Source organism: Pisolithus orientalis (assembly GCF_024613125.1).
Source record: "Pisolithus orientalis strain OTSU chromosome Unknown F5J12scaffold_24, whole genome shotgun sequence".
NCBI lineage: Eukaryota > Fungi > Basidiomycota > Agaricomycetes > Boletales > Pisolithaceae > Pisolithus > Pisolithus orientalis.
Window position 1 is genome coordinate 1 of NW_026260805.1, and position 70152 is coordinate 70152.

General features: G+C 47.7%; 10 protein-coding genes across 10 annotated transcripts; 7 read left to right on the plus strand and 3 right to left on the minus strand.

Moving 5' to 3' along the window:
• Nucleotides 1–3457: 3457 nt before the first annotated feature.
• On the minus strand, nt 3458–7312 carry F5J12DRAFT_914154 (uncharacterized protein; the record flags this gene model as incomplete). The annotated part of the gene is made up of 9 exons (XM_051749113.1): nt 3458–5058; nt 5108–5252; nt 5302–5468; nt 5522–5690; nt 5737–5856; nt 5896–6024; nt 6076–6225; nt 6282–6488; nt 6566–7312. The coding sequence occupies 9 exons, from the start codon at nt 7310–7312 to the stop codon at nt 3458–3460; spliced, it is 3435 nt and encodes a 1144-aa protein (XP_051598031.1).
• A 625-nt stretch (nt 7313–7937) lies between these two features.
• Nucleotides 7938–9864, plus strand: F5J12DRAFT_244857 (uncharacterized protein). Its single transcript, XM_051738556.1, has 11 exons — nt 7938–8239; nt 8291–8304; nt 8371–8838; nt 8890–8930; nt 8985–9003; nt 9056–9083; nt 9147–9168; nt 9228–9263; nt 9325–9349; nt 9415–9514; nt 9565–9864. The coding sequence occupies exons 1-11, from the start codon at nt 8090–8092 to the stop codon at nt 9631–9633; spliced, it is 972 nt and encodes a 323-aa protein (XP_051598032.1). The 5' UTR covers nt 7938–8089; the 3' UTR covers nt 9634–9864.
• Nucleotides 9865–9929: 65 nt separating this feature from the next.
• On the minus strand, nt 9930–10536 carry F5J12DRAFT_906519 (uncharacterized protein; the record flags this gene model as incomplete). The annotated part of the gene is made up of 4 exons (XM_051748794.1): nt 9930–9977; nt 10049–10168; nt 10219–10247; nt 10320–10536. The coding sequence occupies 4 exons, from the start codon at nt 10534–10536 to the stop codon at nt 9930–9932; spliced, it is 414 nt and encodes a 137-aa protein (XP_051598033.1).
• Nucleotides 10441–12500, plus strand: F5J12DRAFT_844038 (uncharacterized protein). The gene is made up of 4 exons (XM_051746243.1): nt 10441–10867; nt 10926–11934; nt 11984–12290; nt 12399–12500. Exons 1-3 carry the CDS (start codon nt 10813–10815, stop codon nt 12117–12119), a joined length of 1200 nt encoding a protein of 399 aa, XP_051598034.1. The 5' UTR covers nt 10441–10812; the 3' UTR covers nt 12120–12290; nt 12399–12500.
• F5J12DRAFT_723921 (uncharacterized protein) lies at nt 12354–13496 on the plus strand (the record flags this gene model as incomplete). Its single annotated transcript, XM_051741485.1, has 1 exon — nt 12354–13496. A coding segment is annotated over one exon (1143 nt), but the record flags the coding sequence as incomplete, so codon positions are not given.
• Nucleotides 13497–13967: 471 nt separating this feature from the next.
• On the minus strand, nt 13968–15988 carry F5J12DRAFT_245062 (uncharacterized protein). The gene is made up of 2 exons (XM_051738557.1): nt 15747–15988; nt 13968–15697 (listed from the first exon to the last, which is right to left on the minus strand). The coding sequence occupies exons 1-2, from the start codon at nt 15880–15882 to the stop codon at nt 14151–14153; spliced, it is 1683 nt and encodes a 560-aa protein (XP_051598036.1). The 5' UTR covers nt 15883–15988; the 3' UTR covers nt 13968–14150.
• Nucleotides 15989–17110: 1122 nt separating this feature from the next.
• F5J12DRAFT_949972 (uncharacterized protein) lies at nt 17111–18081 on the plus strand (the record flags this gene model as incomplete). Its single annotated transcript, XM_051749786.1, has 2 exons — nt 17111–17872; nt 17906–18081. The coding sequence occupies exons 1-2, from the start codon at nt 17365–17367 to the stop codon at nt 18079–18081; spliced, it is 684 nt and encodes a 227-aa protein (XP_051598037.1). The 5' UTR covers nt 17111–17364.
• Nucleotides 18082–38146: 20065 nt separating this feature from the next.
• F5J12DRAFT_784204 (uncharacterized protein) lies at nt 38147–38884 on the plus strand (the record flags this gene model as incomplete). The annotated part of the gene is made up of 3 exons (XM_051742985.1): nt 38147–38274; nt 38425–38467; nt 38636–38884. 3 exons carry the CDS (start codon nt 38147–38149, stop codon nt 38882–38884), a joined length of 420 nt encoding a protein of 139 aa, XP_051598038.1.
• A 3850-nt stretch (nt 38885–42734) lies between these two features.
• F5J12DRAFT_894576 (uncharacterized protein) lies at nt 42735–43432 on the plus strand (the record flags this gene model as incomplete). Its single annotated transcript, XM_051747750.1, has 3 exons — nt 42735–43042; nt 43105–43126; nt 43178–43432. 3 exons carry the CDS (start codon nt 42735–42737, stop codon nt 43430–43432), a joined length of 585 nt encoding a protein of 194 aa, XP_051598039.1.
• A 23423-nt stretch (nt 43433–66855) lies between these two features.
• F5J12DRAFT_784206 (uncharacterized protein) lies at nt 66856–67543 on the plus strand (the record flags this gene model as incomplete). Its single annotated transcript, XM_051742986.1, has 4 exons — nt 66856–66868; nt 66912–66977; nt 67013–67096; nt 67173–67543. 4 exons carry the CDS (start codon nt 66856–66858, stop codon nt 67541–67543), a joined length of 534 nt encoding a protein of 177 aa, XP_051598040.1.
• Nucleotides 67544–70152: the final 2609 nt, after the last annotated feature.

Sequence of the window (70152 nt, forward strand, 5' to 3'; positions counted from 1 at the left end):
CGGCTTCACTTTCTTTTCTCTTATGTTTCATCTGCCAACAACTTGGCAGATCCAATTTCCTGTGGCATCCTTCCCTCTATTTCTACGTGCATCCCTGACCCTCCTTCACTCCACTCCTCCATCACTCCTCCTTTCAGCATGGTCCTCCCTTCTCCTCTTGAAGAGTTCCTTTCAGACATCGACCCTATGCTGCCGCCTCTGCCTTTTATGCTAATGCCGACTCCCTCTCTCATCACGGTCGCTTCCTCTTTAAGCACCATCCATTCCAAAACTCCCCGTCGACCTCGTCCTGGCTCCTCCATCCAACCCTCCCCATGGCATCCACACATGTTGTCGCCAGTGACCGTCTCATATGTTGGTCTTCCCCCCACGGTGCTGATTTCTTGTCCTCCCTCGAGAGCCTTTTTCCCCAACAATCGTCTTCCGCCTTTTTCAAGTCATGCTCCAATCCTTAGACCATAGCACCCTTCCAACTATGGAGCGGGTCTTCTCCGTTTTACTCAATTCTGTGACTTACTCGCTCTCCCGGAGGAGTCCCGCATGCCAGCCTCACCCGAGATCATTTCCCTCTTTTCCGCACATCATGCTGGACACACCTCGAAAAGACTTAATAACTGGCTTGCTGGCCTCCATTTTTGGCATATTGTCAACGGCGCCCCTTGGTACGAGATGACATGCTTTGCCATGTTCGCAGAGGCTTCACTAAACTTGTCCCCCCATCTTCCAAACGTGACAAACGCCCTCCTGTTACCATTGAGACTCTCTGCATCCTTCACGATCGTTTGGATCTGGCCAACACTTTTGATGTGTCTGTTTGGGCTCTTGCCTCGGTAGCGTTTTGGTCTTGCTGTCGCCTTGGCAACTTCTCATTCCCTCCCAGAATGTTTTTGACCCATCTAAACATGTCTCCTGGCAAATCCTCCCTCTTTCCATCTCTTCGTTAGACAATGGTATGTGTCACTCTACTTTCCACATCCCCTGGTATAAGACCACCCTCTCTCTTGGCACGGACATTTCTGTCACTTCTCGTGATCACACACCTGTCCCCTTCTAGCCTTATTGAACCATTGCACAGGCAGTCTCGCATTCCATCGGATGCTCCTCTCTTCGCATTTTGTACATCTTCCGGTTGGTCTCCCATGACCCACGCCTGGTTTCTCAACCGTTGCAATCAGATTTGGGTTTCTGCTGGCTTCCCTGATATGCCTGGTCACGCCTTTTGCATCGGGGGGCTACAGAACTCTTACTTCAGGAGTGCCTCCTGACATGGTCGCCACTCAAGGAAGATGGAAATCGCAGGCCTTTTTAGATTACTGGCGTCAAATCAATAGCATACTTCCTCTCTTCATTTCTTCATCTGCTGACTCCACCCGTTTACTTTCTCTCGATTCAATCATGGACAATTTCGCTTGTCGTACCAATCTCCGTACAGTACCTTCCCGTTCTTGATGCTCCCTGTTCCTAGTACCATTGTTCTGTATATGTTTGCTAGGAATCCTATTCTGATCGCTCCTGTGCTTAACTCCAGTGTGTGGGGTGTCTCGAGGCCACTTCCGTTGTGAGCTTAGCTCTTTATGGTCGGACCTGTGGCCTCTCCTCCTCTCTTCCACTCGCCCGCTCTTACACGCTCAGAAGGCCACGCCGCTTGTTTCCACGCACTCTTCCGTTTCGATCCCTCCCTCGACCGGGTCACGTGACCTCTTCCACCCTCAATCTCTCGGTCTCGCAGTCACGTGACTTCCGCTCTGTGCATGTGCAGTCTCGGCATCTCGGCGTCTCGGCACGCTCGCTCGATTCCAGAGCATAGTGTTCGGCGGCCTTCCCCCCACACACTAGATCGCATTCTCCTTTGTGATCTACGCTTTTCTACTCACCTTTGCCCTTTTCATCTTCTTGATCTCTTAACCTGTATCTTCATCTCTCCATCTCTGTTTGTTCACCTAGCTACGAAGGTTTAGGACCAGGAAAAACGACGCAGATTTGGCTGTACGGGTCATTATAATGATCCATGAGCTCCACAAGATCTGGTGTATTCGTCTACATAGGGCAGGTTGGCGAAAGCATGTCGAAGAAGGTGATGTATTGACATATTAGTACATGCAATCGTCCAACCCGGAAAAATTTCGCAGCACATCCACTGCCCCGCACTCGATCCCATTATATCCTCACACTCGTTGACCCCGTCTACCTTTCACTTCCTCCCACCAGGATCCGAATATTGCATACTGATATACTTGTGTTGGGACCGTCGAGTTACTGGGTAAGCTGACCTTATGGTCGACATGTGGGTCTTCCCTTCCTTAGAACCATGGCTGTACCACCGTCCCTTACGAGCAACCAGAAACTAAGCTCGTGACAAGGTAACCAGCAACACAAATGGCCCGCAAGTCAGACTGATTCACAGAGCACAGCATAATCGCAATCCTTGTCACTATTCAGCATTGATGGCCCACCATAGTTATCTTTGCAACGGACCAGTTGTACGTGAGCAACCACATCACGCAAGGTATAGTACTGTCCGCGTTCGCTGTACAGGTAGTCATGTCAAACGTTCCTTGCGACGTGAGTCACTACTATCTGACAGTGGACAACCATATGGTGGTTTCCGTTGACTTCGCTTCGTAGGATGCATCCAGTACTTTTTTTTTTTCATGCCATTCTTGGGACGACACAAACCTATCAATGATCTATAACTCGGACAAAAGATATCCCTGGTCGCGTGTTGTAACAATACAAATTAGCTGACATGTAAAAATCATCAGGTCCTGGATCGCGTCGTCGCTCTTGTAGTCCTGGTCTTCGCACCGCAAACCTCTTCCCCCTCCTTTATCTTCGCATTCGCCGTTATATCTCGTCCCGTGCGAGTCGCCCTAATCGCCATCTTCCGTACTTTCGTCTTCTCTCGACGGCATATTCTGACTTCCGGAAGAACTTTGGATGTCATCATAGCTTGGAGGAACGGCGCGACAGATGATAGTAAGGGAGATAAATATGGGGTGCGTGTGGGGGTCGCGATTCCTCGTCGGAGGGTCAAGCTTTCACTACACGGATGATGCTACGCCAAGATGAACAATGTCGGTAGGGCTATAATGAGGACGACTGTGACGTTGAAATCGGAACGGAAGAGCTTTCTGGGGGCACTCCGAAAACCCCCAGGAAGCCATTTCATCGAATTCGTGATACCGCACGAGAATTACTCACATGAACAGGGTTGAGGATCTTGTAAATGGCAAAGGATGTATGCATAGTACAAGTGGTAATAGATGGAGTTATTGAGACTGTCGTCATTCATGGCACATGAATATGAGCATTCTCCAACGCAGCCCCAAGTATTACATAAATAAGTAGGTAGCAATTATGAGCGCTCAACTAACGAGAACAGCACGAAATGAAAAGCGATCGAGATAAAGGATGAAAGGCAGACCAGTCTGACTCAGTTCAAACCCCCATATGTGTGTCACAGGATTTCCAAGACTTTCGCCCGAATGTTCTTGGGGGTGATGTTAGTTCCAGGCCCCGGGACGACAATTTCGCTCCCGGTAGCAACCCTCTTGTACGTTCTATTCGACTGTTGTACGAGAAGCAACGCGTTGAATGGCTGTCCGAGGCGGGCAATCATCGCTAGTGCGCGGGTGTAGCTGTCCACCGGGGGCATGGGCACAGTGGGTAATGACGCAACTTCATCCGCGTCAGAGTTAGTATCAGACTCCGAGCCATCTCCCCAAGTAACCCCATTACTCGGACCTCGGATATGATGAATCCATGGATTCACGAAGACGAATTTCTTTGCTTCGTGTAGTGGAAGATCATCTGCGGTCGTGAACTCTACATTTCCAAGTCCCGATACCCTGGCACGATAAAGCTTCTCATTGCCATTACATGGGTTCTCGAGACTTTTCACAGAAAAGACGACGCATGGAAGGTGCAGACGTCGGGTTGCAAAGCGGGCGGGGGAAAGACGATTGATGTTATTGTATATAATCCGCGCGTGGTGCCGGGTCAGCCTGCCACGTAATTCGTTGATGCACTTTTCCATTTCTTCCCCTTCGAGAGGCGGAGGGTTGTAAGCAATTTGGCTATAAACGGAAATGGAAGCTGGGAGACAACTGTTGTATGACGATGACTTCCCTGACCATGCAAGCACCGTTACCTCGCCAGTTCGAGCCACAATCTCCTCCAGGAGGTGTCCAATAGCGTCGGCTCCTTCACCGTAGTGAGGCCTGATATCAGACTTGAATATGCCGATGAGAGAATATGCAGCATCCTCCTCGACCGTCGCATTGCGGGTCGAAGCCAGACGAAGTTTCTCGTGCACCCCAAGATCGTCTGGAGAGAATGTGATGATGGTTCCGCGGGGAATCTTGATAGCATCTGCTAGCTCCTGCATGATCTCCGGAGATTCCTTGTGGTTCGGGACAATATTACCGAGGTATGGTTTCCATTCGCAGTCATAGAAAAAGATGACCTTCGGTGAGAGAAGTTCTTGTAAAGTCCATGCGCGGGTCATCCATAAACTACCGGTAAGGTCCCCGGGCTTAGACGGGTGGGCCACACCAGCGAGGAATACGAGTGTGGCTGCCGAACTCGCATACCATTTGTACATGGATGTAAGAGATTGATTAAGGACGGAACTTGTGGACTTGTCGATGCAACAGGTATCTGACCATGCCCAATTGTAACCAAGTCTGCGTGTCTCCTCGCAGAATTTGCGCAATTTCTTATTCAAGGGCTCGTCCGAAAGGTTCCATACGGATTTGACTACGTTGACATCCTCGAATGACGGCTCGTTCCCTTGCCATGCGTGCGAAAACATTACGTATCCAAAAAAACCTGTAATAACTCGTCGGATCCGTTCGTTGTCTATGTCTGTCATCATGGATGAAACAAGCTCTTTGAATGATGGATCAGCCTTGAAGATACGGATCCGCTCAGGAACGTCGCAAAGGCAACCAGAGGCGACATGGATGATGACAAGGGGACAATTTTTGAGGATCTCGCGAACAATACAATCGATAACCGCGATCGCCTCAGATGGAGAAACATAGTTTTTGCGCAGTTCTGTAAAACCGTCATTTGTGAATATGAGGTTCATACAGGAGGTGCATACGCTTGATTGAAAAGTCATGAGATTGTTCAATTACCTGCAGCATGGACTTGAAAGCATCAATCGCGTCGTCATACCGTTTTGCTCCATGAAGAACCAGGTACTTCGTTTCGTGGCCCCAAGGGTTGAAGGAGTCTACTTTCACTGCCTATGCGGAAACTGTAGGGGACCAGCTTATAGACGAACGCTATGCGTACCATATTGGCATCCTGTAGTGCATCCTCCCACAATCCTTTTGCCGCTCGAGCTCTGCTCCGCTTGATAAACAGACCTGCGGGACTTGTAGGACTGGGAGATGATGCAGCAAATCCAAAAGCTTCATCGCCAACTTGCTCAAGTGTCGTGGCACACCTTTTGGTGAAATCTGACGGCGGTCACTAACATGCAGTCAACCAGACTGGCGGCTAAAATACGGACCTGCGATCCAGTCAGCAGTTGGCTCGCTCCTGAGGGTCTCCTCGTCTGATGTCCTGATGATGTTGAACAGAATATCCATGGCTTCGGTGGTACGTTGTTCAGTAAAGAAGGTTTCACACAGATGCTGCTGAGCAATGATATCCAATCCATTGAAATTCCACCCAAATATCTTCATAGGGGTTTAGATTAGTAGCTAGCGACGGTAGAGTACTTACGAGCGAGATCGTCACCAGCGGCGGGCATTGTTTGTCCTTGGGGGCTAAGCGTTTCGCATGCTCGATCAATGGTATTGTACGCTTGTAATCTCCTGCCTTCATGCACATAACTCCAAGGACCTGCGGAGTGTGTCAGCAGGAACACTCACATGTCTGCACATGCAGACCACACGCCTGGGTGTAAAGGTAAGTGGCCTCATCATCGTTGTTATTGTTCGCTCTCGTAGCAAGGTCCTCCACACGCGTTATCGCCTCTTCTTGATTTCCGGATTCGAACACAAGTATCGACTGAGCGGAACATAGATAAATCCTGGGAAAAATCTAGACCATCTCACACACCTTCAGTAATAAGAGAAATCTGTTATCGCGCGGCTCACAATCGTGAAAGGCGAGATCGAATGTGCGCAGCGCTCCCCCTCGATCACCCTGGCCAAGTAGAGCAACTGCCATCGCAATATGGCCGATAGGCGATGACTGAACACGGAGGGACTTGAAATGCACGCGTGAGCGAACATGTGCATGGGGAAGCGAGAAAGCAGGCTGACCTCCTTGGCGTCCTCTATGGCAAGTGCCGGATGATTCAAACGCACTCGTATGAGAGCGCGGTTTGCTAGGACGTGGTGGCTGGGACTTGAAGCACTTGCGATCTCCTCTGACAGCGGCGCCTCGATGTTGGTCAGGTTAACCTGTGTCCATGATTTGAGGGTCTCGTCACTCATTTGTACGAGTGGAAGCTGAGAAGCGTGGAGTTCCTTTAGTAATCCATTAAAGTATTACGCAACGTATTGATTGTTAGTGATGCGACGTTCATAGGTAGATGTAAGCTTACAGCAGGGTCGAAAGCAAGGACATCCCCGAGATTGTGGATTGTGATATTCCAGCCATTTCCACATGCGAGATACCGCCCACTTGGTGAGAAAGCGATGCATTTGACCTCTGCGGTGTGTGTGATAATGGCACTGATCTGCTTGCGGGACACACAATCCCATAGTGAAACCGATGAACCTGCAGTACATGCAATGAATCTGTCGTTAAATGCTATAGATATCCTGTGTTGGTTGTCATGGATCGACCACTCTGAAGCCAGCGACTTGGAAAGGTCCAAACAGGTGATTTTTCCTTTGTTCGCGACGAACAGCTGCTGGCCATCAGACGACCAAGCCAACGGAGCGACCGGACTTGAACTGACTGAACCGTTTTGACCTGAATCGAACAAGACATCACCATTGTGAGTGCTGTAGACACGGAAACCTTCATTATGCGAGACAGTAGCAAATCGATTACCGTCCGGGGAGAACCTGACACCATTAACCAGAATGTGCCGGAGGGGAGGAAGGAGTCGGATACCGGAAGAGAAACTGAATATCTGGGCGTTTTGGTGGTCCGCAGTGGCAATTTTGGTGCTGTCGCTAGAGATGTCGACCCCGAATACAGAGCTACTGTGTTCTGTGAGCTCGCGCACCTTTTCATGGGTGGCTGCGTTCCAGATGGTTGCGTTCCCCGCGCGGTCTCCAGTCACAATCCACCGGCCATCCTGAGCAACGACAACAGAATAGATACTCCCATTCCCGAACATGGGTGGACCCTCTTGTTGTCCGTCTTCAATCTTCCATCGACGAATACCACTTCCATAATACCCTCCTATGACATGGCTTTCACCCGCAAAAGTGACCGCGTATGTATCACTGTAAGATACCATTTCGATCCGTCTCGCATCTTAAGTAACCACCCCAGCAAACTGTCAGTAGGGCTGCCTCAGCCTCTCTAACTGCTGGTACGCACTCATCGACGTCGCTGGCAAGCCTGCCAAAACAGCTTCACACTGGCGTTTAGAGGGGAAAAGAAGGAAGCATCGTAGACATCGCTCCACTTAGCACCCGCAATACGTGCACTGCGGATCAGTTCACACGACAAAAGATTTTGGCAGTGTAAGTCTTTGTAATGATACCTAGTGTCAGATTATGCCCTTCCACAACATCCAGTATTTTCGTCTGCCTTCAGTAAAGTCATCTATAGAGCAAGCGTTCCCAGAAGAAATATGTCGAAGGAAAGGCGTAACTAGTACCTTGAACCTGTGCGTGTTGCGACACGCAAATATTTGTGCCTTGATGGTCGTTTCCACAGCCTCATCGGCATCATTGCTGTTAAGTCGCTTGATCATCGAATCATCATCCGCGGGACTATGTAAACGATATAGGTACATATGGTGCCCTCCTAATATATCCCAAGGTAGAGCAGCACTGCTTACCTCTTTCTTGGCAAGGATGGCTTCCATGGGGAATGATATAATACCCTTGACTGATCGCAGGTGCCACGTCTGCACCTCGATCACGGTTACCCTCGTCCTCCTTTCATGTCGAGCAGTAGCTTTAATGCAGAGTTGACTCTTGGCCCAGCTCTGGTTGGGACAACACTAGCGTCGTGCCTCTTCGGTTGCTCCGTCATACAGACATTCGGATACTATAGGCGATTCCCGTCGGACTCGACGATCATTAAGACTTTGGTAAGTGTTCGCTACTGTATGATGTTGGTTTCTTGAGACTACGTTTAGCAGGTAGGTACCATCATGTATGTCCACGTCTTTATGCCCTCGCCTATGAGTGATAGTGGAATTGGTTTCAATTCCCCAACTAGGTTGCTGACTCTCGCGCACATCGTTTGTGTCATCTACTGGACATGGATAGTGACCGTCACTGCATTTGGAAAACCTAACGAAGTCACGATATTCACCCCTTCGAGAGGAGCCAATCTGGTTATCACACCTTTCATATGCTATCTTGTTCAGGTACGAAACCTTGACGAACAATGTTCTTACACAGAACTCGGCTCATTCCACCAGCTCTTCTTCGCATTCCGTCTTTACAGATTCTCCGGGAGTTGGCTGCTGTCCATGATATGTTTCGTCCTAGGTGGGATCAGTTTCGTCGGCACGCTCGTCGACGCAGCAAGAGCCCTCAATAGACAATCATTGGAAGGGAACATGAATGCTCAGTACTGGCTAACAATTTTGACCTTGGTTAGTGGTGCAATGTGTGATCTGATCATCACAACGGGTCTTGTTTTCCATCTGAGGAAACAGCGCGCAAAGACAAAGATATCGAGGTAGGTACGGTAGTCAGAATGATCGCTGATTGTGATGACTGGTCGATTTAGGACTATCGATTTACTGGATAAGTTGACTGTATGGTCGATAGGTGAGTTTCCTTTTTCTTAGGATCGCTGTTGTATCGCTCCTTACAAGCAGCCAGAAACCGGGCTTGTGACAAGGTAACCAAGCAACATGAGTTACTTGGAATTCAGACCGACCCGTAGAGCACAGCATAAATGCTGTCCTTGTCACCATTTCCGTGAGTCAGGGCTTGTTGCTGTATTAATCACAGCAGCACTGAAGTACTGATGATCCACTACAGTTTTCTTTGCAACGGACCACCTGTATGTGTAGTATACAAAACTGTGGCAAGCCGCTTCTCACCTCACACTCTGTTTGCTAGTTATATGGTCAGCGCTCTACATCGTTCTCGCAGATGGTAGGGTGTCGACTTCAGTAACTCACCTGTTGACTACGTCTTACCCGACTTTTCCTGACAGTCTACACCAATACCTTCCTTGCCGCGTGAGCTTAGGAGAGTCCTTCACCTCCGTCCACTTGCTTATAGAAATCTCTGCGCCTATCATCAGACTGAACAGCCGTACTCCTCACGTTGAACACGACATCACGCAAGGTGCAGTGCTCTCTACCTTCATTGGACAAGCAGCCATGTCAAACGTTCCATGCGACGTGAGTCGCTATTTTCTGACGTCATTCTCGTCGTTGACTTTGTTTCCCAGGCTGCATCCAGTATTCCTTCCACACCATCCCTGATTCAACACAAACCTTGTGACCTCTCACCCGCCTAGGGAGTGTAGACAAATACATTATTTATGCGGCAAGTTGGAACAAGCCTGAGCGGAAGTCCTCTACATAGTTGATATGGGTTCTTATTCATATAGATTGCTCTCGTCCTCTCATTTATTCGTTTCCATTTGTCTTTATTTCTTCGTTTTCGACTACAAAGATGTGCAGTAGCCTACCCTCACATGTATGTAGGGCACAGCACAATCGCGCCTTCATCCAGCTGAGTGCGAGTGAATCACCAAACGAGGGCTGAGAGTAACAACAATAGCAGGTTAGTAGTCACGCATACTATTCTGATCTAATCAATCACGCCCAGATGATCTTCCTTAATCGTGCCTATAGCGAACTACCGAGCAGGTGAGCCAAAGCGAACGAAAAAAAAAAAGCCAGGTAACGTGCAATTTCCGCGGCGTCCACACGAGTACCGATGATCTTCAATCGCACGCGCGTATTTTTCTCGATGATATGGTCATCTGAAGCAAATGACAGAAGCTTAGAGATGAGGTTAAATTTCATGTTAGCAAATATGAGTATAAGCTGATGATTAGCGTGAGGGACAACTTTGCGTCGCGGGCTAGCGTACGCACCTGATGTGATACGAAAACTTGTAGGGGTCCTACGTCAGCGAAGAAGCCCATGCGTTATTCACAACGCCATCAACAACTTCTCCGTTGGACGGCTTGAAAACGCGTGACAAACTCAGCCTGTTCACTTCTGCCGATGTCTATTCCTCTGTCGGTGTCCAGGATCGAGACTGCAGCGATAATGTAGCCATATTGACCTGAGCATGTACCTTTGACGTCTGCGCACAGCTTGGACTCCAAGAATTGGAGTATGCAGGGTCCGAAGCACGAAGGGTGGAGCAGGATCGTGTGGGTGAGCTCTTTCTGTAAAATGAGGTACATAGTCGCACAATTAGAGAGACAGAAGTACTTGCAATGGAGAACATGGCGGGGACACAACACGTCCCCCGAGTGACATGGGCTCGTAAAATGAACGTGGAGATCTTACCCCTGGTGTAATTTGACTTAAGAAACTATGCTGTTTGGTTACGAGTTCGCGTAGCCACGCTGTTTCGACATCTGAGCACGAGGATACCTCACTGCCAATGCACGTTAGATGTGCGGGTAAGCAGCTCTCTCTCCTGCATAAGTAATTGTCAGATCACCGACAACGGTATCATGCCGTTCCAAATTCTTTCTTCTATCTGGAGGGGTATCGTAACAGCCGCCCTATGTGAGCATCCTCTCACAGTGGTGGTCCGATTGCCTATGCTGCTAAACTCGATTCTCAGGGTTTTTTCACCTCTTTCTTGGGGCATGGCTTTCCCAAGGCACTCTTCTACATGATAATCATACGAGGGTCGGCTGTAATGCACAGGACAATGGCACTAGTCGTTTCCGGAGGAGTACTTCTAGTACCGGTTGGTCTCTGACCATGCCCAACGTCTCCCCAGACATGCCCCCCCGTCCAGAATTCACCCCGTTCACAATTCCATACCTTTGCATGTCCAAGCCATATGATGGGAAAGGGTTCTGGACATATCCAGAGCGCCACGGTTGGATCATACACACGAAGGACGAGAAATGTCATGTCCTCTGTCCACCAGGCATTTGCCGTGACGGCATGAGCCTGGCAGACATTGGCCACACGAGGCAGGCCCAACCGCCAATATTATCGCGTGTCGACGGAATGCCAGTCACTGCCAGTGACAAAGTCGCGTTCCTCCAAGCTTGGCTCTTCTTTGGCGTCCTCACGGAAGTCTCCGCTTTATGCGGACTCGAGCTCGATGTCGAGGTAGAGTTCATTGTTGGCAATGGATCTGTCTCCACTGCGAAGCTCAATGGCTTACCAGGGAGATGGTTCGCGGCTGCAGTGAAGAAAAATCGAGCAGGTGATCATGCGCTCATGGAACATATTCTATCGATCGCGCGACATGCAGTCTTAATACTCTCTGAAGAGCTCGCCGAGGATGGTACCCGGAGGTTCGAGTACACGTACGCCGAATGTCGTGTCCTGCACTCTCTCGACATCACCGCCCGTATTGTCGCTCTGCACCTGCTTTTGCACGTATACATGCCCGGATTTATGGTGACCAATGAGAATGGATGGGGCCACGAGAGGATCTTGAAAAGCGTGGACTGGATCGGCCGCGAATGCGAGGGATTGGACCAGTTGTCCGATATAGCGCAGACGGAACTCGCAGAGCGAGGTTGGTGCACGAGCGAGATATACCTGCTAGCACCTGACGACCTGGCCTTCGCATCCCTCCTCACTCGCCCGAGAATCAGGGATCATTCCGGCTGTGGAGATGTTATTTGTAATGCATATCAGACAGATGAGGCGACTTACGTTACGAGGCATGTGCAGGACGGATGCAGCTGCAACTTCGTGGGTGTACCGACAAGTCTTTTGGTTAATGCATTGTCCCAGGACAAGGTTCCCAAGCTGTGTATTACTGAGCAGTTGGAGTTACGAATGGTTGTAGAAGACAACTACCCATATATTGCGTTCTCCCATGTTTGTACGTCTCCATTGCTGTCCACTCCTTCTTCCACTGATCTTCTGTCTCCATTAAGGGGCCGATGGGCTTGGAAACCCGCTCACAAACGCACTTCCTAGATGCCAGCTTCGTCGATTGCGTGATTATGCAAACGAACTATACCGCGTACACAAACCTGCATTAGCCTCTGAATCAGCTGACTTGCCAGTCGCACTTTGGCTGGATACGCTCTGCATACCCGTCGAGCCAAGCGCAAGAGCGTACCGCAGGAAAGCTATCCAGCTCCTAGGGGAGACTTTCAATGAAGCAGATGCGGTCTTGGTTCTCGATCGGGAACTTGAAATCGTCGAATCTGCTGCAGCGTCATTTTTGGAGCTGGGGTTGCGCATCCTGTGCAGTGGCTGGATGAAGCGCCTATGGACACTACAAGAGGCAACACTGGCGAGTGAGGCGCATAACGTTACTCTCCTGTACTTCCAGATGCGCGATGGACCTTTCTTGTACCAGAAATACGATCACAATAGGAGTGCGTTACGACGTGTCGACGAACGCACAACCGAGATCCAGGCAGAGGAGCGGTCTCTTCTTCACGACAGAGGTATAATGCTAGAGCTCGGGGCGCAACTACCATCTGTGGGCATGATGCGCAATATGCGAAAAGGCTGGTCGCCATTCAGGGTCATACACTCTGCCATAGAGCATCGGTCAACTAGCAAAGCCGAAGACGTACCGGTATGCATTGCCTCCCTATTGGGCAAAGACCTATCTACTATTCTTTCCGGTGCGGACGTGGAACAACGGATGGCCAACTTCTACGTTCTCATGCGAGAGGTCCCACTTGGTGTGATGTGGTGCGAGGAACCAGAGAAACTAAGCATTGAGCCGTTTCGTTGGGCGCCCCTGTTGATCACTGCCTGCCCGCAAACCACTTTCATGGGTTGGGAGGATTGCGTTTGCGACTCTGCTGGCCTGCATGTCAAGTACGGTGGCTTTGTCTTTGCTGAGAGCGAAGAAGAACGGCATGGTTCGGAGGCAATGCTTCCCCATGTCATCGACATGGTATCTGCTGAGACAGGCAGTGTATTGGGACAACTCTTTGCTCTTCCACGACGGGCCCGTCGGGAAATTCCGCTGCAGCGGAACTTAGCAGTGATAGTCAGGCATGATGATCACCCTGGTATGCATCCCACTGCCGCGATCGTGATCATTGAGGGCACTGTCGAAGTGGACAGTGGGATGCAATTGACTGAGTTTGTGTGCAGAATTGTTGGTTACATGTATCTTCAGTATCCAGATCGGGCTCCAGGAACAGCAGTTCGTGTACATGCCACAGCGGTCGATCAGATGTGGTGTATAACTTGATGTCCCGAGTTTGTAGGAGTGTCTGTAGTTCAGGCAAAAGATTCCCCAATCGCGTGTTGCAAAGCAATACATGATAATACAAATTACACAACTGACATTCAAAGATCATCACGTCCTAGATCACGCCGTCGCTCTTGTGGACCTAGTCTTCGCACCTCCAGTCCTAGCACCACCCTCCTGCTTCTCCCCCTCCTTCAACTTCGCGCCTGCCGGAGTACCCTGTCTCGTGCGAGTAACATCGTCGTATGCGATGTACATGGTATGAAGTGTTATAGGAGTAAAACATGAACTACACCCCCATGCCGTGGTATTCACAAAGCAACGAGGCTAGTCGAAGAAGATCGGTTCAAATCAACATGCCAAGCATCAAACATTCTTCTCATGCGATGTTGGAACACCTGATCGCCTGAGCAAACAATTGTACTTCGCCTTCAAGGAACTCGGCAACAGCACTCACTAGTACAAGTGGTAAGCAATACATGGAAGGAGAAGTCATTGAGACTGTCGTCGTCTAAGGGCTATGGAATATGTGTATGAAACATTCCTCCAACTCTGTCGCAGGTATTACATAAGCATTCAAGCAACGGCAAGGAAAACAATCGATAAAGGACGAAAGGCAGGCCGACCAAACTGAGCCCAAACCCCCCACGCACGTCACTGGATTATTAAGACTTTCCCTTGCATGTCCTTGGGAATGTCGGTTCCTAGCCCCGGGAGCACAATCTCGCAGTCTGTAGCGACTCTCTTGTGCTCTTCATACTCTTCGACTCGTACGAGAAGCCACCCGTTGAACTGCTGACCGAGGCGGGCAATCATCTTTAGTGCCCGGCGATAGTTATCAATGTCCGAGGAATGTCGCCAGGCAACCCCACTACTCGGACCTCGGAGTTGACGAATCCACGGATGCACGAAGACGTATTTCTGTGGATTGTCCACCGAAAGATCGTCTGCGGCCGTGAACGCCACCTTTCCAATTCCTGATACCTTTGCACAATATGAGTCCTCCCCTTCGCATGGCATCTCGAGACTTTCCACAGGGAAGACGACGCATGGAAGCTCTAGACGTCGGTTCGTAAACTTGGGCCGGCCCTTGATGCGATTATAGATTTCCAGAGTTCTTTCCCGGGGCAACTTGACGTCTAATTCCCCGATTCGTGTTTCCAGTTCTTCCCCGTCGAGTGACGGAAGGTTGGAAAGGGTCTGCTCGTAAACGGAAATGGAAGCTGGCAGACAACTGTAGTATGACGATGACTTCCCAGACCATGCGAGCACAGTTACCTCGCGGGTACGGTCTACAATCCCCTCCAAGAGATGGCCAAGAGCGTCGGCTCCTTCGCCATACTGTGGTATGATATCGGACTGGAATATGCCGATAAGAGAATACGCGATATCTTCCTCGACCGTCGCATTGCGCGTCGAAGCGAGACAAAGTTTTTCGCGCACCCCGAGATTTTCTGGAGAGAACGCGATGATAGTTTTCTGCGGAATCCCGATAGCAACTGCTAGTTCTTGCTTGATTTCCGGAGAGTCCTTGTGGTTCGGGACATTATTGCCGAGGTATCGTTTCCACTCGGAATCATAAAAAAGGATGATCTTCGGTGAGAGAAGCTCTTGCAAAGTCCATGCTCGTGTCATCCATCGACCGCGCGTAAGGTCCCCCCGCTTGGACGGATGCGCAATGTCGGCGAGGAATACGAGTGTGGCTGCCGAATTCGCATACCAGCTGTACATTGATTTAAGAGATTGATTGAGAATGAAGGTATTGGTCTTGTCGATACAACAGGTATCTGACCATGCCCAGCTGCAACCAAGTCTGCGTGTTTCCTCGCAGAAATTACGCAATTTGTTATTCAGGGGCTCGTCCGAAAGGTTCCACACGGATTTGACTGCGTTGACGTCCTTGAATAACGGCTCCTTCCCCGGGCCCTCGGGGTAATTCCATACATGCGAGAACATGACGTATCCGAAGAAACTTTCAACCTCCGGTCGGATCTGCCCCTTGTCCACTTTTGTCGTCATGGATGAAACAAGTTTTTTGAACCTCGGATCAACCTTGAAGCTATGCTTCCGCTCAGTCTTATCGTAAAGGTAACCAGTAGTAACGTTAATAACGACGAGGGGACATTTTTTGAGGATATCGTCAACGATGAAATCGATAGCTGCGATCGTCTCGGATGGAGAAACATAGTTGTTGCGCAGTTCTGTGAAACCGTCATTTGTGGGTATTGGATTGACACGGGAGGTACATACGCTTGACTGCAGGATCATGCGACTGTTCGATCACTTGTAGCATTGAATTGAAAGCATCGATCGCTTCGTCATACTGCCTCGCTCCATGAAGTGCCACATGCTTGGCCTCGTAGCCCCAAGGGCTGGAGGGATCCATTTTCACCGCCTACGCAGCTATTGTAGAGAACTGACCAATACAAGAAGGATACCAATGCATACTCGTTCGCATCTTGCAGGGCAAGTTCCCACAATCCTTTTGCCGCTTGGGCTTTGCTCCGCTCAATAAGACTCGGAAGACTGGGGGACAACGCAGTAAGGTCCCGTGTTATTGCATCGTCACGTTTTGCAGATCCGAAGGCAACATGCTCACTTACACCGTTGTCAAAATACTTTGAGAGAAGGACGTCTTTGAGATTGTGGACCGTGATTTTCCCATCAGCAAATCCACAGCGAGATATCCTCCGCTTGGCGAGAGAGCAACGCAGTTGACCTCTGCAATGTGTATGATGGTGCCACCGATCTGCTTGTGCGACACGCAATCCCATAGTGAAACCGAAGAGCCTGCGGCACATGCAACGAACCTGCCGTTGGATGCTACGGGTACCCGAGGTTGCTTTTCATGGATCGACCATTCGGAAGATAAAGAATTGGAAATGTCGAAGCAGGTGATTTTTCCTTGGCTCCCGACGAACAGTCGCTGGCCATCAGATGACCAGGTCAACGGAGTGCGCGACAATGAATTGGTTGAACCCTTTTTGCCTGAATTGAACAAGATATCGCCGTTCTCCGTGCTGTAGACGTGACAGCCGCGATCACGCGAGACGGTGGCAAATCGACTGCCGTCTGGGGAGAACTTGACACTGGAAACATGAGGGGGTGGAAGGGGAGGAAGGAGCCGTTTACCGGAAGCGATGCTGAATATCCGGGCGTGGCTCCAGTCCACGGACACAACTTTAGTGCTGTCGCTCGAGATGTCGGCCCCCATCACATCCCTGCAGTGCTCTGTAAACTCGAGCACTTTTCCATGAGTGGTCGCATCCCAGACGGTCGCCTTCCTTCCACGGGCACCAGTCACGATCCGCTCGCCATCCAGGGAAACGACAACAGAAAAGATCTTGCCACTTGCTTGCATGGTTTGACCTTGTTGCTGTCCATCTTCAATCTTCCATCGACGAATTTTACCGCTGTCATACCCTCTTATAACCTGACTTTCGTCTGCAAAGGTGACTGCGCGTACATCGCCCTGAGATACAATTTCGATCCGTTTCGTATCTTAGCTGTAACGACCCGCGCTCCCGCGGATACGACAATGGAACCAAGTACAATATGTCAGCCTTGATACTTCCTCTTTAGTACAGTCCTTTGTGTACGTAGGTATATAAAGACTCATGTAGTAGGTAGGAGGGAGCAGTTTTTATCGAGAGACCCCTGGCCAGTTCTGACGAACGACGCTTGAGACCTTTCGACGGAAACACTCTTACTAGTGTGACCAAGTCCTGTGACCGTCACATATTTTGAAACTACCTCTTCCCTCTCTCTTTGCTCTACTCCCTCTAGTTGAAACCCTTCGCAACGACGTCAAACTCCATCTTGGTCTGATCAACCGAGTGCGTAGTCACCTAGTCGCGACTTGCTGAACATGTTTTCCTTTACTCCAGCTAGTGTCAACAGTGAGATAGAGCGTCGGTGCTCGACCATGGAACCCACGGTGATTGGCCCCTGGGTATTCGGTGAGACCGAGCAGAATGGGGAGAGCATCACCGATGAGATGCAAATCTCTCGGGTGACCTCTCCCACAGTTCCCGAGTCTCCAGACTGCAGTACGGACGGATATGCATTATTTTCAGTTTGCATCGTCCAAGAACCAATGGGCACTGTAAACAATGACAGTGTCTGGCGCCAGCACCTCGACACAGTAGTTGAGATGGATGCTGAGTCGCAAACGAATGAGGATCTTGATTTGGTACAGACACCAGCTCCTGCTAATAAATTTAAACTACAAAGGCCTGCAGTATGGAATGAGAGCTATCAACCAGAGAAACCCAAAGAGTGGGTAAGGCTGGACATACCACACATGAAGGAATCCACACCAGCACCAGTGAGACAGCTGGACTGGTCCATGTTTGAGGAAGATGACTCTTACTTTGGTGAGATCCTGCAGGAATGGACTTGACCCATAGCAGTGCAGCCACAAGTTGATAGTGGCTCAATGATGGGTGAACTGCAGGTTGTGTCATCCAAAAAAGGGAAGGGCCATGCAATTGAAGATGGCAGAGCCATCAAAGCATATGAGAATGACTTACCCTTCATCCTCCCCCATGGCAGTGGTGATGATGACCCAATGACAATCATTTGAGAGCAGCAAGCTATTATTAATTCTCTAAGAAAGGAGAATCTTTGCAACAAAGCAAGAATAGGATTGTCTGGGCTCAGACTGGAACAGAAAGAGAATATTGAAGCTGTGAACTTGCTCAACTTCATGAATGATAAGACACATAAAGGCCCCACATTACCAAACAAGAAGAAAGAATATGCCAATGTATCTGGCCATAGAACCACCCCATTAGCCCATGCAATGAGTGTGTTTCCCCACCAGAGCACACTACTGAGAGCAATGTGTGGGGACCCTGATGATGACAACCCAGACTCGTTGGATTCCGGATCTGGTGGCAGGGAGGGTAGCAGGAACCCCTTCCCAAGTAGTGGAGGCCCACCTCACAGACCAATTGTGCCCAGGGATTCATCTGACTCTTCATCTTTGACTGATGACTCCTTGAACTCAGATGGTTTGTCCTCATTTGGGTCTGACTTCCTAGGAGAGGAACCATCTAGCACAATCACAGCTGATTCAGATCAAATGAAGGCATGGAAGCATGAGAAGAAGCAATGCTACCAGGCTAAGTTGAACAAACTGAGGTATCAGCAGGCATTCCTCAAGGAAGACCCACCATTCACATACAAAGGCAAAGTTCAGGTCAGACTATTCAAGAAATGGTGTTGGGAGCTTCATGATTTGGTATGACATGCACACTTGAACTGCAAAAAGAGTATCCATATTGCTGGGAAATACTTGAGTGGGCATGCTTACCAGTTCTACAAAAGGGACATCCTAGGTTTGAGAAAACAATATTCCCTCACTGAATTTTTCAAGGCACTCTTTAACTGCATATTCCCAGCAGATTTCCAGATGCAGCAATGTGATAAATTTGATGCATGCTGACAGGATCACCATTCAGTATTGGACTTTTTGTGCCAACTCCAAGAAATAGCAGACACTGTCAGAGACATAGGTGAACATGAGGTCATGTTAGCATTCTGGAGGTGCTGCCAACCTTATCTATGAGTGGAACTCACCAAGAATGGGTATGATGCCACCATGATCTCCTTAGTGACTCTCAAGTCTGAGTGTGTCAGGTATGAGAAGGCAAAACATGTTATTGATGAGGAGCAGCATCAGCACCAAGCTGGAAACTGTGAGCCCAGAAATAGAAAACTCCCTTGCCAATTCAACACACACACCACAGATTGGATCAGCACTGCCACTGTTAAAACTTCATCAACTATGAGTGATAACAATATGGGCAGAGCCCAGGATAAGAAACTGTTAAGATATCCCAATACTCAGCACTCTATGTGCACAGAGTCAGTAACTAAAGAACAAGAGACTCTGTGCACAGTGAAAATGCAAACACTGAACAAACAAAGAACAACTGAGGAAAATAAGTGAACACATCATTAATATGGAAGGTGGGGAACCTGGGGAATTAGTCTGAGGTGCACAGGCACTAACAGCAACACTCCCCCCTGATTGTGCACCTCTGCACATTAAGAACTCCCACTTGATGCACCTAGTCCTAGCATCTGACAGAAGTTGATCACCTTGGCCTTGGACAGTGGTTTGGTCATCAGATCAGCAGCCTGGGCATCAGTGGGGACAAAAGTGGGCACAATAAGGTTGTCCTGGACTGCATCTCTAAGCCAGTAGAAGCAGAGGTCAAGTTGCTTCATTCTGCCATGGTGTTCAGGATTCTTGGCCACAGAGATGGCAGATTGGTCGTCCATGTGCAGCACAGAGGGAGAAGAGAGTGGAGAAGCAATTTCAGAGAGTAAATTTCAAAGCCACTTGATCTCCTTGCCTGCCTGGACAGCTGCTATGTATTCTGCCTCAGTGGTAGATAGAGCAACAATGTTTTGAAGCTTGGAACACCAGGAGATTGCACCAGTGCCCATCTTGACAACATATCCACCTGTAGAGTGACCAGTATCCTTGCAGCCACCATGATCTGCATCAGAGAAGGTGGTGAAGGGTTCAGAGGTTGAAGGACCAGGAGAATAGGTCAGGGAATAGTCCAGAGTACCCTTGATATAGCGCATTAGGTGCTTCACAGCCTGCCAATGAGCCCAGCCAGGATTGGAGTTGAATCTGGCCAGAACTCTGACAGTGTAGGCAATGTCTGGGCAGGTAGTGGTGGCAAGGTACATCAGAGCACCTACAGCAGAGAGGTAAGGTACTTGGCACATTTTCTCCATTTCTGAGGCATCCTGGGGAGACTGGGAGTGAGAGAGGCAAAGATTTGGCTCCATGGGTGTTGATAGTGGCTTGCAGTCAGCCATGCCAAACCTTTCCAGTAAATCCAGGCAGTATTGGCACTGGGAGAGCAAAATTGAGCAATTGGGGCGATCTCTGTCAATTTTGATGCCCAAGAGTTGGGTGGTTGGTCCTAGATCTCACAGTTTGAAGTGCTGGCTGAGTTGGCAGATGAAGGAGTCTATGGCAGCCTCAGAAGACAAAGGAAGCATCATATCATCCACAAAAACAGGCAAGATGATGGAGACACCATCCTTGGAGTAGATATAGATGCTGGCATCAGAATAGGTTTGTTTGAAGTGCAGGGACTCCAATACAGAGCGCATTTTCTTGTTCCAGTGATTGCCACCTTGTTTGCTGCCATAGATGGCTTTCTGGAGCAGGCAGACATGAGATTTTGAGTTGCCTTCCACAAATCCTTCAGGTTGTGCCATATAGACTTCACAGTCCATCTCCCCATTCAGGTAGGCATGGGAGATGTCCACAGAGTGCAGGTGGAGGTCCTGGAGAGCTGCAAGAGCTAGAACCACTCTGACAGAGGCAAGGCACACTGTAGGAGCAAAAACCTTGAGATAATCAAAGCCAGGGTACTGATTATAGCCTTTCGCCACAAGTCTGGCCTTGTAGCGATCTATGGAGCCATCAGCATTCCTCTTGACCTTGAATACCCACTTGGAGCCAATAACTTTGCATCCAGGGGGTCTAGGGACAAGTTTCCAAGTGCCATTTGTCTGGTGAGCTGCCAACTCCTCCAGGGCTGCTTTGCACCATTTTTCTGCATCAGGGTGACTGATGGCTTCTGCAAATGTAAGAGGTTCATCTGGAAGGGCTGCAGACATGGCCAACTCATCATCAGAGTCTTCTTCATCACCAGAGTCCTCCAATTGAGCAGGGGAGAGCTTCCACCACTCTCTGGGCTTCTGTCTTTGCCTTCTGGGTAGTCTGGCACCTATGCCAACAGGACTAGGGGCTCTTGGGGGTGGTGCAGGTGATGGAGTGTGAGGAGGTGGCGCATCTTGAGCTGGTTGAGCAGGGAGAGGCTGGATAGGCACTGGATCAGCTGCTGGAGGCTCCAGAGGCTCTATCTCCCCCCCATGATCCAGGGAATCTCCAGAGTCACTTTCTGAGTCAGAATCTGGGTGAGGGTGGTAGTAAGATGGTTTGGAAGCTGGAGGTGCAGATGGAGGTTGATTGGGTGGGTTTGAAGCATCCAGAGAAGGTAACAAAGGGCGCTTGGACAGGGGGAAGTACCTTTCATCAAAGTCAGCCCTTTCTGAGATTATGGTGCACTTGGAGGTGGGATTGTAGAATTTCCAGCCCTTGTAACCTTCTGGATAGCCAATAAGGACATATTTCTCTGTGTGGGACTCCAGAGGGCACCTCTTGTCTTTCTGGACATGTACATAGGCAGTACAGCCCCACACTTGAAGATGGGAGACATCTGGCTTCCTTCCATGCCATAGCTCATATGGGGTCGCATTTTGGAGAGATTCAGTGGGGCACTGATTCCAGACATTGACCAGGGCAGCTAGACACTCACCCCAGAAGGCCTTGGAGAGCCCAGACTTGTCCAGCATCACAGTGATGTGCTCAGATAGCACTCTATTTGCTCTCTCTGCAACTCCATTCTGTTGGGGGTGATTCCTGACAGTGTGCTGGTGCAAAATGCCACATTTCGATGTGAAATCTTCAAAGGCCTTGCTCATATACTCCCCTCCTTTGTCATTGTGCAAAATCTTCATTTTTCACTCAGATTGGTTCTCTGCAAATGCCTTGAACCTCTGGAATGCATCAAAGACCTCAGATTTGGCCTTGAGAGGCAGGACAAAGCAAAAACACAAGTAGTCATCAATGAAAGTGACCCAATATCAATATCCTGAGAAGGAGAGATGGCCTACATCATGCACATTGCTGTGGACAAGTTCCAGAGGCCTTGTTGCATGCCAAGTTGAGCTAGGAAAGGGATTTGCATGCATCTTGCCAGCCAGACATGGTTCACAGATGGGATCAGGGGAGGAGTTTGAGTCTAGGGTCATGCCAGTGACCAAATTTTGCTCTGGAAGCAATTTAACACCAGCCACATGGTGGTGGGCAAGCCTTCTGTGCCAGAGGTCCAGGTCTATGGGGCAGGTGGTTGCAGCAGAGGCATATTCAGTGATGGGGAGTGTCTCCCCCTCCAGGAAAGTGCTATTGTTGTCCATAATTCTTGCAATGAAGAGGACAGGCCCAGGGGGGCATCTAAAGGATATCTGTGAAGAATTGATGCTTGCAGAGAAGCCCCTGTTGCAACAGATATATAAGACAGAGAGCAGGTTGTTGCACAGGTCAGGGACATGCAGGACATTGGTGATCTCCACAGGGTGATGCTTCTGGCTTCTGACCACAGGTACAAACACCACAGAGCCCACTCCAGCAGAGTATACCAATTTGTTGTCTGCCAGTCTCACAGGGACACATTTGGGGGTGTAATTGTGCAGCCAGTGGCAATGAGGGGTCATATGTGCAGTGGCACCAGTATCTGCATTCCAGTGGACATCTGCATCGAGTTGGAGAGGGTAGAGAGGTGAGGAGGGATCTGTGGAGCGAAAACTTGCATTTCCAGCAAACTCAGCAATTGGGGGCAGGTTTTGGCTGGGTATACATTGCCTATGCATAGTCATGGGCTGTTGGAGCGAATTGGAAGGTATGGGGGCTTGGTATGTAGCACTGGGAGGCTCCTGGAGATGGATAGTGGCCAGGGTTGACCAAATGAGATCTGGGTGATCCTCAACAGGTTCAATGAGGGTTCTGAAGCAACCAGAAATGGCTAGATATAGTGCTCCAGCTGCTTGGTTTGCTCTGAGGTCCCATTGGAGGCCCAGATCACTTTCAGAGACAGGAGGGCACTTTTCAGTACCACTGACAATGGTCCACAGTCCTTTAGAGCACAGGAAGGCCTTCATTTCACTGTTCCAGGCAGCATAGTTGAAGGCAGTGAGCTGGGTAATGGAGAGGGCAGCAGTGCTGATGTCTTCACTCATGTTGGCAAGGGACAGACACAATGGGTGAGTTCTGGGGCTACTGGTGACAAATATAGGGCTAGAGAGTGAGGGATAGGTCCAGGGAGTATGGAAAGTTGCACAGAGGTGGATGATGTGGCAAACGACATGTCCAGAGAGTCCTAAGGCGCGGGGCTCATAACCTGTTAAGATATCCCAATACTCAGCACTCTATGTGCACAGAGTCAGTAACTAAAGAACAAGAGACTCTGTGCACAGTGAAAATGTGAACACTGAACAAACAAAGAACAACTGAGGAAAATAAGTGAACACATCATTAATATGGAAGGTGGGGAACCTAGGGAATTAGTCTGAGGTGCACAGGCACTAACAGCAACAGAAACCTGAAAAGGAAAGGAAACAGCATCTCTGTGCTGAAGGGAAATGTTTCTCTTGTGAAGCAACTAACCACATTGAGCAGAACTGTCTGAAGTGCTGGCAGACCCATGCTAAGCCTTATAGCAATAGGAAAATAACAGTAAACTACATGGGACTTTCAGTGGCAGAAGTATGACTGGCTGCTCTACAGGAAGGGACTGACTTGGGCCTGTTTGCCACATCTATAGTGTGTTCTGAGACACCTGAGCTCTGACAAGCTAAAAGGGACTTGGTAAAAGCACAAGCCATTGCAACCCTATATGATGCTGTTCCCCTCATGCTAGACTGGACAGACATCCCCAGAAACTCACCCTTCTGGCCAGGCTGCTTCAAAATATCAGAGCATGGAGGACCAGAAACATACCTCCTTATTGACTGGTACACTAACAAAGACCACCTACTGTATTATTCAGACCTCATAGATCCTGATTTCAATATCATGTGTTGGCTTCACCTGAAGAAGTCTGAGCAATATGATGAGCTCCTCTTCAAGTGGTGGAACCCATGCATTTCAAGCTTCACAGACTCCAAAGCTAGGGCATCTACACCATGTAATGGCAACAGCTACTGCTTGGATAACTGTACTGGAACAGTGAATACATTAGCATGTGCTGCAACCAATCTCCCTGGCATGAAACAGAAACATAAGTCTAGTGACACAGTGACTGAGCAGAATTCTGCATGGGTCAAGGGTGGACTGCAGGTTTTGCCAAAACCCATTATTGTGGTAGTGAAGATCAATGACCAGCCATGCCAAGCCCTGTTAGACTCAGGCTTGCTCTCAGACTTCATATCTACTACATTGGTGGACCAATTACAGTTACCACTTGATATTCTTGACCAGCCACTCAACCTACAGCTAGCAGTCTCTGGGTCCTGTAGTAAAGTAAAGGCTATGACCTCACCCAGCATCTCCTATCAGAATATCAATGAGAAGTGCATTCTAGACATAGCGAACCTGGATTCATATGACCTAATATTGGGAATGCCTTTCCTATTCCAGCATCAAATCTTACTCAGCTTTAATCCATCCCAAGTAACTGTTCAGAGTGATGTCTCGCTACCTATCTGTGGTGTGCAGACAATCATCCTTGAGTCCCATGCTACTGAACTTCAAAATGACATGATTGAGAAATATCAGGATGAGCTGCATGAATATGTGAAGGAAATATGCAAGGAAGCCATTGAGACACCTTTGCCACCCCTCCAGGCAATAAATCACATGATACCACTGATTGACAAACATAAAGTCTACTCATGGCAGCCATCTTGCTGCCCTGAGGCAATGAAACCTCTCTGGCATGTGAAGCATGATGATTAGCTATGGACTGGGTGTTGGGAATTTCATAGTGGTACTAATTCTGTCCCTATGATAATGCTAAAGAAACCTACAAAGGATGGAACCTTATGATTGCAGACAGTACTGGACACTCATGAATGCAATGCCAACACAAGAAAATTAGCATCCCCATTGCCAGACATTGAGGCAATCCTGCACAATGTGGTCTCACATTTTGGAGGATGCTGTAGGTATCCTCAGTAGTGCAACAAGCTACTGATGTATTAGACCAACCTGTAGGTATCTACAGGATATCAGTAAGTATAATACTGGTAGTGAAAGTGAGCTTACCCTCAGTAGTGCAACAAGCTACTGAGGGAACAGTGAATAAACTACTGTAAAATGTGCGCTCTAAGGTGATTATGTAAGCACCCAAACATCGCACCAAAGTGAGCAGAACACAGGGGAGAATATATCTCCAACATCACACCCATATTGTTCACTATTAGATGGAAAGGATGCATATGAACAAATCCAGGTTTCTCCAGAAGATGTGCACAAGACCTTATTTACCACCCCTGATGGCACAATGATAAGCCAGGTCATGCAGATTGGAGATTGCAATGCTGGTGCTACATACCAATCCTTAATGAACCACATTTTTGCACTATACATAGGGAACCTTATGGATGTCTACCTTGATGATATTGTAGTCTACTCCCACTCGCCTGAAGAACATGTTCACCATGTAAAAATGGTTATTGACACTCTATGTGAGCACAAATTTTACTTGAGCGAACATAAATTACAATTTTTCAAAGATGAACTACATATCCTCAGACATGTGATTGACAAAGACGGAATCCATATGGATCTGGACAAGGTGGATAAAGTAATAAATTGGAAGACCCCTATGTGTTAGATTTGGCAAGTCGCTCATAGCCTTTGTTCACTAATTGATGCTACTTTTCCTTACTGTGGGAAACACTTCCTGTTTACAGGTCTACAAGACCACTGTACTTAGTTGTTTCGAGCACTGACAATACAGTGTGGTAATTTTTGGTTTATTGTCTCCAAATGTTTCATATGTATAATTAATGGTACAAGCACTCATGCTATGACTGTGCTCGTAGTTTCAGTACTGGGTTCAACACCCATGTCTCACCCTTTTGTTTCGTATAGCATATTTAACTCATTACTGTAGTAACACCACCTCAGACATTTGCCGCTTGCACACTCAACTGAGATCTTGCTATAGATTTTTGTGAGGTTATGAGCCCCAAGCTCTAATAGCCTATACGACGTCTCACCATTGTTTTCGATATTCTTGCTGCCAACCGACCCTCATCCCCCCCCCCCCACAAATGACTACTGCCATCCCTGTCACCACTGACATGCTCCTGGGCAATGTCCTGAAACTTGACATCAAAGGCGCAAACTGGGTGATCTTCTCCCTTTGCTTCCAGACTGCCATCGAAGCTAAGGAGTTGTGGTCCCATTTTGATGGCACCTCTCTTTGCCCTGTCGGCATGACCTCCACCAATCAGGATGGATTCGTAACCATAGTCCCTCCTGATGCTGATGAACTCACTAAGTGGCAAAAAAGCAAAAATATGGTGAAACACTTACTTACCCAACAGATCCCTGATTCCACTGCACTCTGGGTGCATAGCCTTAACAGCATCGCAGCTATGTGGAATGAAATCGTTCATGAATACATGGAGAAGGGTGCTTACACACAGACCGACCTTTGCACGAAATTTCTAAACTTGCAGTGCCCTGTTGATGGTGACGTCCACCAGTTCTTGGACAATCTGCATACAAAGAGAGATGAGTTAGCTGCCATCAGCATACAGATTGAAGAAAAGGATTACCACTTGACCATCATCCAATCGCTGCCTAAGTACCTCGCCAGCTTCATGTCTGGACAGCTAGCAACCACACACCTGTACAGCCCGACACAAACTATCGACCCCGACGTTCTCATCTCCTTGATCAACGAAGAGTCTGAGCGCAGAAGTTGCAAAGAGACTCGGCACATGTGATCCAAAGCCAAGAATCATGATGGCGACGAAGCCATGTCATTGACCCCTGGAAATTCTTTTGGAAGGGGGAGAGGAAGTGGAAGAAATGGTAGTCAAGGGGGTAGCTCCAGAGGGCACACTCACCAGCAAGGCCCCTGCTGGAACTGTGGGTTGAGGGAACACTACAAATCTCAATGCCCTGATCTTGACAAAACAAAGAAAGAAAGCTTACCTGCTGCCACCAAGGGATCTGTGCATGCTGTAACACTTGATTCTGATGAAGAGGGCGCCTTCTTGGTGCATGCCCTGGATGAACTCAACGATAAGGGTTTGCTCCCTGACTTGCTGAGTGTATCATCAGACAATGATGACATTGATCGATGCTGCTTCATCACCACCAATGAAGACTGGTTCAGCGAGATGGGGGATGTGGATGACGAGCACTCACCCCATGGCAACACTTCAAATCATGTCAAGCCCACTAACACCTCCCCAGAGTTCACGAACCTCATAAATGACAGCCCCATCAGTACACCTGTCATTGAACTCTACGATTCTGGATCCACTCGACACATCTCCCCTTACAAGGAGAAGTTCGAGACATTGGTGATGATACCACCCAAGTCATTCTCAGCTGCCAACAAACAACTCTTTGACGCTACTGCTATGGGGGAGTTGGTCGTAGAGGTGCCAAACAGGTGCAATGTAACTAGACTGTGACTCACCGGGGTACTGTACTCACCTGAGGTCAGATACACCCTCATGTCTGTCGGCCGCCTTGACCAGCTAGGCTACTCTGTCACCTTCGCTGAAGGTACCTGTACCATCAGGAACCCTGCTGATGATGTTGTTGGTCGCATCCCTAAGTCTAAAGCCAGGCTCTATCATGTCGTCCACAATGACAATCGCAACAGTGCAAACACAGCAGCTGAATCAATAACTGTGATGGAACTTCACTGTAGGATGGGACACATTTCTCTGTCTGTCGCTCGTCACCTAGCTGAAAAGGGACTTGTATCAGGTTTGAAGTTTGACTTGTCAAAAGACGAGCCGACCTTCTGTGAAGCCTGTGTATACATGAAGGCAACCAGGAAGCCTGTCGTGAAGGAACACATTGGAGAATGAGCTCACAAGTTTGCTGAAGAAGTACATAGCAACATCTGGGGACCCGCACCTGTAGAAACTCTCCATGGATGGTGTTACTACATTTCCTTCACTGACAATAAGATGTGACTCACCTATATTCATCTCCTTCGCCAGAAGAGTGAAGCCTTCACAGCCTACAAAGATTTTGAGGCCTGGTGTCGCACCCAGCATAATGCTCACATGAAGACCCTCCATTCTGATCGAGGTGGCGAGTACCTTGGAAAAGAATTTGTGATGTACCTCAAGGTGGCTGGAATGAAACAGAAGCTCACTGTACACAATACCCCACAGCACAATGGAGTCACTGAGCGTCTCAATCGCACCTTGCTTGAAAAAGTCCATGCCATGCTGCATGAGAGCGGCTTGCCTCGCGCTCTATGGGGTGAAGCGGTGTGCCACGCCATCTGGTTAAAGAACAGGACTCCCACCAGAGCACTTGACGGTGGGATGCCCCTCGAAGCTGCGACTGGGAAGAAACCAGACCTCAGTCGAGCCTGTGCATGGGGCTTAAGCATCTGGGTACGAATCGAGGGTGGAACCAAACTTGGAGGGCGTGTTGCGGAGGGCCAATGGGTTGGGATCGATGATAACAGTCCCAATGGCTGTCGCGTGTACTGGCCTGAAAAGAAGTCAGTTACTGTCAAAAGGAATGTATATTGGAATCCCTCCTCAGCTGAGTCATTACCTTGCGAGGGGGAGGAAGAAGACAGCTACTTACTGAATGCGATGCTAACGCCTCCAGCTCCCATCCCAAAGACAAAAGAAATTTCAACACCTCCACACATCACCCCAGCTCATCCCACACCCCCATCACCTCCAGCTGAACCACCCATCACAAAATGAATTCGAAAGCCTAGCCAATGACTTGCTGATATCCTCGCCGGTAAAGGCAGTACAAATGGTCACGGTATACCTAATATACCAAAAGGAGTCCAGCTCCCCACTACAGTTGAAGACAAAGCCGACCCCACCAGACTTGAGGGGGAGGACAGAGCCGCAGCTTTGCTCGCATCCATCGTAGATGATCCTGACAACGCCCTTTGCAATATCGACCTTGCTATGGCCATGAATGAAGTCACCGCTGAGTCCGAAGCCCTTGAGCCTACCTCACTGGCTGAGGCTCGTCGTCGGCCAGATTGGCCGCAGTGGGAGGCCGGGATAAGAAAAGAGTTAGCAACGTTACATGTGGCAGGTACTTGGGAACTTGTTGACGCACCTTGTGGTGCCAACATAGTTGGATCCAAATGGGTGTTCCACACGAAGAAAGACGCTGCTGGAAATGTGGTACAGTATAAAGCCCCACTTGTCACTCAAGGCTTCTCTCAAGTCGAAGGCATCGATTATTTCGATACCTTCACCCCAGTCGCAACACTTGCATCCATTCAAACTGTCCTTGCCATGGCAGTGCGATCAAACCTGGAACTCCATCAGATTGATATCAAAGGCACATACCTGAACAGTACACTTACCAATGACGAAGTAATCCACATGCAACAGCCCCCAGGCTTTGAATCCACCAATCACCCCAATAAAGTCTGTCACCTCCGAAAGACATTGTATGGTTTGAAGCAGAGCGGCCGTCGCTGGTACCAAAGATTAGTGGAGATCCTCGTTGATGAGCTGGGCCTTACCCAGTGCTCAGTCGACCAGGCCGTCTGTTTCAGACGATGCACCACCAGTGAGCTTGTCATCGTTGTCGTCCATGTTGATGATTGCACCATCGCTGCAATGTCCCTAAACAAGATAGAGGAGCTTAAGCGCAACGTCAGAAAATACATTGAGATTACCGACCTTGGGGAACTTCACTGGCTGCTTGGCATTGAAGTAACAAGAAATAGAGACAAATGTACCATCTCCCTGTGCCAATGCCCCTACATCGAGTCCATCATACGATGCTTTGGCTTTGACGAGCTCAAGCCTGTGTCAAACCCGATGGAACCCAGTACCGAACTGCATTCTGGGCAGTCGCTGTCAGCTGGTGCTGAGTTTGCTATGATGCGCCATGTACCCTATTGTGAAGCTGTAGGATCGCTCATGTACGCCTCCCTTGCCACTCGTCCCGACATCTCATATGCCATAACGACTGTCTCACGTTTCTCGGGCAACCCTGGAGTTGCTCATTGGGAAGCTGTAAAGAGAATTTATTGGTACCTTCTTGGGACAAAAGGCTTATGACTCACATATGGGTGATCACCAAGTGCATTGACCGGGTACGCAGATGCAGACAGCAGCATGGCAGAAGACCACAGAGTGGTCTCAGGGTACACTTTTCTAATAGATGGCGGAGCGGTGTCGTGGTCTTCTAAAAGACAGGAAATTGTCTCACTCTCAATGACTGAGAGCGAGTATGTGGCAGCCACACATGTGGCCAAGGAGGCCTTGTGGCTTCAGTCGCTCATCAGAGAGCTTTTTCAGCCATTCGTCGAGCCGACCACGTTGTTTTCCAATAATCAATCAGCCATCACGCTCACTAAAGACCATCAGTATCATGCACGCACCAAACACATCGATATCCGTTTTCACTTCATTCACTGGGTTGTAGAAAACAGCAAAATTCACCTCATATATTGCCTGACTGCAGACATGATTGCTGATACGCTAATGAAGGCACTACCGTCTTCGAAGGTGAAACATTTCACAGTTGAACTCGGGCTACGCCTGACTCAAGGGGGAGTGTTAGATTTGGCAAGTTGCTCGTAGCCTTCGTTCACTAATTGACACTACTTTTCCTTACTGTGGGAAACACTTCCTGTTTACGGGTCTACAAGACCACTGTACTTAGTTGTTTCGAGCGCTGACAATACAGCATGGTAATTTTTGGTTTATTGTCTCCAAATGTTTCATATGTATAATTAATGGTACAAGCACTTGCGCTATGACCGTGCTTGTAGTTTCAATACTGGGTTCAACACCTGTGTCTCACCCTTTTGTTTCATATAGCATATTTAACTTGTTACTGTAGTAACACCACCTCAGACATTTGCCACTTGTGCACTCGACTGAGATCTTGCTATAGATTTTTGTGACTACAAACAAAGAGTTACTCGTGGGTTTTATAGGTGCAGTCAGATATCCCACACCAGGTTGTGAGGGCATCCGAATCCCACTTGGGCATTTGCATAAACTCACTTCCCCCAGCACACCATGGCATTGGTACTTTACCGAGCAGTGCGCATTTGATCTAGTGAAAAACTTAGTACACAAATACCGTGAAGTGTGCCAGAAGGCATTAGACTACTCACCCAGACACCAGCCAATCAATCTGTCTTGCGATGCCAGCATGTCAGGTGGAAGCGGTGTCCTCTGGCAAGGCACAGACGTAGACAATGTGAACATTATTGCCTTCTGGTCTGGGAAATTCAACCCTGCACAGCAAAATTACCCAGTGCACAAGCAGGAGCTACTTGCTATTATAGAATCCCTCTGCCGCTTCCAACACCTACTTCAAGGGACAGAGTTCCACATTTTTACAGACCATAAAGGTCTGGAATGGATTCAGACTCAGCGGAAGCTGTCCCCATGTCAGGCGAGATGGTTAGAAACCCTTGCAGACTTTGACTTCGAAATAATGCACATACCTGGAAAGGCTAATGTCTTGGCTGATGCATTAAGCCACATTTACTCTAATGAGCCCAAAGGCACAGTGCGTGCCTCGAGTGAGTATGTGTGTGCCAAGGAGGAGAATGTACCATCGGACTTACTCTTGAATCTTGTCACTGCACTGGTGTACACCGGTGATCAGATTTTCCTTGGTGCAGCCACTCGCTCCGGGGACAGCACAAGAGCAGCTTTCCCAAATGCACATCGAGTGATCTTGAAGCTGCCTGAACCACCATCATGATCACTGGAGGGCAGGAGCCCAGCAGCAGTGCATGAGCCCATATCACCCATTGCACAGGACAATGACATGACACAAACCAAGGGCAGCGATGACAGCTGTCATATGAACAACAACCCACTGCCAGTGTCAGAATTACTACTTGACAATCCAGTGACATTGACAGACTTAGTCTCACTCAGTGAACCAAGTCTTGATGTGCATGAGTGCATCCATGACTGGTATGGCAAAGACAAATTCTTCTCTGAGATACTATGGAACCCTAAGAATTACAAGAACTTTGAAGTGAGCAATGGGCTAGTATACTTGCGAGACAACGACCGCAGAACGCTCTGCATTCTGGACATCCAGATCGGTGACAGACGCCTATGAGAGATGTTAATATCACATGTGCATTCGATACTTGCTCACCTCGGACCCACTAAAACAATCACATACCTGAGAGACAATATTTAGTGGAAGAATATTAATGCCAACGTCGATGCCTACTGCAAATCCTGTGTAACCTGCCAAATGTCAAAGCCTAACAACCATGCTAACTACGGCTTACTCAAAACATTAGATGTACCTAATTGCCCATGGGAGACAATTGGGATTGACTTTGTAGGACCGCTCCCAGACTCTAAGATGCTCAATGGATCATTTGATATGATATTAGTTGTCATAGACCACTTAACATCAATGATCCACCTAATACCAACCAAACAAACCTACCGCGCTAAAGACATCGCGGAAGTCATGTTCGATCATGTGTACAAACACCACGGAATGCCACGGAACATAGTCAGTGACTGTGACTCATTATTCACAAGTATGTTCTGGACTCACTTGAATGAGCTCACCAGATCAGAGCTCCAACTGTCATCCTCCTACCACCCACAAACCAATGGCATGACAGAACAAGCTAACCGCACCATCACCCAGATGATCAGGTCATGTATCTCACCTAACCAGCAAGACTGGGCAACTAAACTACCTGCAATCGAGTTTGCTATCAATAGCACTCGGTCTGAGACCACTGGGTTTGCCCCATTCGCACTCAACTATGGTCATGTACCTAAAACTATGATCTGGGAAACAGATACTAAATACCCAGGTGTTAGGACCTTTGCCAAACGAATGAAAGATGCAATCATGCATGCCCATGACTCTATCATCACGGCTCGTGTCAAACAAACTCGACTAGCAAACAATAGGAGAAAGGAAACCCTGTTTGTAAAGGGTGACCTGGTATATCTGTCCACTGCCAATCTGACACTTCCTAAGGGTCGTGCTAGGAAACTCGCCCCTAAATTTATCGGCCCCTTCTGCATACTAGAGGACTACCACAACAACACCTTCTTGTTGGATATTCCCACGGAACTCAAACAATGTGGAGTACACCCAGCATTTCACATGAGCTTACTGCATATCCACGTGCCAAACGATGACTGACGATTTCCAGGTCGCCAGCTCCCACAGATAGTCAGTCTGGGCAAAGTCGAAGAGCTCTCAGTAAAGCACATAAACAACCACCATGGTCAAGGCCCAGACATGTTGTTCGAAGTAGCATACACGAGTGGGGATTCCATCTGGCTACCCTACCCGGAAGTGGAACGACTCAAAGCCCTGACACACTACCTCGAGGCACAGGGTGCCTCATCCATCAATGACCTCCCGAGGCAGGTGAACCATCCCAACAAAGAGTTCACTTTATCTGGCACCTGGTATGATGAGGCCATTCGTTGCACATGCATGCTTGACCTGATTGATGGTGTAGTAACCAGTGTTCCTTTCACGACATCAAACCAAGTTATGCCTGCTCACCAGAGCATCTCCTCGGGTTCTAACCCTCGCAAGAAAATATATAAAGGACAGCGAAGGCTCACATGATTCAGTCACTTGTAAGCCTAAAAGTGGGTCATCCGATGTGTACATTTTGTCCTGAAACTGGGACTAACCGACATTGGCCGGTGGTCCCTAGGGGTGGGTAGGCCGGACTGTGAAGGTGGGGTCGGCTGACCTGGCTGGAGGGCAGACCCACTGCCTGAAAGTGGGGTTGGCTGACCCAGCTGGAGGGTGGACCCACCTCCTGGAAGTGGGGTCGGCTGACCCGGCTGAAGGGCAGACCCACTGCCTGAAAGTGGGGTCAGCTGACCTGGCTGGAGGGTGGACCCACTGCCTGAAAGTGGGGTCAACCGACCTGGCTGGAGGGTGGACCCCCTGCCTGAAAGTGGGGTCAGCCAACCTGGCTGGAGGGCAGACCCACCTCCTGGAAGTGGGGTCGGCCAACATGATTGGAGGATGGACCCACCTCCTGGAAGTGGGGTCTGACATGATGTTGTCATGACATCATTGTGGCTGTGTACCCCATGCCATCACTTTCCCACCATCAAAGCGGAGTTTGAATTTCTCATTGATGTGACTGTGTTTATTATGTACACAGCTGTATTCAGCCCAACAAATGGCACCTGATGGTATTAAATATCAATATGCTTACCTAATTAGATGCAGCGGAGTTTCAATCTGATTCTGTCATGACATCATTGTGGCTGTGTACCCCTTACCATCACTATCCCACCCTCAAAGTGGAGTTTGAATTTCTCATTGATGTGGCTGTGTTTATTATGTACACAGCTGTATTCAGCCCAACAAATGGCCCCTGATGGTATTAATATCAGTATGCTTATGTAATCACTTGGGGCAGAGTTTCAATCTAATTTTGTCATGACATCATTGTGGCTGTGTACCCCTTACCATCACTATCCCACCCTCAAAGCAGAGTTTGAATTTCTCATTGATGTGGCTGTGTTGACATATGCACAGCTGTATTCAGCTTCACAAATGGCCCCTGATGGTATTATTATCAGTATGCTTATGTAATTAGTTGTGGCAGGGTTTCATTACAAATTTGACATGACATCATTGTAGCTGTGTTTTCATTACCAATTAACTACTGGTCCGCTTTTGTGATTACATAAAAGTAATGTTGTGCTGTGCAGTGTGCCATCAGCATGTCACGTGACATGCTTCGCTGCACATGCTGCGACCAGTGGCTGATGACTAAACAGCAGCAAACAGAAAATTTTATAAAAGATGCACTTCAACACACCGCTCTTCATCTTTCTCTCTCCCATGTTCCTCTTACCACTCCCTTGATGCTGGACTTCACCTATGTAGACTGCAGCTGCATGGGTTTAAGGTATGTCTTGTAGTATCCTGTTGTTGTCCTGCAGCCCACTGTGTGCCTGGCCAGCACACTATGGGTGTGTAGGTTACTGATACTATCTTCCTGTGGGTTCTGGGGGTTTAGTCTGTGCCTGCTTTTGCAGGCCAGCTGGGGTTCTGGGGGGTTACATAGTCTGTACCTGCTAGTGCAGGCCAGCTTAGGACTTTTTCATTGTGGGACCTGGGGGCTTAGTCTGTGCCTGCTAATGCAGGCCAGCTTTGTGGGTTCTGGGGGATTTATAGTCTGTGCCTGCCAGTGCAGGCCAGCTTCTGACTGACATCTGTATTATCTTTGTACTAGTCTTTTAAATACCTTATTTTCTCTAGAGATCTCAGTGTCTTTCTGGGGAGGGGCCCCTCCAGGATGCCTGAGGTCTCAGTTCCACTTGGAACATTTGCTCTGTAACTTAGTCCTGTATTTTTCTTGGCTGTGTATTTGCTCAATCCTGTATTTTCTTGGCTGTGTATTTGCTCAATCCTGTATTTTCTGGGCTGTGTATTTGGTTGGTCATTCCTGTATTTCCTTGGCTGTGTATTTGGTTGGTCAATCCTTGTAGTTGCTAGGCTGTGTAACATGAATTGCTCCCATGCTGCTTGATTTTTTGAAGTTGTGTAACCCTAACCCTAACCCTAGCAAAGGACATGCACTAGGCAAAGTAGAAATCCCACCACCCCAGTGATTGAGTCAAAGGGGAAACCTGAGGGTCAGATAAGAGTGAAATCTAAGGGATCCATACCACATGGGGTGGGGGTGAGGTTGTGTGTAAGTAGTAGGCAAATGGGTATGGCATAGGCCAAAGACTTGGGACCCAAGACCAAGGTAATCAATCCATTGGTCTAAGCTCATGTCCAATCCATTGGGTCTAACCTTTACCATACTGGACCATACCTGTCAGTCTTTGGATTACTGGCAATTGGGATCTTTGTATTGGCTGTGCATACCTACATTGTAGCCTGCATTGCTTGTTGGTAGTACATACATATGTTGGTAACTCATGTGGTAGATACCTCAGTTTGAATAAAAACTGTAATACCTCTATAGGTCTTCTTTATCAGCCTTCTGTCAGGACTTGTACAAGAACACTGCTACATAACATGTCAACTACAGAGCAGGTCCACTTTGTGTTCAGTACCATTTGATCAACTTCATAACATCTCAGCTGTAATGTCCCACCCTTGGTACTGCATTGGTACTTGTCAGTGAACATCAGCAGATCCCTAGAGCTTTATACCCCCCTTGGGTGAGAGGATCAGTTCTAACCTGATAAGAGACTTTAAAAGAAAACAAGCAGATAGACAACTAAGTGCAGAATGTTAGATTAGGATCAAACATGAAGCATGGAGACATGGAAAGAGACTGTCAAGATTGGTTGCTCCTAGGGACAAAGGGGGGGGGGGGGGGGGTTCCACAACACTTAGTGATGAATGCTGATGTAGTACTGGCTACTGGCAGGCACAACCAAAAGGTGCCTAGTGGTGAAGGGAGACCTGCTGAAAGGCCAAAAAGCAAGTAATGTGGAGGGGGCTTACTCTGTACATTGCCATGCTATCTTGCAATGCCCTCATACAAGTTTTCACAGAAAGCTGAAGGTACCAAAATTGAACCTCTTATTGGTATGGGTATGTGCATCTCCCAGTGAGGTCAGCCAACTCCACTTGCAGGAGGTGGGTGCATCCTCCAAACAGGTTGGCTGACCCCACTTCCAGGCAGTGGGTCTACCCTCCAAACAGGTCAGCCTACCCCACTTCCAGGCAGTGGGTCTACCCTCCAAACAGGTCAGCCTACCCCACTTCCAGGAGGTGGGTCCATCCTCCAAACAGGTCGGCCAACCCCACTTTCAGGCAGTGGGTCTACCCTCCAAACAGGTCAGCCTACCCCACTTCCAGGAGGTGGGTCCACCCTCCAGCCAGGTCGGCTGAACCCACTTTCAGGCAGTGGGACCATCCTCCAAACAGGTTGGCTGACCCCACTTTCAGGCAGTGGGTCTACCCTCCAGCCAGGTCAGCTGACCCCACTTCTAGGCAGTGGGTCTGCCCTCCAGCCAGGTCAGCCAAACCCACTTTCAGGCAGTGGGTCTGCCCTCCAGCCAGGTCGGCTGACCCCACTTTCAGGCACTGGGTCCAACCTCCAGCCAGGTTGGCCGACCCCACTTTCAGGCATTGGGTCCAACCTCCAGCTAGGTCAGCCGACCCCACTTTCAGGCACTGTGTCTGCCCTCCAGCTAGGTCGGCCAATCCCACTTCCAGGCACTGGGTCCAACCTCCAGCCAGGTTGGCCAACCCACTTCCAGGCAGTGGGTCCAACCTCCAGCCAGGTTGGCTGACCCCACTTTCAGGCAGTGGGTCCACCCTCCAGCCAGGTCAGCTGACCCCACTTTCAGGCACTGGGTCTGCCCTCCAGCCAGGTCAGCTGACCCCACTTTCAGGCACTGGGTCCAACCTCCAGCCAGGTCAGCCAAACCCACTTCTAGGCAGTGGGACCATCCTCCAAACAGGTTGGCCAACCCCACCTCCAGCCAGGTCGGCCAACCCCACTTTCAGGCACTGGGTCTGCCCTCCAGCCAGGTTGGCTGACCCCACTTCCAGGAGGTGGGTGCACCCTCCAAACAGGTCGGCCAACCCCACTTCCAGGGACTGGGACCACCCTCCAAACAGGTTGGCCAAACCCACTTCTAGGCAGTGGGACCATCCTCCAAACAGGTTGGCCAACCCCACTTCCACACACTGGCCTACCCACCTTTGGGCACCATTGGCCGACATCAGTTAGTCCCACTTTTAGGACAAAATGTACATGTTGGATGACCCACTTTCAGGCCTACAGGTGACTGAAGGGTCTGGAAGGCTCTCAACCACCCAGTACCAGGTCCACACCAGAATGCCATGCCCTGTATTCTGACCACTCCAGCTTGAACAATTTCGGGTCATGGCTGAGGCCATCTGTGCTGGAACTTTTGATCTCACCAGGGACCGTCTCCCTGCTGGATATGTCACCTTTTGCGAGACTAATGCTGAACACCCAGACCCGGCATTTCGTTACCCACTACCAGATGGGTTCGTTCGCTAGCCCCTTCGTCCTCGGGGACATGGAGCAATCAGTCACCGAGACCGCCGCAACAGAGGGAACTCCCTCTCTGGGATGATCTTCGATTGGTTCAAAGCTGACACCAGAGCTCATAAGAAAACACCCGAAATGGTATCTAGATCACGAACTAAACGCAGGATAGAAACCAGCGCCACTACAACTGTACGTGCTAACAGCGGGCCATGAAGAAAACACCTGCGGAATGTCCACACTACCCCTCACAAGGGCGACAATACCCACGACGTGACAATGCGATTCACTCCCTACCAACGACCTGCCATCTGCCAAGGCTTGACACAACTTCACCCCACTCCTGCTATTGGCATTCAGCATATCATCCTGGGCACGACAGTCTGCAGAGAGGGACGCAGCGAGAGCGCCACCAACCCCACTACTGCAGTTCGTAAGGAGCCTGGAACCCTGGACGAACTGCTCGACACAATCATCAATGCTGAACCTGTTCCCACAGGTGGTGATGCTAGCACTGGTCTCAGTCCGGGTACGAAATTCATCATTATCCTACTGCTCTATCTCATCCTCACGAACTCGATCTTAGTCGTCTCGAGTGTGACCATTTGATCTCCTCAGAAGATCAGGAGGGCGGATGCAACGACCTGCACTCCCACGGATATGACAACGGAACCAAGTACAATATGTCAGCCTTGATACTTCCTCTTTAGTACAGTCCTTTGTGTACGTAGGTATATAAAGACTCATGTAGTAGGTAGGAGGGAGCAGTTTTTATCGAGAGACCCTTGGCCAGTTCTGACGAACGACGCTTGAGACCTTTCGACGGAAACACTCTTACTAGTGTGACCAAGTCCTGCAACCGTCACATTAGCCATCACAGAGAACTGTCAGTGGGGCCGTCTCAGCCTCTCTGACTGCTGGTACGCACCCATCATCACCGCTGGCAAGCCTGATATCACAACTTATCCTGGAGTTCAGAGGGAAAAAAGAGCTGGATGCATCGCTGACTTGTTCACGGCACCCAATATACAGGCTACAGGTCCCTCAAGCTATCGATACGGATCAGTCTACGCATCCAAAATCACATTGTGTTCATCAAGATCAGGACGTCGACGAAGATTTGGCAGTGCAGCATCACGAGTTTAGTAATGATCGATTGATCCCTCATGATTATATGTCTCCACACAGGTTCCGGTGTTTTCCTCTGCGGAAGTCACGCACGGGGCAAGTGTTGGCAGAAAGGTGTTAAGGAAGGTGCGGTGAGTCTTGGCATGTAGATATCCGATCCAGCGCATGTGTCAATGCCCTCTGCCCCACGCTCTGTCAATCTTTGGGCGTCTCCTTATCCTTGCACTCGCTGATACCCTCAAACCTCCACCTCCTCTCCACAGAATCCGAACCCTGCCCAAAAAACATGCGATGATAAGGGTAATACACATCTGGGTCGCACCCTTTGTCACTAACAGCAGGCTTGTCCACATGTGCACGACCCTAACGAGATGGGAGAGGTATGATGTTATACCACAGACGGCGATATCATCCGACGAGCATCTCCATCTATCAATGGGCACATCAGTTTGGGCGCTTCATCGCACACACCAGCAGTAAAAAATGTTCTTTCCTGTCCCGCATTCGGTGGATATAATGATGACGTCCAGTGATCTTTGATGTATCATCGATTGTGGTGGACCCTCATTTAGTGCATGGCGTGTGTCCTAGGAATGAGTATATGATGCCCAACCATCGATTTTGGGCGTTGGTTCTTCCCAGTTTCTGCAATATGCAATTCGTGGTCTAAATCACCGCCACTCAGTTTATGCGAGGAGATACTTATTCCTCTGATCATGCTTCTGATGGCTTTTGATAAACCATATGGAGGTCGCAGATTCCATTAATGGAATGCCTCAACGCTGTGATCGTTTGGGAAGGGTGTCAATCGATTATCTCGAGGATGCAAATTCAAGCCGGCCCTTTTGCCGTGTTCCAAGCCTCTCCTGAAGGTGATATTCTGGCACTGTTTGAAAATGTGTATCATTACGGAAAGCCCAGGACCCCACTCCAAGTTCTGGCCATTTAGGGCCGACCTATATATGCAGCAGCACTGAGGCCATACCGCAGTTTTCTTTGCAGCGGACCACCTGTACGTGCAGTACACAAAACTGTCACTTGGTGAGCTGCTTACCGCTAGCGCTAACCCTTCGTTAGATGGTCAGCACTCTACACCATTCTCGCAGATGGTAGGGTATCGGCTTGAATAATTCACCTGCCAATCCTATCTCACCCCGGTTTTACCCCAGTCTACACCAATACCTTCCTTTCAACATAGGTTTAACAAGTCCCCTACCCCTCTCCACTCTGCTGACAAAAATCTCTGTACCCATCATTACAGACTGAACCACCGCACTCCCCACATCGAACACCACATCACGCAAGGACTGGTGCTCTCCACTTTCATTGCACGAGCGGCCATGTCAAACCTTGCGACGCGAGTCACTACTCGTCATTCCTGTCATTGACTTTGTTTTCCAGGTTACATCGAGTATTCCTTCTACACCATCCTCGGGACGACATAAACATAAACCAAATGGCCTCTTGCCTGGAGAGTGTAGACAAGTACATTATCTATAGTTCAGACAAAAGACCCCCCAATTGCATGTTGTAGTAACAATTCATGATACAGCTGTTTCGGGGAAGGTTTGCTGTGAGAGAAAAACTTCAAAATTGCTGCCACCACCCAGTAACCTACTGGTCAGCTCAGAATTGACATAGCTTGTGAACTATGCAAGCTATCAACAAAATTCCAGTAGATCTAGCTTCCTGGGAGGTAGGTGCGGGGCACCATACCAATTTTTTGGAATTTCACCATTTTGTTCTCACAGTCAAAATTCACCCCCTTCCAGGGTGAAAATTCAATCTCCTGCACCAAGCATCATAATCCCTGCATGCAGCACACCCATTTCAGCAATGTCTAGCCAAGACAGAGGGTGCTATACCTGTCTGGACATGCTGTGAGGCAAACTCATCAAAGAGGACCTTGGATGGGTGATCATGCACATGTACTATGTGTGCCATCTCTTACCAGCTGAAATCAGTCATTTAACTTTGTTATCTGTGCATGCAATCTGTAACCTTTTGGAGCATCACTGTCAAACAGGCTGTGTCAAATCTAATCAACAAAAGGCTTGAGAGGGTATTCTGAGTGATGATGAAATTTAGGTTAGTCATTTACACTGTCAATAGTGTGACTTAAAGTTGCCAGAGGTTTGGCCGTGGAGTCAGGTGTTTGTTGGGTGTTTGATGTGAGTTTTCAGCTGAGAATGGCAGAATTCAAACTCTGACCACTCTCTGTTTCACTCTCCTTGCTTGTCATCAACAGCCTGTCATCCATGGAGTCCAATTCCTCTGGTCCCCCCCCAGCAGTGCAACCCTTCAAATTGGCAACAAAAGTGGCAGTCCCTTGAGTTCTCTGGGAGAAATCCTATGTTGTGCAGACTGATTGTCTTATTGAGTGGTGCAGGACCCATGAAACAGAATGAAAGAAGCTCTTTTTGGACTCTACACAAGATGCTTGGGAGGAAGGTAGGAGTAAGCAGCAATTGTGACATGGGAAGGGTGCCATCTATGTTGAGATTACAAAGGTGATCTTCTCAGTCAGTGATGAGACACCTGATTTCAGGTCCTTGCTCAAGACAATCCATCTGTCTTCACTGCTCCTATCCACAGTTGACTTGACATGTACATGCTTTTTTCTGAAATAAAAAAACTACCATTTAAAAATTTTACAGCTTAAAAACTAAGTATCAAAAACAGAATGTGCTACTTGGGCAGACAGGTGCTGGATGTACCTATGAGGATCTGGTAGACAGCAGCAGCATGAAAAATATCATTGGTATGCAGACTTTTTTTCACATTTGTTGCTTTACTAATCATTATCAGCAATGATCAAGAAAGAATTTCCATGGTGGGGGGAATTGCATGGCTGGTGGTGCTGAACCCTGCCTACAATAGCACCTGGAGTGCAGCTGATAGTGGGCAGGATTTTGCAAGGCATGTGGTTGAGCTGTTCAAGCTGCAGCCAGACCCATTAGGTGGAGGTCCCAGTTTTTCCTTGGCAGGTGTGCCAAATTCATCTGAGCTTGAAGAAGGCAAAATAGGAGAGGGTAGCAGTACTACTGACATTTTTTTTGCAGAAGATTCAATGAGTGTGGATGTTGAGACACCATCACTTACCATCCAATCACCCCCCCATTCTGTTCTGAGCAGGGGTCATCATCATCTGCTTCCCCACTGCTCCCCCCTTCAGACTGTCATCACTATCTGCTGCCACCTTGCCTGCACTATTTTTTCTGAGTCAATGTCAGCCTCCCTGTCCCCCCCATTTTTTTCTCAAAAGCCCACACCATCACCCCTTCCTCCTGTTGCATCTGAGTGCTTGTCACTTGCCTCATTGCTGTCCTCCATGCCTGGGTCACCTGCCATCCTGTCCCCCCACCCCTCTGTTTTTAACAAGTGCAATCCTATCAGCTTGAATGATGATCCCCCCTTCCTGTTCATATCCCCCCATCCAAGACTCCAGCCCATGCATCCATCCCTTGAACAGGACCAAGCCCTTCTTAAACCCAGGTCATCATCCACCCCAAATATGGACAACTCTTCTGATTCTGACATCACATCCTCCAACATGTTTTCTATGCTCCATTTCTCATCCTCATCCCCTGCAACTACCACTCTGCTCTCAGATGACAGTGATTCAAAGCTGTTGTCAAAGTCATCCTGCAAGCATGCTCATGAAATGCCTGCTGACCTACTCTCCTTGAATCTTGCATCAGCCTCCATGAGCTTCATACAGCAGTTCCAATGGCGCAACAAGAAAGGTCAGAGGTGAAATGACACCATCTCCAGTATGGCTACTGGAAGGAGAATGAGAAGGCCAACACCCACCTGACTGAACATCAGCACCAGCTCATGATACAGTGTGAGCAGTATGCCCATGAGGAGGCCATGGCAGCTCAGGAGCTGGAGAAGATGAAACTTGTGGTGAAGTTGGAAGAGCTTTGGGGGCAGAACCTAGCCCTGCAGAGGGGTGTAGCTGGTGGTGAGGACCAAGGCCCTTTGTTGACTAATGAAGATGGTCATGAACTCAACAACAGTCTATGACCACATTCTTATCATCATCTAGTATGTATCCCCCCTTCCCCCCTGCTTATATACATGCTGTGCAACATATCCCCCCCCTCCCCCTATATATGCACACTACATGGTCATGTAGTAGCTAGGCATATAATATGTTGTCATTCCCACTGCACTGAGTTTGAGAAAACAAGATATGCTAGATATCTCTAAAGTGTTTTCAGTGGAGTTTGAATTTCCAATCAGAGCTTTAATAGCATTGTCTATCTCTCTACCATTTCTGCACCACACACACTTTTCTGCAGAACTTTAATATAAAGTTGGAGCTTAAATGTTTAACCTGCAAACTTGCCAAACTCACAACTCAACCTCACTTGAGCTTGCTCATGTGTTTCAACTTTGAGTGACCCTAATGTAGGCTAGTTGTTAGCTAGCCTCAGTTTATTGAAGGGTGTTTAGAGCACTCTCCAGATGCATACCTGGGTGAGCTTCAGGTACAAGAAGCTATGGGATGTCATGTATTGAGGATGACAATCTATGGTGCATTGAGGAAACTAAACTACAAGAATGTAAGTAAAGCTTATTGGTTAATCAAGAATGGTCCCTGAAGCTTGAAGTTCCATTTAGCTCTTGAAAACTGTGCTGGTGTTGGAGTTTGACATATTTACCTTAGTTGCATTCCAGTGAGCACAGGATTACATAATCGAAAAAGCATACACTTTGCAGTTACTTATTTACCAGCACCTCAGCTTCAACCAACTTGAAGTCTGAGAATAATCCTTCCTTTCAGTCCAGTACTTGACTCCCTCTGCAATTCATCAACCTTCAAATGGTTATGAGCCCTGCTTGCAAGTTCTAATCCTAGGAATAATGAACACATCAAGTCTGGTACAGGAGTAACTACTATGTTGAACCCATCTGCATCTATGACTGGGCTTTTGAAAGCACCAGCCTCTGCCTCAACTACACCCTCTACTACATCTTCAGGCAAGGCTACCCATGCCTCAAGTTGGCTCTATGATGTGCCATACCTTGAAGACAATGGTTCAAATTTCCAGACATGGAAATACAGAATCATGATGATCCTTGATGTCTGAGGACTCTGGGAACTTGTAGAAGGGATGTTGAAGGCACCAGATCCAGTGGCAGACCCAGCTGCATATGCAGACTGGCTATATAGGGATAAGGAAGCAAGGGCTCAAATTATGCTCACTCTAAAAGACAAACCACTCAGTGGTGTACTGCATGCCTCAACAGCAGCAGAAGTCTGGAAGAAATTATGCAAGTGCTATGAAGGCAAAGGGAAGCAAACCATAGCTTGCCTCATAGGCAAACTATTTTGTGGCACACTAGTGGATGACACCTTGATGGAAACACAGCTTAATGCTATGTGGCAGAAGGTGACAATACTAAAGTTCCTTGGCCAACCTCTTGAAGACTCCCTGGTTGCCATAGCCATGGTAATATCACTACCAGCTTGTACTTGACCCTTCACACCATTCTCATGTCATCTAATGACAAACTAACTCCAGATTTGGTCATTTCCCAAGTCTTGGTAGAAGAAAGGTCTTGTCATACCTCTTCAGCTCAAACTGCTCTTGTAGCAAAGACACCCAACAAAAAGGGTAGACAAAATGACAAGAAGAAGAAGTCCTGTGGCTACTGCAAGAAGGCTAGCCATGTTGAAAGTGACTGCTACAAGAAGAAGGCTGATGAGACAGCCAAGACCCCTTTGCAGGCTAAAAAGGATAAGCCTCAAGAGGACAATCTCATAGCAAAGGTTGCACATGTCTCACCTAATGATGATGTGCTTCATCTCTTCATGGCCTTGCACCATAGCAAGAATCTACACATGTGCTGGGTCATTGACTCCAGTGCCTCTGTGAATATGTGTTGTCAGCAGAAGTGGTTTACTTTGCTCAAAGCAATCTCACCTCTGCAGCCAGTAATCATCAGTAATGGCAGCACAATCACTGCCACAGCGATTGGATGTGTCAAACTTTGAATGGAACTCCCTAATGGGAGGACAGGCTGGATCTTACTTCAGAAGGTCTACTATGTTCCAGACCTGAGCACAAATCTCCTTTCTGTGGCATATCTTGCCAGCAAGAATGTCTGGGTCACCTTCACAGGTGAAATGTGCTCAATCACTGAAGGTACAGACACTGTGGGCATAGGTCATCATCAAGGCTTGCTTTATATTCTCACAGCAAAGACTCACTCTTTAAGTCATGGTGCACTCATCATACCAGGCCCATCTCTGCTACTCAACCCTACTCTCGAGTTCTCAGCTCTCACTTCTGCAGCCTCAAAGTCTGTAGCTACACTCAACATATGGCATCGATGACTTGGGCATGCAAACACAAAATATGTGCTTAAGTTAGCCAGTAGGGGAATGGTTGAAGAGATGGAACTTACCAGCCCAATGGAGTCCTCAAGCTCAGTCTGTCAGCCTTGTCTTGAAGGCATGCAACACCACAGTGTCATGCTGACCAGGTCCAATGTCAAGAGCCCAACTGTCCACTATAGGACATACTTGGATGTATGCAGTCCCATGGAGACTACAGCCCATACAGGGCATTGGTACTTCATAACCTTCATTGATGTGCACTGGCATCACCTCATAGTAAAGCTAATCAAAACTAAAGACAAGGTCCTCCCTTCACTGAAAGACTACTTTGCACAAGCTGAAATTGAAACTGGTGAACAACCAAACTTCCTCAGAAGTGGAGGTGGAGAATATGGCTCAGATCAATTCAAAACCTACCTTAAGTCAAAGGGAGTCCATCATGAGAAGACCAATGCCTATACTCCACAAGAGAATGATGTTGCAGAGCAGATGAACCGTACACTTGTAGAAAGTGCATGAGTGATGCTACAGGATGCAAGGCTTCCAAATAAATATTGGGGAGATGCTATACAGTATGCCACCTACCTTATCAATTGAACACCAACCCATGCCATCACTGAGGATCTTACTCTGAGTGAGGCCTTTACAGGCATCAAACCTTCTATAGCACATGTCAGGGTGTTCGGCTGCATTGCACACATTCACATACCTGAGGAGAAGAGGAAGAAGCTGGATGCAAAATTGTTAGAATGCATACACCTTGGCTTTGCAGAGAACAGGAAGGCATACCTGTGTCTGCATCGACCTACTGGTCACATCTTCAAATCTTGAGATGTGGTGTTTGACCAAGGAAGTACAGGAGGCCTAGAACATGTCCATATAGAAGAAGACCCCTCAGGCATTACCAATAAGCTGATGGACTTGTGGAGAAATGCCAGAGCCAGTGAAACACTGCACCTGGATGCAGTAGCAGCATCAGGCATCAAGCTTACAGAAATCTATAGCAAGATCTCAGTCGAGTGCGCAAGCAGCAAACGTCTGTATTCACATTACCTATAGCAAGATCTAAGGTAATGACGTGAGTGCGAAGTACATGAACATGGGAACAAGACACTATACCCACCTCAGTCGAGTGCGCAAGCAGCAAATGTCTGAGGTGGTGTTACTACAGTAACGAGTTAAATACACTATACAAAACAAAAGGGTGAGACACAGGTGTTGAACCCGGTATTGAAACTACAAGCACGGTCATAGCGCGAGTGCTTGTACCGTTAATTATACATATGAAACATTTGGAGACAATAAACCAAAAATTACCGCACTGTATTGTCAGCGCTCGAAACAACTAAGTACAGTGGTCTTGTAGACCCGTAAACAGGAAGTGTTTCCCATGGTAAGGAAAAGTAGCATCAATTAGTGAACGAAGGCTATGAGCGACTTGCCAAATCTAACACTCCCCCTCAAGTTGGGCATAGGTCGAGTTCAACTGCGAAATGTTTCACCTTCGGAGATGGTAGCGCCTTCGTTAGTGTATCGGCGATCATGTCTGCAGTCGGGCAATATATGAGGCAAATTTTGCTGTTTTCTACGACCCAGTGAATGAAGTGAAAACGGATATCAATGTGTTTGGTGCATGCGTGATACTGATGGTCTTTAGTGAGCGCGATGGCTGATTGATTATCAGAAAACAATGTGGTCGGCTCGACGAATGGCTGAAAAAGCTCTCCAATGAGTGACCAAAGCCACAAGGCCTCCTTGGCCGTGTGTGTGGCTGCCATGTACTCGCTCTCAGTTGTTGAGAGTGAGACGATTTCCTGTCTTTTAGAAGACCATGACACCGCTCCGCTGTCTATTAGAAAAGCGTACCCTGAGACCACTCTGCAGTCTTCTGCCATGCTGCCATCTGCATCTGCGTACCCGGTCAATGCACTTGGTGATCCCCCATACATGAGTTGTAAGCCTTTTGTCCCCAGAAGGTACCGATAAATTCTCTTTACAGCTTCCCAATGAGCAACTCCAGGGTTGCCCGAGAAACGTGAGACAGTCATTATGGCATATGAGATGTCAGGACAAGTGGCAAGGGAGGCATACATGAGCGATCCTACAGCTTCACGATAGGGTATGTGGCGCATCATAGCAAATTCAGCACCAGTTGATGGCGACTGCCCAGAATGCAGTTTGGTACTGGGTTCCATCAGGTTCGACATGGGCTTGAGCTCATCGAAGCCAAAGCGTTGTATGATGGACTCGATGTAGGGGCATTGGCACAGGGAGATGGTACATTTGTCTCTATTTCTGGTTACTTCAATGCCAAGCAGCCAGTGAAGTTCCCCAAGGTTGGTAATCTCAATGTATTTTCTGACGTTGTGCTTAAGCTCCTCTATCTCGTTTAGGGATGTTGTGGCAATGGTGCAATCATCGACATGGACGACAATGATGACAAGCTCACTGGTGGTGTGTCATCTGAAATAGATGGCCTGGTTGACCAAGCACTGGGTAAGGCCCAGCTCATCAACGAGGATCTCCACTAATCTTTGGTACCAGCGATGGCCACTCTGCTTCAAACCATACAATGTCTTTCGGAGGCGACAGACTTTATTGGGGTGATTGGTGGATTCAAAGCCTGGGGGCTGTTGCATGTGGATTACTTCGTCATTGGTAAGTGTACTGTTCAGGTATGTGCCTTTGATATCAATCTGATGGAGTTCCAGGTTTGATTGTGCTGCCATGGCAAGGACAGTTCGAATGGACGCAAGCATTGTGACTGGGGTGAAGGTATTGAAATAATCAACACCTTTGACTTGAGAGAAGCCTTGAGTGACGAGTCGGGCTTTGTACTGTACCACATTTCCAGCAGCATCTTTCTTCGTGTGGAACACCCATTTGGATCCAACTATGTTGGCACCATGAGGTGCGTCAACAAGTTCCCAAGTACCTGCCGCATGTAACATTGCTAACTCTTCTCTTATCCCGGCCTCCCACTGTGGCCAATCTGGCCGATGACGAGCCTCAGCCAGTGAGGTAGGCTCAAGGGCTTTGGACTCAGCAGTGACTTCGTTCATGGCCATAGCGAGGTCAATATTGCAAAGGGCGTCATCGGGATTGTCTACGATGGATGCAAGCAAAGCTGTGGCTCTGTCCTCCCCCTCAAGTCTGGTGGGGTCAGCTTCGTCTTCGACTGTAGTGGGGAGCTGGACTCCTTTTGGTATATTAGGTATACCACGACCGTTTGTACTGCCTTTACTGGCAAGGATATCAGCAAGTCGTTGGCTAGGCTTTCAAATTCGTTTCATGACAGGTGGTTCAGCTGGAGGTGATGGGGGCGCGGGATGAGCTGGGGCAATGTGTGGAGGCATTGGAATTTCTTTTGTCTTTGGGACAGGAGCTGGAGGCGTTAGCATCGTGTTTGGTAAGTAGCTGTCTTCTTCCTCCCCCTCGCAAGGTAATGACTCAGCTGAGGAGGGATTCCAATATACATTCCTTTTGACGGTAACTGACTTCTTTTCAGGCCAGTACACGCGACAGCCATTGGGACTGTTATCATCAATCCCAACCCATTGGCCCTCCGCAACACGCCCTCCAAGTTTGGTTCCACCCTCGATTCATACCCAGACACTCGAGCCCCACACATGGGCTCGACTGAGGTCTGGTTTCTTCCCGGTTGTGGCTTCGAGGGGTGTCCCACCATCAAGTGCTCTGGTGGGAGTCCTGTTCTTTAACCAGACGGCATGGTGCACCGCTTCACCCCACAGAGTGCAAGGCAAGCCGCTCTCGTGCAGCATGGCATGGACTTTTTCAAGCAAGGTGCGATTGAGATGCTCAGCGACTCCATTGTGCTGTGGGGTATCATGTACGGTGAGCTTCTGTTTTGTTTCAGCCGCCTTGAGGTACATCACAAATTCTTTTCCAAGGTACTCGCTGCCTCGACCAGAATGGAGGGTCTTCACACAAGCATTATGCTGGGTGCAACACCAGGCCTCAAAATCTTTGTAGGCTGTGAAGGCTTCACTCTTCTGGCGAAGGAGATGAATATAGGTGAGTCGTTTCTTATCGTCGGTGAAGGAGATGTAGTAATGCCGTCCACCGAGAGTTTCTACGGGTGCGGGTCCCCAGATATCGCTATGTACTTCTTCAGCAAACTCACGAGCTCGTTCTCCGATGCGTTCCTTCACGACAGGCTTCCTGGTTGCCTTCGCATATACACAGGCTTCACAGAAGCTCAGCTCGTCTTTCGACAAGTCAAACTTCAAACCTGATACAAGTCCCTTTTCAGCTAGGCGACGAGCGATGGATGGAGAAATGTGTCCCATCCTATGGTGAAGTTCCATCACAGTTATTGATTCAGCTGCTGTGTTTGCACTGTTGCGATTGTCATTGTGGACGACATGATAGAGCCTGGCTTTAGACTTAGGGATGTGACCAACAACATCATCGGCAGGGTTCCTGATGGTACAGGTACCTTCAGTGAAGGTGATGGAGTAGCCTAGCTGGTCAAGGCAGCCGACAGACATGAGGGTGTATCTGACCTTGGGTGAGTATAGTACTTCGGTGAGTCGCAGTTTAGTTACATTGTACCCATTTGGCACCTCTATGACTAACTCCCCCATAGCAGTAGCATTGAAGAGTTGTTTGTTGGCAGCTGAGAATGACTTGGCTGGTATTGTCACCAATGTCTCGAACTTCTCCTTGTAAGGGGAGATGTGTCGAGTGGATCTGGAATCATAGAGTTCAATGACAGGCGTACCAATGGGGCTGTCATTTACGAGGTTCGCAAACTCTGGGGAGGTGTTAGTGGGCTCAATGTGATTTGAAGCGTCGCTGTGGGGTGAGTGCTCGTCATCCACATCCCCCATCTTGCTGAACCAGTCTTCGTTGGTGGTGATGAAGCAGTGTTGATCAACGTCATCGTCGTCTGATGATACACTCAGCAAGTCAGGGAGTGAACCCTCATCGTTGAGTTCATCCAGGGTGTGCACTGAGAAGGTGCCCTCTTCATCAGAATCGAGCATTACAGCATGCACAGATCCCTTGGTGGCAGCAGGTAAGCTTTCTTTCTTTGTTTTGTCAAGATCAGGGCATTGAGATTTGTAGTGTTCCCTCGACCCACAGTTCCAGCAGGGGCCTCGCTGGCGAGCATGCCCTCTGGAGCTACCCCCTCGACTACCATTTCTTCCATTTTCTCTCCCCCTTCTGAAAGAATTTCTGGGGGTCAATGACATGGCTTCTTCGCCATCGCAATTCTTGGCTTTGGATCGCATGTGCTGAGTCTCTTTGTGACTTCTGCACTCAGACTCTTCAATGATCAAGGAGATGAGAATGTCGGGGTCGATAGTTTGTGTTGGGCTGTACAGGCGTGTGGTTGCTAGCTGTCCAGACGTGAAGCTGGCGAGGTACTTAGGCAGCGATTGGATGATGGTCGAGCGGTAATCCTTTTCTTCAATCTGTATGCTGACGGCAGCTAACTCGTCTCTCTTCATACACAGATCGTCCAAGAACTGGCAGATGTCACCGTCAACAGGGCACTGCAAGTTTAGAAACTTCATGCAAAGGTCGATCTGTGTGTAAGCACCCTTCTCCATGTATTCACGAACGATTTCATTCCACATAGCTGCGACGCTGTTAAGGCTATGCACCTGGAGTGCAGTGGAATCAGGGATCTGTTGGGTAAGTAAGTGTTTTGCCATATTTTCGCTTTTTTGCCACTTAGTGAGTTTGTCAGCGTCAGGAGGGACTACAGTTACGAATCCATCCTGATCAGTGGAGGTCGTGCCAACAGGGCAAGGAGAGGTGCCATCGAAATGGGACCACAATTCCTTAGCTTCGATGGTGGTCTGGAAGCGAAGGGAGAAGATTGCCCAGTTCATGCCTTTGATGTCAAGTTTTGGGACATTGCCCAGGAGCGTGTCAGTGGTGACAGGGATGGCAGTAGTCATTTTGTGGGGGGGGGGGGGGGGGACAAGGGTCAGTTGGCAGCAAGAATATCGAAAACAATGGTGAGACGTCGTATAGGCTATTAGAGCTTGGGGCTCATAACCTTACAGAAATCTATAGCAAGATCTCAGTCGAGTGCGCAAGCAGCAAATGTCTGTATTCGCATTACCTATAGCAAGATCTAAGGTAACAATGTGAGTGCGAAGTACACGAACATGGGAACAAGACACTATACCCACCTCAGTCGAGTGTGCGAGTGGCAAATGTCTGAGGTGGTGTTACTACAGTAATGAGTTAAATATGCTATACAAAACAAAAGGGTGAGACATGGGTGTTGAACCCAGTATTGAAACTACAAGCACGGTCATAGTGCGAGTGCTTGTACTGTTAATTATACATATGAAACATTTGGAGACAATAAACCAAAAATTACCGCACTGTATTGTCAGCGCTCGAAACAACTAAGTACAGTGGTCTTGTAGACCCGTAAACAGGAAGTGTTTCCCACGGTAAGGAAAAGTAGCATCAATTAGTGAACAAAGGCTATGAGTGACTTGCCAAATCTAACACAAGCACCATGCCCATTCTGAGTCCAATCTGCAAGATATCAAGTCCAGTGAGTTGGAGGGTGATGATGATGGTCAGAATGTCAAGACTGTGCCAGGTGACAAGCCTGATCCTACTGCATCAGCAGCAGATCAACCCACTCAATGTGCAGTGGGCAACTCATCACCTAGCAGCCAAAACTCTGAAAAAGAACTACAAACAGCTTCAAGACAGTCAGTAACACAAGCCAGGTCAACAGCTAGACCTACTGTACAGCAGACAACCCCCACACAGCCATATCCAATCCCAGTGCCATCTCAAGAGACCCACAGGTCAACCAGAATCCACAGGGCACCCCCTTGAGATGATGATGACCAGTCCTTCATCAATACATATGACAAGAACACTCTACCTACTCGATGGCATACTCTAACAGAGACTCTGGGGATGAAAAGTGAAGAGGTGAGCACTGGAGATGAAGTCGCTTGAGAGTTGCAGCATACACCTGTCAACAATGAGGCTGAAGTGGCAACACCAGATGAGGAAACTGCTTACAAAGCCACCACAACATGCAACAATGAACCTTGCTCGTTCAATGAAGCAATGCAATGCACTGATGCTGATCAGTGGTACACAGCAATGATTGATGAGTTACAGACCTTTAAGTCCATCAGACTGTACAAGGAGGTCATGCTACCTCCAGGCCATAAACTGATAGACTCAAAGTGTTTTTTCAAGGTCAAAAGAGGACCCAAGGGTGAGATCAAAAGGGACAAGGCTCATCTAGTGGCTAAAGGGTTCACACAGGTCCATGGTGTCAACTATACTGAGATGTTTGCACCCATTATGAAGTTTGCTACTATCCAGACCTTGCTAGCCCTTGCCACTAAGTATAATCTTGAAGTCCACCGGATGGATGTTAAATCTGCCTTCTTGAATGGATTGCTAGATGAGGAGATTTATCTCCACCCTCCTCCAGGCTTCCCTCCTGATGGCAACACAGTCTGGTGCCTTCTATGAGCCCTCTATGGACTCAAACAGGCACCCAAGTCATGGTATACTTGTCTGCAAACTGTCTTCGAATCACTAGGCTTCACTTGAAGCCAAGCCAACCACAGCCTTTTCTTCAAGGTTGAAAATGGCATTCTAATTATAGTTGCCATTTATGTAGATGACAAACTTATACTTTCAAGGTTCTGTGCCACCATTGAGCACATGAAAGCTAGGCTTTTGCAGGAGTACAAGATGAAGGATCTGGGTGAGGCACATTGGATCTTGGGGATGGAGATACTCTGAGATTGTGATAAGGGGATTTTACAACTATCACAAAAAAGATACATTGAGGGCATTCTCAAGCACTTTGGAATGAGCAAGGGACATTCTGTCTCTATGCCAATTGAACCTAACCTTAAATTTGAGAAGTTAGAAACTATGGAGGTGGATGTTAAGTCATATCAGAGCACACTTGGAGCCCTCATGTATGCAATGCTGGCTACTAGGCCAGACCTTGCCTTCACTATTGGTGTCCTTAGTTGCCATGCTGCCTGTCCTGGGCATGATCACTTCACCACACTAAAGTGCATCTTTTGCTATCCTCAATGTCTGTCTCACCTATACACAGGACTCAAATCCATGCACAATCAGGTATGTTGATGCAAACTGGGTGGCTGATATCAACAACCACTGTTCTGTTACTGGCTATGTATTCACTCTTTGTGGTGGTGCTGTCAGCTGGTCATCAAAGAAGCAGCCTTCTGTTGCCCTCTCGAGTACAGAAGCAGAGTACATGGTTGCATGTGCAGCTACCAAGGAAGCTGTTTGGATACAGACTCTCATTGGCAAACTTGAGACTGCCTCATCATCTGATCCCACTCCCCTCCTTATTGACAATCAGTCTGCTATCTCATTAGCCCAAAATGCAATGTTCCATGACCACACCAAGCACATTGCTATTCGCTATTCATCATCACTTCATATGAGAGAGGGTGGATTCTGGAGAAGTCATTGTTGACTATGTGCCTACTGGTGAGCAGGTAGCCAATGTCTTGACCAAGGGTCTTTCCAGGGAGAAGCATGTTCATTTCTCTCAGGCCATGGGTATTATTTTCTCTTAATTCTCTGACTATACTTGCTGGGTGTGTGTGTTGGAGTTTGATATATTTACCTTAGTTGTGTTCCAGCAAGCACAGGATTACATAATCGAAAAAGCGTACACTTTGCAGTTGCTTATTTACCTGCACCTCAGCTTCAACCAACTTGAAGTCTGAGAATAATCCTTCCTTTCAGTCCAGTACTTGACTCCCTCTGCAATTCATCAACCTTCAAAAGCTGGAACATAGTGACACACATCAGCTGCAATACATGTTTAGGATACTTGTTTGAATATCCAGTCCATGATTGGATCAACTGTCAGTTCCTCACTTTCATCTTTGTTAGCATTCTCACATGTGGCTACATGGGCAACCCTGATTGACTTGACCTCATCCTCTGCTGATTCAGAAGACATTTGCTCAATATCTGGCTGTGTTGCACTTGAAGAAGTTGCATGTGCAGGAGGTATGTCACAGTCAGAATGCTTCATTCACCAACTTGACAAGACATGAGCTACAGTGAGGGCTGCATCATCAGGTTCTGGTGCAGTTGGAAAAGCAATATTGGAAACTGTGGATTTGGGTGTATTCAATGCCTGCTTTAGCTGTTGTGAAGCTGACAGGTCAGTAGAGGTTCAAAGTCCTGGTGACTCAACCCACAACTAGCTTGCTTTTGATTTTGGTTGTTTCTTGTTTTTTTTTGTTTGCCATAAGGAGTGCATCAGGAAGAGAGAATAAATAAAATGAGTGTTGGTGTGTCCTATGAGATGAAATGAAATGTGTTTGTGTAGGCAGTGCAGTTGTTGCTCTATTGACACTGAGGTGAAAAATTTGCACTGCCAGTCTATGCAGCATACCAATCCACACATCACACACTACTTACTGATTGAACTATCCAAACTACACAGATCTCATTGTCAAAGTGCCAGTTCATGTCCACATACATCACAAAATCATTACAAAAATATATGATCATGTCATCAAAGCAGAGATTCCAAGTTGGTCAGCATGGCCTGTATGCCTGCTTTGGTCAAACCTATCTGCTGCAGTACAGGCTGTGATGCATGTCAGGTGAAAATCTCTGCACCTGAGGCCAGAGGCTTCAAGGGGTTATCAATCAACCCATTGGTGAAGGTCAGTTGAAGGTGAGACACTCACCATCAGCCTTAGCTTAGAAACACCTGTATGCCCTTCCATGACACATTTACTCTTGGACAAGGGTCATTTAACCACAGTTCTGGTGTTGCTTAGAGGACAATAACTAGTTTTCATCATGGAAGGGGGTGAATTTTGACTGTAAAAATGGAATAATGAAATTCCAAAAAATTGGTATGGTGCCCTGTACCTACCTCCCAGGAAGCTAGATCTGCTGGAATTTTGTTGATAGCTTGCACAGTTCATGGGCTATGTTGATTCTGAGCTGACCACTAGGTGACTGGGTTGTGGCAGCAATTTTGAAGTTTTTGTCTCACAGAAAACCTTTCCTGAAACAGCTGTAATACAAATTACAGCTGTTTGCAAAACAATGCAGAAAATCTGTTTGACAATCAGACTGTTTGGATATAGCTAGGATAGGACCCCAGAAGTACCTTAGTGGGTAGCTACTGTCTGTTACCGTAGTACACTAAGAATTGAACATACTGCCTGCATGCCCTCTCACATGGTATCCATCGACCTCAAGTCTCGTATTCCTGGCCTTCACCAAAATGGCTATAGCATCAAGCAAATCTGTAGTATTCTAGGCATCAAGAAAACACTCGTTTACAAAACTCTCAGACTTCACACCAAGTACGGTGTCATGTACAACCCAAACACTTATTCCCATACCATTGGTCATTGTCACATTCTCAGCCTCGAAGACATCATGTTTATCCTTGCCATCATTCAACATCACAGCACAATCTACCTAGATGAGCTTCGAGAGGAGCTCTGGCTCAAGTGTCAAGTTTGTATCACTCCATCTACACTTTCTCAAACTCTTCAGGGCCTCCACATCACTCAGAAGGTCATCTCTGCATCTGCCTCTGAGAGGAATGAGGAGTCATGTGCACTCTACATGAATTGCATCGCAGCAGAAGTGCCAGACCCGAATATGCTCATCTTCATTGATGAAGCTTCCAAGGACAAGTGTACCTCCACTCACCCGCATGGGCGAACAGTCAGAGGTCTATGTTGCCAAGTCAGGAGGTACTTCGTACGTGGAATGCGCTACTCTATTCTCCCTGCCATCATGCTTGATGGCATCATCACATACGATATCATCGAGGGCACTGTTGATGGAGAGTGATTTCTGCGATTTCTGAAGGAGCACGTCATAAGTGAATCATCTTCAAGCCAGTACATGCTAATCTATCCAACAGATGCCTTTTACCAACCCATATCCTGGCCCCTGCAGCATTATTATTATGGACAACTGCCACATTCACCATGGTGAGGAAATTCACAAGTTAGTTGAAGATATGCATTGTATGTGACTATCCATCAATTGATATTTCTTTCGCTGACATCTCACAGTCTGCAAGTTGATCTATCTCCCACCATACTCACCAGACTACAACCCCATCAAGCAAGTGTTTTCTATGATCAAGGCATACTTGTGTTGCCACTCGGACGACTTATCAATGATGGCAATTGTTTGCGCATGTCAAAGTATTACACCTGAAAAGGCTGAGGGTTATTTCTGCACATCTGGGTACATAGTGTAGTGACTGTATCACTGTGTCTAAGTAGATTCCCCCTTCAATTACCAGTTGATTTTGCGTGCAGGTTCAATGTAGTATGAATGTGAAAAATGGCCTCTAGGCTGACATTGCAATTGATATGATACCTATGTATGCGACATAGGCATTACATGAAGCAAGGTATGTAGGCATTATGTAGAAAAAATGTCATCCTCTGATTCCTCCCCAGTCTCATTGACAATGAAACCCTGGGGCACAGGTAACCACTGATCTTGACTCTCACAGTGATAATAAAGGTCGTAGTCGAGTGGGGTTGGCTTGCTACCATGGTCATCTTTGTCGATCATCATTGGAGATGCTGTGAAATGACACCCACCACTGTCCTTGAATCGCTTCTCATACACGATCTTCTTCGATGGCCTGGTGGGTGGGGATGAGGCTTGGCCCACTCGCTCGTTGCCTGATGATGCCCCAGTGTCGCTACACTTCCTCTTTGCATCAGGACCATTCCACCAAAGTAAACTTCCCTTCTTGAGACGAATGATGTCACCAGTGGCGATACCAGCCCTAGCAAGTGTCTGGTCATTGATATCCATGAGGATGTCAGGCCTGATCAACTGCAGTTCAAGTTCCCATTCATAGAGGGTGGCATTGTGAACACTGAGGTTCAATTCAGCATAGCAAAGAAAGCAGGAGAGATGAGATGGAGATGGGACGGGTGGTGAAATGGGAGGATCCTGTGGCATGCATGTGGGTGTCACAGGAGGTGGAACTGGAGAAGTATGGGCACTAGATACACTGGGTGACAAGAGGCCAGAATTTGCAAGCATCTGAAGAAGGAGAACACCAGTAATAGAGTTGATATCAATATTTTGCGATGCCTGGGCTTGCACTTTGTGGGCTGGATGCAAAAATGGCACTTTGTTGCTCCAATTGAAAGACTTGAGGTTTGGGGGAACTGACAATGTAGCTTGCCCTTCATCCTACAGATAGTTTAGGGATAGAATGTTCATGAGTAGTGAAAGACTTACCAATGCACAGCACCAGTCCAGTACCATCGCAGGTGAAAGGGGGATTGGCCCCACTGGCCCAACATAAGTCATTCCCTCGTTGTTCTCATTCTTGTACTGGCTCAGGAGTTTCATGTGCCACCGGGCAAGGCGCATATCAAGGTCTGAATGTTTCTGCTTTCCACTATCCTCACCAGACAAGTTGCTCTCGTCTCCAGAGCCATTGATAGTTGGAAGTTTCTCCACATGTTTCATATTGACATAGATCTTCATTGGGCCAGGGTGAACACTACGAATCCTCTTGACCATATCCTTGTAGTCGACTTCATTATCGACATCAATTGCATTACTGATGGCTTGGCTAAGGTAAAGCATGGTTAGCACAGATTTGCAGGGTGAGAAACAACTTACCTCTGCGCTTTGGGTGGTACAAACTTGAAGGGAAAATGTTTACTGCTTGAGACCCTATATTGTCCTTGACCATGCTTGTCCAGTACATGCTGTAGAAAATTGAGGTAGTTAGTATTGTTGACAGCAAAAGTAAGCTCTTTTGTCTTCATGGTCACTTTTGGCACAGTCTTTCCCTTCTCCTTTTTCTTGGGTCCATAGACAGAAAGTGAAATCATGAAAGAATGTAATTTTTCTGCAATAGGAGTGGGGGATCATGACAGCAATGACATGTTGAAAAACAAGTCTGCTGTAGGGATGAAGTCTAAGTATGTGCTTACACTACACAATGTTACCATAGAGGTGGTTTCAGGGTCCTATCCCAGCTATATCTGAACAGACTAATTGTCAAACAGATTTTCTGCATCATTTTGCAAACAGCTGTAACTGACAACAGAAAAAAGATCACATCCTGGATTGTGTCATTGCTCTCATAGTCCTGGTTTTCACACTCCAGTCTTGGCACCACTGCCCTCCTCCTTTCCCCCCTCCTTCAACCTCATGCCTGCTGTAGTACCCCATCTTGTGTGAGTAGTTGTTGTCATCTTAACAATCGTCACCCTTCCAGACTGTATATCTTGACTGCTAGATGTACTCTCATCCTCTCTCAATGGCATATTCTCTTTATCCACAGCCTCAAAGCTCACTTCCAGAACAGCTTTCATAATCACCATCAAACCCACTTTCTTTCTCATTGTAGGCATTCCAGCCTTAGTAGCACCTGCTGTAGAAATATCTGTAGGCTACCTCAGTAGTGAACAAACTACTAAGTGTATTACTGTAGCTGTAGGCTACTACAGGATGTCAGTATAGCAGAATACTTGTAATATAAACAAACTACTGAGGGAACACTAGTAGAAAATACTACAAGTGTGTGCGCTATTTCAGCTTATGTAAGCAGCCAAAACATCGCACAGTGGTCAAGTACCACAGGGGCACTTTATGCTCCAACACACACCCTTAAAGGTCACTGTTGGATTAGGTAGATGTGAAAAAACAGAAAAGAACTCAAAAGAAAAGTATACCAAATGATATGAGTAAATGAGTATAATTTCTGTGTATTTGAGTTTTGAGTCTTGTGTGCATAGAGGGCATGCATTGTGGCTGTGCTGCTGCATTGTTCCTGTTTTGGTAATACATGACTTGTGCATGCATTGTGCTCTGCAAGTGCCCCTGCTGTAGGTAGGTGTTAGCAACTTCCAGAGGGATTCCAAAAGGTTGCAAGGGCATCTGCAAGGTAATTTAAGTTGTCTTGAGAGTGATACCAGTTGTATGGTGCATGTTTCCCTTCATGTGAGCTTCACTGATGCTTTGTAGATCCATTTTGATCCTGCCACATCATATGTTAGACATGGGTATTTGGGGTGCTGGTTCTTGATAGGGCATGGTAGTGGCAGCTGGAACAGAGGTTGGGGTCCTTGGGAGGGTACTGGTTGATGGACTGGAAGAAGGTAGAAGATTAGAGGAGCTGGGTAGATGCCCAGGGACAATCTCAGTGTGTTTGGCAGAGACCAGTGTGGACATGGGTTGTGCAGCATTTGACCACATCTGTTTCAAAGGTGATCCATCTTTAGATTGGGATGCCTCATGCTTGGGAGACATCATGGAAGTCAAAGGCAGGTTAACAGCCTACTATGTTCTGCCTTCAATGTATGCATGGGGGCAGTGGCTGTTGCAATGGCCATTTGTTGGGGAAGTCAAACAGTGCTCAGGTAGCAAAGTTTATTGATCTATGTAATAGCTGATGTCTGGAACAAAGTAAACAGGCAAAACCTGAGGAGGAAGAAGTTATCAATGTCTGTAGGAGGCAGAGGTGATTTGCATAGGTTTTGTTCATTTGTTACATGGTAGAAGTACTTGCAAGTTGTGAGGACAGTGAAGGACCTGCAGAGGGCATGCTTGGTTCAGACAATGGAAGGACATCAAGACCCTGTGTAGAAGTGTTGGCATGCATGTGTTGTGAGTCAAAGTGTGGAAAGGTAGTAGAAACCAACCAAAACCAACACCAAAGACAAATATGAGCAAGTGGTGGTTTGCCTCCATGGAACCTGGAGGGCAGAAAAATCTAATATGGGGTTGTTTGATGGAAAGTGCTCCTAGCACAAGTTGTCATCAAGTTACACAGGAGTAGACAAATGAGTGATGAGAGGGTGAGGGATGCTGAACAGAGTGAAGGTATTCAGCTGAAAATACTCCTGGCACAAGTCAATGTTGAGTTGTGCAGAAGTGGACAAATGGATGATGACTGTGAAAGAGATGCTGACTGGAGTAAGGAACTTCAATAGAATGTGCTCCTAGCACAAGTCCATGTTGAGTTATGTAGGAGTGAAAGGATGACTAAGTGAGAGTTGCTGATTAAGCATAGATGATACTGCTGATGGTGAATAGAGGTAGATAGACCCTTGATGGAGCCTCAACTACCAAGGATATGAATGATGACAGATAGACCCCTTGGTGGAGCCTCAACTGTTGACAACAAGTTATGTCTGAGATGAGCTGGACTGACTGACTTGATTGCTTGCTTTCTTTTTGTAGCTAAGTACAGGGGGGTTATATACTGTAGGGGGAGCACAGCCTATGACAAATGAGGCACAAATGCTTGTTAAGTAATGAGTAAGGACTGTAAGCAATGAGTAATCATGATGAGTAAGCAAGAAATGAAAAGTAAGCAAGCATAGAAGATTGGTAAGTATTGATGACAAATGAGTCAAGGACAGTCAAAGTATCACAGTATGAGTCAAAGAATGTCAGGAATTACAGATCTATGCAGATAGCTCAGTCATGTGCAGATAGCAACAACATCTGAATATATTCACCAATGCAGATAGCTAGGTGCACAGTAAGTACAGTAAAGTAAACAGAAAGGTATTGTACTCACCTCAGTCATGTGCAGATAGTGACAACATCTGAGGTGATGGAATTTACAGTACAGGACTAAATACTGTAGTTGTAACAAGGACATGAGACACCAGGTGTTGAACCCATCTATACATAACAAGGGTTTGTCTCATTGTGAGATGCACTACATTCTTTGTAAGTAATGAAAGACTTGCATGTGAGTGCAAGACACTGTAAATACAATGAACATAAGAGTGTGAAAGTTAATTGCATGATCAATAACAAAGTGAAGTAGAAAGGCTTAGAATGGAAGGTAGTTCTCATGACTTGGAATGGACACATTTGGACTATGCATGACTTGCCAAATCTAACAAGGAACTGAGTAAGCACATTGGTATCACATTAGGGGGGGGGGTTATGCATGTCAGATCTCAGCAGAGACATCACTAGATCAAAAGATGGGATGACAGATGGATGGTGTTTCCAGATTAAATCCAGAAATGGATGGCATGAGTCAGGTGTCAAAGGGCTAGGGCATTGGGGGTCTGTGAGGTAATGGGAGCATAGGCAATTGTGTCTCCCACCCATTTGTCCTCTCAGCAAAGTTAATAAAAGCTTCACAAATGGGGCTCTGATGGAGGAGAGGGAGAAGGGGGGATGTCTTCTACTGGGTCTTGCAGTAAGAAAGCAAGATGCATGTCATACTCATCATGGATGCAATCAGGGAGGCTGGAGAACAGTAGATTATACTGCAGCTGTTGCAATGTGGGGAGAATGATGGACAAGATTAAAATAAAGATGGTGCAGGGAGAAGGGAGGAAGGATCCATATGCTTCATCAAGTGGGGAGACCAAAACAATCACATAAGACCTTTCTAACTGAGTGACAGACCTGAGGTGACCAAAGAATGTCCTTCTGGAAGTCATACTGACAAGGAGAACATGCTGACAAAGCTGCATGGGATGAGATGGGGCTGATGATGATGGAATGAACTGGGGGGCTTCAGGATGGAAGCTGGCAGGAACACCTGGCAGATATACATAGCCACTGTCTCTGGAAAAGGAGGCAAGTGAGATGATCAAAGAGGAGGTGGCCATATCTGATGGACTTAGCGAAATGAGCATCTGATAGATGGAGTGCTGTAGAAATACATGGGGTGTGAGGATCCTTTCCAAACTTGGAAGGCAGGATCATGTGGCTGAGCAGCTTAAGTGAGTGTGAGAATGGAGTTGATATCTTTGGAAATGGTGGAGATATGATAAAAACTGGAATGCTGTACACAAGCACTAAAAACTTTTGATGGCCACTTAACTTGCTTCCTCTTTTCCCTCTAGCACTGACAACTCATTCTTGTGTGAAGGATGACTGCTCATGTCCAGCAGTCTTTCTATGCATGAGGGCTTTAGTCTTCATCTGCATTCATGGTGCCATGTGCAACTCATTGACAAGTTAGGCAGGGTCAGCTGTAACCATTTCCACAACATCTTTGGTATGTGACAGTGAGGGATTCCAATTTCAGAAGTACAAGAAATTGCTATACTATGATGGTCATGAATGACCAGATGCTGTTGCAGGCCACCAAGAATGCTTTCTTCCCATGATGGCAAAGTATGAAGAACAGCTGGTGGAATATATTGTTGGGGATGTTGAGCATGAGATATGAAAGAACATTGTTGGATGATGACTTGTGCTTGCAGCCCACATGGTCAGGGGTGTTTCCTTTTTTGGTTCATGCTGACTTTTGTTGCAGTCACATGTGTCATGTGCCTTGTTGTGACTCTTGTGTCAGTGCTCATCCTTGGAGTCCTGTACCTTGAAGGATGGCTCAGACCTTCACCCAGCAACCCTCTGATAGTCAATGCCACTGCCTCTGTGATATGACTCCTTTCCATTTGTCTGATTTGCTGTATTTCATATGTTTCACTTTGACAGTCACAATGTCTGGCCCCTGCTGTGCCTGGATGGCACAGCCAGTTTGGTGTTCATTTCCTTGACTATTCCCATCACTGACTGAGTATGACTCTTTTCCATTTCATCACATACACTGCAGATTACTGATTGAATATGAATATGATGGGTACAGCACTCTTCCAAGGATGTATTTAAGCTAGACCTACCATACCATGTATTCCTCAGTTTTTCACTACTTTGCAACTCAGCTTGTTTCTGATCTCTCCTCACTTCCCTCATCATGATCCTACCAGGACTTGCTGAACCCAAGGGAAGACTCTGCTGGAGTCATCACAAAGTTGAGCCATAGGGGTAACAATATGTTCAGCCCATCAAGTACATCCTTAGCACTTGTGCCTAGTCTATTTGATGAAGTCACTTGCTTTGGAGCATAACAGTTTGAATGAGTGGATTAATGATGGGGAACTGCCTGTTACAGTGCAGTCGTCAATGTGGCTGGCAAGAACAAGGATTTCCGATCCAATGCAACTGTAGAATACTCCCCAGTCTGCATGAGCTCTGGTGAGTCCAAGATCTGCAAGGGTAGCACATAGTTTCTGGTACCACCAGAGTGTGCCTTGTTTCAAGCCATACAGTGCAATGTTTAGCTTCCCAACTGGGCAGGAAAAATTCTGCCCTACAGCATAGCCCTCAGGGAGCTCCATGTAGATGTCATCACCATCTCTGAGTTTTCTGTTTAGGAATGGCAAGTGAAAATTGAAGACATCAATGTCCCAGTCATTGCATGTGGCAACTGCAAGTATAGTGCAAAGTGATGCAAGTCTTGTGATGGGAGCATAGGCCTCATCATAGTTGATGCCCTGTATCTGAGAGTAGCCCTTAGTGACCAGGCAGGCCTTGTACTTCTCAATTTCTCCTGTGGCATTATGTTTGATCTTAAAGACCCATTTGCATCCTATGATATTTGCACCTTTTGGGCACTCAATGATGTCCCAGGTGTATGCTTCCTCTAGGCTCTGTAATTCTGCATTTATGGCATTTTGCCACTTCAGCCAGTCAGCTCAGGATTTCACCTCATGTACTGTGGATGGATCCAGCCCTTTGGCTTTATCCATCCCTGCTACCATAGCATACACAATGTTAGTGTTGTCTTCATCAGCAGCTAGTTCATCATTGAATACATAGGTAGCATTCTCTTGGGATTTTGGGCTGTTAAGGTTGCTATTGCTCTCTTGGAGTTCTTATACAAAGTTGAGAGGGATGCATCCATCATGAGTCCCTTCACCTGCATGTAAGTGCCTCATATAGTCTGATTCAAAGTGCTGGCAAGTGGAATGACAAGGTTGAGGTGGAGGTGTTTTGAAATTATCTCTGAGTGGGTCTGGAACAGATCTTGGAATAACTGTCTGCATGGGCTTGGAATTTCCTTGTGAAGCTTTGGAGTTTTGTTTTGAGGCATCAGAATTTCCCTGCTCCCCCTTGAGCAGCACACCATAAGGTACAGACACATCCTGGCTCTCAAAAATGACACTTCATTCAATTCTGATTGCTCATGTGTCAGGCCAGTAGATGCAGTGGCCATCACTCTCAGGGTCAAAACCTACCCAGTGTCTGTCTCAGGCTTGCACATCTAGCTTGGAGCTGGAGGTATCATGGACCTTGACATGACATCCCCAGACTGGGATTTTTGAGAGGTTGGGTGGTCTTTTGTAGAGCATTTCATAGGGAGTCTTGGTGCTGACATGACCATGACATTGGTATAAGCCACTAACATCTTCTCTGCCCTCTTCTGCACCCTGGGAACCTTTCTCTGCCCTCTTCTGACACATTCCCATGCTCCTCTGACCCTTCTGACAAAACTCTGCTCTGGTCCAACCCTCCCAACACATCTCTGCACCTCTCCAAGGTCCCCTGTCCACATTCCAACCACCTCCACTCACCTCTGCTCTCAGGCCAGTCATGTGAAGGCCAGACCTTCACCTGTACTTCCTCCAAGACCTTGGTCAGCTTGGCAGGATGTCAGACTTGCCACCCTGCATTCCATTTAGGGTTCCACCCTTGTGTCAGCTTTTCTCCATTCTTCCACTTTGTCAGTGTTTACCCTCTTTCCCCTTGTTGTAGTAGTTCCTTTGTCTCAGTTAAGGTCCCTGTCATCACTTCATCACTGTGCTTTATCTGTTGTGTCAGAGGTACTGCTAACCTGCTATACATTTATTGGTTTGCATTCTACACTGCCCTGCCCATGACCCACATCATATATAACACCACATAGTACTCTGATGTAAGGAGTACAAATATCAACGATAAAGTCCCCACTTCTGACTCCCTCTGAGTTCCCTCCAGAGTTTCGTCTCCTCTCCTCTGAGTCTGCTCTGCCTCTGAAATATGAGGGCTGAGCTCACACAAGGGGGCAGCACACTAGCTGAACCTGATGCCCTCCTATCTGACCTCTGACCTCTGACTCTGACCTCTGTCCCTGAATTTCCTCTGTACTCCTCTGCTCATTGTTCATTGAATATCTCACCACCCAGTGGTTGGATTCACCTTGGACTTTAACCCCTGTGCTCTGCAGCCCAACCCACTCCTACTCCACTCTAGGAGAAAGTCAGGGGTGTTGTGTGGCTTTGACAGGTGCCTAGACAGCAAGTCAATGAGTGGTTTTTGAGCCAAGTTGTGTGCATAATGGCCTCCCCCCAGAGCTTCTTGGGTAAGCTGCTGGCATGAATCATTGCTTGTACATGCTCAACAAGTGTTCTGTTGAGCCATTCTGCAACTCCATTGTGTTCAGGGGTGTCATGGACAGTTATGCATTGTTCTGTGCCTTGGGATTTCAGATATTCCAAAAATTCTGCACTAAGGTATTCTCCCCCACAATCTGAGTGAAGTTGCTTGACTTTGGTGTCAAACTGCATATTCAGCCATGCTTCATAAGCTTTTTATGATTTGAAGGTCTCAGCCTTCATCTTCTGCAAATACAGGGTGGTGTAACAAGTGTGGTCATCCATGAATGACACATAGTACCTGCTGTGGCCTGGGGTTTGGACTGAAGAAGGTCCCCAGAGGTCTGAGTGGACTTCACCACCAAGGTGTTCATGGTGGGGTGGGTTGCACTCCTTCCCAATGGGCTTCCAAGTTGCTTTGGCATATTTGCATGAATTGCATGCACCCATGGTGGAATGCACATCATCCAGCTTAATTCCAGTGATTGTTTGAGCCCATGTACCTAGTTAGGCCATGTGACATGACCAGTGGAGGTTGACAGTTGGCCATGTCACATGGGCCAGCAGAAGTCAAGCTGACCTATGAGTTGTCAGCATAATGTAGGGATCAGCTGCAACTATGTTGTCATGTGTCATTCAGGATCAGCTACAATTGTATTGTCATGCATGATAGAGGAGTCAGCTGCAATTATATTTTTAAATGTCACATGGAGAGGCTTCAAATAGAATATCACCATGTGATAGGGACATATATGGCATAGCCCAGGTCAGATCAGCATCCTGTACATAGTGCAGCCCAACATGACTACACAGTATGTCTGGTTCTGGAGTAAGCTGTGGCAGACACTCCTGAGCAAATTCCAGAGCAAACTGCAGCATATATGCCAGAGCATACCATAGCATTTCAGAGCACTCTGGAGCATGCCATGGCCCTCCAGGGTGAGCTGTGGCATATGTTCTGAAGCAAACTGTGGCATGCCAGCCACTCCAGAGCAAATGCCAGAGAAAACTGTGGCACATGTGCCAGAGCATGCCATGGCCCTCCAGGGTAAGCATCAGCATATGTTCTGAAGCAAACTGCAGCATGCCAGCCACTCCAGAGCAAATTCTGGAGTAAACTGTGGCACATGTGCCAGAGCACTCCAGAGCAGGCCATGGCCCTCTGGGGTAAGCTGCAGCATATGTTCCAAACCAAAGTGTGGCATGCCAGCCACTCCAGAGCAAATTCCAGAATAAACTGCAGCACATGTGCTGGAGCATGCCATGGCCCTCTGGGATAAGCTGTGGCATGCCAGCCACTCCAGAGCAAATTCCAGAGTAAACAGCAGCACATGTGCCAGAGCATGCCATGGCCCTCTGGAGCACACTGCAACACATGTTCCAGAGCATACCATAGCATTCCAGAGCACTCCAGAGCAGGCCATGGCCCTCTGGAATAAGCTGTGGCATATTTTCCGAAGCAAACTGTGGCATGCCAGCCACTCTGGAGCAAATTCTGGAGCAAATGCCAGAAAAAACTGTGGCACATGTGCCAGAGCATGCCATGGCCCTCCAGAGCACACTGCAGCACATGTGCCAGAGCAAACCATAGCATTCTGGAGCACTCCAGAGTAGGCCATGGCCCTCCAGGGTAAGCTTTGGCATATGTTCTGAAGCAAACTGCAGCATGCTGGCCACTCCAGAGAATATTCCAGAGTAAACTGTGGCACATGTGCAGGAGCATGCCATGGCCACCCAGGGTAAGCTTTTGCATATGTTCTGAAGCAAACTGTGGCATGCCAGCCACTTTGGAGCAAATTCTGGAGCAAATGCCAGAAAAAACTGCAGCCCATGTGGGCACTCTGGAGCATGCCATGGCCCTCTGGGGTAAGCTTCAGCATATGTTCTGAAGCAAACTGCAGCATGCCAGCCACTCTGGAGAAAATTCCACAGCACACTGTGGCACATGTGCTGGAGAATACCATCACATTCTGGAGCACTCCAGAGCAGGCCATGGCCCTCTGGGGTAAGCTTCAGCAAATGTTCTGAACCAAAGTGTGGCATGGCAGACACTCTGGAGCAAATTCAAGAGCAAACTGCAGCACATGTGCCAGAGAATACCATAGCATTCCAGAGTACTCTGGAGCAGGCCATGGCCCTCTAGAGCAATCTGCAGCAGATGTTTGGGAGCATTCTGTACCATGCTGACACTCCAGAGCAAACTGTAGCACATGTGCCAGACCATGCTGCACTGTCCACAGTTTGATTACCAGTGTGCACCCTTTTTATTACCAAAAGTGTAGCAGGGTCCACTAGTTGATTACCAACAATTTATTAGTGTCTGCTATTTTACTAGTATTGCAGTATGCTGTTAGTGGTGTCTACATGTTTCATTACCACACCTGTAGTAGTGTCTGCACTTTTGATCACAAGTGTAGCAGGGTCTACTAGTTGATTACCAACATTTTGGTAGTGCACCATGCCACTAGCATTGTTTCCTATATCATTCAGTGCCTGTAGTTTCATTACCAAGTGTCCATCCTGTTCTGCCATTCTGCAGACAACCTGTAGAATTTCAGAGTACTATATGGCTATGCAGCACTGTGAATGACACTCAGAGCTGACACTAGAGCTTGGCATGGTGTGACATGGCTTGGCACTGTCAAGACCTGGCTGATGTATAGGGGTCACTGCTGAAGGATGGCTGATGGAGGCCAATGAGATAGGGGCTGTGCCAAGGCTGGCTAATGTATAGGGGTCACTGCCAAAGGGTGGCCAATGTAGGTCAGTGCCACAGTTTACTCCAGAGTGCTCCAAAATCCTATGGGTATGCTCCAGCATATGTGCTGCAGTGTGCTCCAGAATTTGCTCCAGAGTGTCTGCCATGCCACAGTTTGGTTTGGAACATAAGCTGCAGCTTATTCCAGAGGGCCATGGCCTGCTCTGGAGTGCTCTGGAATGCTATGGTATGCTCCAGCACATGTGCTGCAGTTTACTCTGGAATTTGTTCTGGAGTGGCTGGCATGCTGCAGTTTATCCCAGAGGCCCATGGCATGCTCTGGCACATGTGCCACAGTTTACTCCAAAATTTGCTCCAGAGTGGCTGGCATGCTGCAGTTTGCTTTGGAACATATGCTGAAGCTTACCCTGGAGGGCCATGGCCTGCTCTGGAGTGCTCTGGAATGCTATGGTATGCTCTGGCACATGTGCTGCAGTGTGCTCTGGAATTTACTCTGGAGTGGCTGGCATGCCACAGCTTACCCCAGAGGGCCATGGCATGCTCTGGCACATTTGCCACAGTTTGCTCTGGCATTTGCTCTGGAGTGGCTGGCTTGCCACAGTTCACTTCAGAACATATGCCACAGCTTGCCCCAGAGGGCCATGGTATGCCCCAGAGTGCTCTGAAATGCTATGGTATGCTCCAGCACATGTGCCACAGTGTGCTCCAGAATTTGCTCTGGAGTGGCTGGCATGCCACAGTTCACTTTGGAACATATGCTGCAGCTCACCCTGGAGGGCCATGGCATGCTCTGGAGTGCTCTGGAATGCTATGGTTTGCTCTGGCACATGTGCTGCAGTGTGCTCCAGAGGGCCATGGCATGCTCTGGCATTTGCTTTGGAGTGGCTGGCATGCCACAGTTCACTTCAGAATATACAGTGGCTCAAAAAACTGACCACATGTTTGTATGTTTTACATTAGTTATGACTCAATACAATAACCCCTAACCCTAGCCCTAAACCATGAGTGTATGAAATAGGGTACTTACTCTTGGCTTTCTATTGGTCCATGAATCAAGTGATTTGGATAGGAATCAATAGATTAGCAGCCATTTGAAAATGACATGTCACACAGTCAGTTTTTTGACTTTAAGTTTTGATTACATAGTTTTGAGTTTAACAAAGTTTAAAATGCTGTGAGGTGCTTTGGTCTATTTGATGATTTGTCATCATACAAACAATGCCAAACAATGAATTGGGACCATCAAGGCTCCCTCTTCTACCCCAACTCATGAAGCCATCCTCCTGGTCCATCTGGGCCATTTTCTCACAGTAATCCCCATAAATATTGGTGCCCACTACAGTAATATCATCAGGGTATATGTCCAACATAATCAAACCCTTGAAAAATCTGCTTTCAGTCATCCCTGTGCTGTTTCCCCCACCCATACCTGATATGTTCTGCAACTAATCAGTACTGAGAATGCTGAAAAGCCATGATGGTTAATCTGGCACTCTAAAACATG

Coding starts and splice junctions, on each gene's coding strand:
- F5J12DRAFT_244857 (XM_051738556.1), top strand. CDS start 8,090: ATGTCGAGCAGTAGCTTTAATGCAGAGTTGACTCTTGGCCCAGCTCTG. Junction 9,084..9,146: donor CTGTCCTTGTCACCATTTCC/GTGAGTCAGGGC, acceptor GATCCACTACAG/TTTTCTTTGCAACGGACCAC. Junction 9,169..9,227: donor TTCTTTGCAACGGACCACCT/GTATGTGTAGTA, acceptor TCTGTTTGCTAG/TTATATGGTCAGCGCTCTAC.
- F5J12DRAFT_844038 (XM_051746243.1), top strand. CDS start 10,813: ATGCCGTTCCAAATTCTTTCTTCTATCTGGAGGGGTATCGTAACAGCC. Junction 10,868..10,925: donor TATCGTAACAGCCGCCCTAT/GTGAGCATCCTC, acceptor CTCGATTCTCAG/GGTTTTTTCACCTCTTTCTT. Junction 11,935..11,983: donor AGAATCAGGGATCATTCCGG/CTGTGGAGATGT, acceptor GAGGCGACTTAC/GTTACGAGGCATGTGCAGGA.
- F5J12DRAFT_245062 (XM_051738557.1), bottom strand. CDS start 15,882: ATGGATCCCTCCAGCCCTTGGGGCTACGAGGCCAAGCATGTGGCACTT. Junction 15,698..15,746: donor GCATGATCCTGCAGTCAAGC/GTATGTACCTCC, acceptor ACGGTTTCACAG/AACTGCGCAACAACTATGTT.